Source organism: Schistocerca gregaria, unplaced genomic scaffold (genome assembly GCF_023897955.1).
Source record: "Schistocerca gregaria isolate iqSchGreg1 unplaced genomic scaffold, iqSchGreg1.2 ptg000198l, whole genome shotgun sequence".
Lineage (NCBI taxonomy): Eukaryota > Metazoa > Arthropoda > Insecta > Orthoptera > Acrididae > Schistocerca > Schistocerca gregaria.
The window spans coordinates 3,786,577-3,858,665 of record NW_026061736.1 but is presented as its reverse complement, the minus strand read 5'-3'; positions in this window follow the sequence as shown (position 1 = coordinate 3,858,665).

The window sequence follows — 72,089 nt, the reverse complement described above, 5'->3', positions numbered from 1 at the left end:
GCTAGGACCTTAAGATTTTGCATGAAAGGTAGACTAGCAGCCGAGTTGCACGGGAGAATGTGAAAAGTGTTCATATGTAGTAAAAACCTGAGACATCCATCCGTTTTCGTCATTTGTTATCGAATCGACTTAAAGCCAGATCGTCACATTGGCCGCTCTTCTCTCTGAAAGGGTTGTTCTTATCGTCTGCAAAACTATGTCGCGTGCTGCGGTATGCGGAGAAACTAAAACAACCGTAGTAGAACACACATGAAGGTTCTAAGTTGATGTAATAGCCAGTAAGAAGTAGTCCAATTCAAGTTTTAGGTATTGATTATTGACTTTTTAGCTGGCTTTGGTGCCTTGGACATGAGCTAGGACCTTAAGATTCTGCATGAAAGGAGGACTAGCAGCCGAGTTGCACGGGAGAATGTGAAAAGTGTTCATATGTAGTAAAAACCTGAGAAATCCGTCCGTTTTCGTCATTTGTTATCGAATCGACTTAAAGCCAGATCGTCACATTGGCCGCTCTTCTCTCTGAAACGGTTGTACTTATCGTCTGCAAAGCTATGTTGCGTGCTGCGGTATGTGGAGACACTAAAAGCACCATAGTAGGAAACAGATGAAGCATCTAAGTTGATGTACTAGCCAGTAAGAGGTAGTACAATTCAAGTTTTAGGTACTGAATATTGACCTTTTAGCTGGCTTTGGTGCCTTGGACATGAGCTAGGACCTTAAGATTCTGCATGAAAGGAGGACTAGCAGCCGAGTTGCACGGGAGAATGTGAAAAGTTTTCATATGTAGTAAAAACCTGAGAAATCCGTCCGTTTTCGTCATTTGTTATCGAATCGACTTAAAGCCAGATCGACACATTGGCCGCTCTTCTCTCTGAAACGGTTGTACTTATCGTCTGCAAAGCTACGTCGTGTGCTGCGGTATGCTGAGACACTACAAGCACCATAGTAGAACACAGATGAAGCTTCTAAGTTGATGTACTAGCCAGTAAGTGGTAGTACAATTCAAGTTTTAGGTACTGAATATTGACCTTTTAGCTGGCTTTGGTGCCTAGGACATGAGCTAGGACCTTAAGATTCTGCATGAAAGGAGGACTAGCAGCCGAGTTGCACGGGAGAATGTGAAAAGTGTTCATATGTAGTAAAAACCTGAGAAACCCGTCCGTTTTCGTCATTTGTTATCGAATCGACTTAAAGCCAGATCGTCACATTGGCCGCTCTTCTCCCTGAAACGATTGTACTTATCGTCTGCTAAACTATGTCGCGTGCTGCGGTATGCGGAGAAACTAAAACCACCGTAGTAGAACACAGATGAAGCTTCTAAGTTGATGTAATAGCCAGTAAGAAGTAGTACAATTCTAGTTTTAGGTATCGATTATTGACTTTTTAGCTGGCTTTGGTGCCTTGGACATGAGCTAGGACCTTAAGTTTCTGCATGAAAGGAGGACTAGCAGCCGAGTTGCACGGGAGAATGTGAAAAGTGTTCATATGTAGTAAAAACCTGAGAAATCCGTCCGTTTTCGTCATTTGTTATCGAATCGACTTAAAGCCAGATCGTCAAATTGGAAGCTCTTCTCTCTGAAACGGTTGTACTTATCGTCTGCAAAGCTATGTCGCGTGCTGCGGTATGCGGAGACACTAAAAGCACCATAGTAGAACACAGATCAAGCTTCTAAGTTGATGTAATAGCCAGTAAGAAGTAGTACAATTCAAGTTTTAGGTATTGAATATTGACTTTTTAGCTGGCTTTGGTGCCTTGGACATGAGCTAGGACCTTAAGATTCTGCATGAAAGGAGGACTAGCAGCCAAGTTGCACGGGAGAATGTGAAAAGTGTTCATATGTAGTAAAAACCTGAGAAATCCGTCCGCTTTCGTCATTTGTTATCGAATCGACTTAAAGCCAGATCGTCAGATTAGCCGCTCTTCTCTCTGAAACGGTTGTACTTATCGTCTGCAAAACCATGTCGCGTGCTGCGGTATGCGGAGAAACTAAAAGCACCGTAGTAGAACACAGATGAAGCTTCTAAGTTGATGTAATAGCCAGTAAGAAGTAGTAGAATTCAAGTTTTAGGTATCGATTATTGACTTTTTAGCTGGCTTTGGTGCCGTGGACAAGAGCTAGGACCTTAAGATTCTGCATGAAAGGAGGACTAGCAGCCGAGTTGAACGGGTGGATGTGAAAAGTGTTCATATGTAGTAAAAACCTGACAAATCCGTCCGTTTTCGTCATTTGTTATCGAATCGACTTAAAACCAGATCGTCACATTGGCCGCTCTTCTCTCTGAAACGGTTGTACTTATCGTCTGCAAAGCTATGTCGCGTGCTGCGGTATGCGGAGACACTAAAAGCACCATAGTAGAACACAGATGAGCTTCTAAGTTAATGTAATAGCCAGTAAGAAGTAGTACAATTCAAGTTTTAGGTATCGATTAGTGACTTTTTAGCTGGTTTTGGTGCCTTGGACATGAGCTAGGACCTTAAGATTCTGCATGAAAGGAGGACTAGCAGCCGAGTTGCACGGGAGAATGTGAAAAGTGTTCATATGCAGGAAAAACCTGAGACATCCGTCCGTTTTCGATATTTGTTATCGAATCGACTTAAAGCCACATCGTCACATTGGCCGCTCTTCTCTCTGAAACGGTTGTACTTATCGTCTGCAAAACTATGTCGCTTGCTGCGGTAAGCGGAGAAACTAAAAGCACCATAGTAGAACACAGATAAAGCTTCTAAGTTGATGTATTAGCCAGTAAGAAGTAGTAGAATTCAAGTTTTAGGTATGGATTATTTACTTTTTAGCTGGCTTTGGTGCCGTGGACAAGAGCTAGGACCTTAAGATTCTGCATGAAAGGAGGACTAGCAGCCAAGTTGAACGGGAGGATGTGAAAAGTGTTCATATGTAGTAAAAACCTGAGAAATCCGTCCGTTTTCGTCATTTGTTATCGAATCGACTTAAAACCAGATCGTCACATTGGCCGCTCTTCTCTCTGAAACGGTTGTACTTATCGTCTGCAAAACTATGTCGCGTGCTGCGGCATGCGGAGAAACTAAAAGCACCGTAGTAGATCACACATTAAGCATCTAAGTTGATGTAATAGCCAGTAAGAAGTAGTACAATTCAAGTTTTAGGTATTGATTATTGACTTTTTAGCTGGCTTTGGTGCCTTGGACATTAGCTAGGACCTTAAGATTCTGCATGAAAGGAGGACTAGCAGCCGAGTTGCAAGGGAGAATGTGAAAAGTGTTCATATGTAGTAAAAACCTGAGAAATCCGTCCGTTTTCGTCATTTGTTATCGAATCGACTTAAAGCCAGATCGTCAAATTGGCCGCTCTTCTCTCTGAAACGGTTGTACTTATCGTCTGCAAAGCTATGTCGCGTGCTGCGGTATGCGGAGACACTAAAAGCACCATAGCAGAACACAGATCAAGCTTCTAAGTTGATGTAATAGCCAGTAAGAAGTAGTACAATTCAAGTTTTAGGTATTGAATATTGACCTTTTAGCTGGCTTTGGTGCCTTGGACATGAGCTAGGACCTTAAGATTCTGCATGAAAGGAGGACTAGCAGCCGAATTGCACGGGAGAATGTGAAAAGTGTTCATATGTAGTATAAACCTGAGACATCCGTCCGTTTTCGTCATTTGTTATCGAATCGACTTAAAGCCACATCGTCACATTAGCCGCTCTTCTCTCTGAAACGGTTGTACTTATCGTCTGCAAAGCTATGTCGCCAGCTGTGGTATGCGGAGACACTAAAATCACCATAGTAGGAACAGATGAAGCATCTAAGTTGATGTAATAGCCAGTAAGAAGTAATCCAATTCAAGTTTTGGGTATCGATTATTGACTTTTTAGCTGGCTTTGGTGCCTTGGACATGATCTAAGAGCTTAAGATTCTGCATGAAAGGAGGACTAGCAGCCGAGTTGCACGGGAGAATGTGAAAAGTGTTCATATGTAATAAAAACCTGAGAAATCCGTCCGTTTTCGTCATTTGTTATCGAATCGACTTAAAGCCAGATCGTCACATTGGCCGCTCTTCTATCTGAAACGGTTGTACTTATCGTCTGCAAAACTATGTCGCGTGCTGCGGCATGCGGAGAAACTAAAAGCACCGTAGTAGAACACAGATGAAGCTTCTAAGTTGATGTAATAGCCAGTAAGAAGCAGTACAATTCAAGTTTTAGGTATTGATTATTGACTTTTTAGCTGGCTTTGGTGCCTTGGACATGAGCTAGGACCTTAAGATTCTGCATGAAAGGAGGACTAGCAGCCGAGTTGCACGGGAGAATGTGAAAAGTGTTCATATGTAGTAAAAACCTGAGAAATCCGTCCGTTTTCGACATTTGTTATCGAATCGACTTAAAGTCAGATCGTCACATTGGCCGCTCTTCTCTCTGAAACGGTTGTACTTATCGTCTGCAAAGCTATGTCGCGTACTGCGGTATTCGGAGACACTAAAAGCACCATAGTAGAACACAGATGAAGCTTCTAAAATGATGTAATAGCCAGTAAGAAGTAGTACAATTCAAGTTTTAGGTATCGGTTATTGACTTTTTAGCTGGCTTTGGTGCCTTGGACATGAGCTAGGACCTTAAGATTCTGCATGAAAGGAGGACTAGCAGCCGAGTTGCACGGGAGAATGTGAAAAGTGTTCATATGTAGTAAAAACCTGAGAAATCCGTCCGTTTTCGTCATTTGTTATCGAATCGACTTAAAAGCCAGATCGTCATATTGGCCGATCTTCTCTCTGAAACGGTTGTACTTATCGTCTGCAAAGCTATGTCGCGTGTTGCCGTAGGCGGAATCAGGAAAAGCACCATAATAGAACACAGATGAAGCTTCTAAGTTGATGTAATAGCCAGTAAGAAGTAGTCCAATTCAAGTTTTATGTATCGGTTATTGACTTTTTAGCTGGCTTTGGTGCCTTGGACATGAGCTAGGACCTTAAGATTCTGCATGAAAGGAGGACTAGCAGCCGAGTTGCACGGGAGAATGTGAAAAGTGTTCATATGTAGTAAAAACCAGAGAAATCCGTCCGTTTTCGTCATTTGTTATCGAATCGACTTAAAGCCAGATCGTCACATTGGCCGATCTTCTCTCTGAAATGGTTGTACTTATCGTCTGCAAAGCTATGTCGCGTGTTGCCGTAGGCGGAAACAGGAAAAGCACCATAATAGAACACAGATGAAGCTTCTAAGTTGATGTAATAGCCAGTAAGAAGTAGTCCAATTCAAGTTTTAGGTATCGATTATTGACTTTGTAGCTGGTTTTGGAGCCTTGGACATGAGCTAGGACCTTAAGATTCTGCATGAAAGGAGGACTAGCAGCCGAGTTGCACGGGAGAATGTGAAAAGTGTTCATATGCAGTAAAAACCTGAGAAATCCGTCCGTTTTCGTCATTTGTTATCGCATCGACTTAAAGCCATATCGACACATTGGCCGCTCTTCTCTCTGAAACGGTTGTACTTATCGTCTGCAAAGCTCAGTCGCGTGCTGCGGTATGCTGAGACACTACAAGCACCATAGTAGAACACGGATGAAGCTTCTAAGTTGATGTAATAGCCAGTAAGAGGTAGTAAAATTCAAGTTATAGGTATTGAATATTGACCTTTTAGCTGGCTTTGGTGCCTTGGACATGAGCTAGGACTTTAAGATTCTGCATGAAAGGAGGACTAGCATCCGAGTTGCACGGGAGAATGTGAAAAATGTGTTCATATGTAGTAAAAACCTGAGACATCCGTCCGTTTTCGTCATTTGTTATTGAATCGATGTAAAGCCAGATCGTCACATTGGCCGCTCTTCTCTCTGAAACGGTTGTACTTATCGTCTGCAAAGTTATGTCGCGTACTGCGGTATTCGGAGACACTAAAAGCACAACAGTAGAACACAGATGTAGCTTCTAAGTTTATGTAATATCCAGTAAGAAGTAGTATAATTCAAGTTTTAGGTATCGATTATTGACTTTTTAGCTGGCTTTGGTGCCTTGGACATGAGCTGTTACCTTAAGATTCTGCATGAAAGGAGGACTAGCAGCCGCGTTGCACGGGAGAATGTGAAAAGTGTTCATATGTAGTAAAAACCTAAGAAATCCGTCCGTTTTCGTCATTTGTTATCGAATCGACATAAAGCCAGATCGTCACATTGGCCGCTCTTCTCTCTGAAACGGTTGTACTTATCGTCTGCAAAACTATGTCGCGTGCTGCGGTATGCGGAGAAACTAAAAGCACCGTAGTAGAACACAGATGAAGCTTCTAAGTTGATGTAATAGCCAGTAAGAAGCAGTACAATTCAAGTTTTAGGTATTGATTATTGACTTTTTAGCTGGCCTTGGTGCCTTGGACATGAGCTAGGACCTTAAGATTCTGCATGAAAGGAGGACTAGCAGCCGAGTTGCACGGGAGAATGTGAAAAGTGTACATATGTAGTAAAAACCTGAGAAATCCGTCCGTTTTCGTCATTTGTTATCGATCGACTTAAAGCCAGATCGTAACATTGGCCGCTCTTCTCTCTGAAACGGTTGTACTTATCGTCTGCAAAGCTATGTCGCGTACTGCGGTATTCGGAGACACTAAAACACCATAGTAGAACACAGATGAAGCTTCTAAAATGATGTAATAGCCAGTAAGAAGTAGTACAATTCAAGTTTTAGGTATCGGTTATTGACTTTTTAGCTGGCTTTGGTGCCTTGGACATGAGCTAGGACCTTAAGATTCTGCATGAAAGGAGGACTAGCAGCCGAGTTGCACGGGAGAATGTGAAAAGTGTTCATATGTAGTAAAAACCTGAGAAATCCGTCCGTTTTCGTCATTTGTTATCGAATCGACTTAAAAGCCAGATCGTCACATTGGCCGATCTTCTCTCTGAAACGGTTGTACTTATCGTCTGCAAAGCTATGTCGCGTGTTGCCGTAGGCGGAAACAGGAAAAGCACCATAATAGAACACAGTTGAAGCTTTTAAGTTGATGTAATAGCCAGTAAGAAGTAGTCATATTCAAGTTTTATGTATCGGTTATTGACTTTTTAGCTGGCTTTGTTGCCTTGGACATGAGCTAGGACCTTAAGATTCTGCATGAAAGGAGGACTAGCAGCCGAGTTGCACGGGAGAATTTGAAAAGTTTTCATATGTAGTAAAAACCAGAGAAATCCGTCCGTTTTCGTCATTTGTTATCGAATCGACTTAAAGCCAGATCGTCACATTGGTCGATCTTCTCTCTGAAATGGTTGTACTTATCGTCTGCAAAGCTATGTCGCGTGTTGCCGTAGGCGGAAACAGGAAAAGCACCATAATAGAACACAGATGAAGCTTCTAAGTTGATGTAATAGCCAGTAAGAAGTAGTCCAATTCAAGTTTTAGGTATCGATTATTGACTTTTTAGCTGGCTTTGGTGCCTTGGACATGAGCTAGGACCTTAAGATTCTGCATGAAAGGAGGACTAGCAGCCGAGTTGCACGGGAGAATGTGAAAAGTGTTCATATGTAGTAAAAACCTGAGAAATCCGTCCGTTTTCGTCATTTGTTATCGAATCGACTTAAAGCCAGATCGTCACATTGGCCGCTCTTCTATCTGAAACGGTTGTACTTATCGTCTGCAAAACTATGTCGCGTGCTGCGGCATGCGGAGAAACTAAAAGCACCGTAGTAGAACACAGATGAAGCTTCTAAGTTGATGTAATAGCCAGTAAGAAGCAGTACAATTCAAGTTTTAGGTATTGATTATTGACTTTTTAGCTGGCTTTGGTGCCTTGGACATGAGCTAGGACCTTAAGATTCTGCATGAAAGGAGGACTAGCAGCCGAGTTGCACGGGAGAATGTGAAAAGTGTTCATATGTAGTAAAAACCTGAGAAATCCGTCCGTTTTCGACATTTGTTATCGAATCGACTTAAAGTCAGATCGTCACATTGGCCGCTCTTCTCTCTGAAACGGTTGTACTTATCGTCTGCAAAGCTATGTCGCGTACTGCGGTATTCGGAGACACTAAAAGCACCATAGTAGAACACAGATGAAGCTTCTAAAATGATGTAATAGCCAGTAAGAAGTAGTACAATTCAAGTTTTAGGTATCGGTTATTGACTTTTTAGCTGGCTTTGGTGCCTTGGACATGAGCTAGGACCTTAAGATTCTGCATGAAAGGAGGACTAGCAGCCGAGTTGCACGGGAGAATGTGAAAAGTGTTCATATGTAGTAAAAACCTGAGAAATCCGTCCGTTTTCGTCATTTGTTATCGAATCGACTTAAAAGCCAGATCGTCATATTGGCCGATCTTCTCTCTGAAACGGTTGTACTTATCGTCTGCAAAGCTATGTCGCGTGTTGCCGTAGGCGGAAACAGGAAAAGCACCATAATAGAACACAGATGAAGCTTCTAAGTTGATGTAATAGCCAGTAAGAAGTAGTCCAATTCAAGTTTTATGTATCGGTTATTGACTTTTTAGCTGGCTTTGGTGCCTTGGACATGAGCTAGGACCTTAAGATTCTGCATGAAAGGAGGACTAGCAGCCGAGTTGCACGGGAGAATGTGAAAAGTGTTCATATGTAGTAAAAACCAGAGAAATCCGTCCGTTTTCGTCATTTGTTATCGAATCGACTTAAAGCCAGATCGTCACATTGGCCGATCTTCTCTCTGAAATGGTTGTACTTATCGTCTGCAAAGCTATGTCGCGTGTTGCCGTAGGCGGAAACAGGAAAAGCACCATAATAGAACACAGATGAAGCTTCTAAGTTGATGTAATAGCCAGTAAGAAATAGTCCAATTCAAGTTTTAGGTATCGATTATTGACTTTGTAGCTGGTTTTGGTGCCTTGGACATGAGCTAGGACCTTAAGATCCTGCATGAAAGGAGGACTAGCAGCCGAGTTGCACGGGAGAATGTGAAAAGTGTTCATATGCAGTAAAAACCTGAGAAATCCGTCCGTTTTCGTCATTTGTTATCGCATCGACTTAAAGCCATATCGACACATTGGCCGCTCTTCTCTCTGAAACGGTTGTACTTATCGTCTGCAAAGCTCAGTCGCGTGCTGCGGTATGCTGAGACACTACAAGCACCATAGTAGAACACGGATGAAGCTTCTAAGTTGATGTAATAGCCAGTAAGAGGTAGTAAAATTCAAGTTATAGGTATTGAATATTGACCTTTTAGCTGGCTTTGGTGCCTTGGACATGAGCTAGGACTTTAAGATTCTGCATGAAAGGAGGACTAGCAGCCGAGTTGCACGGGAGAATGTGAAAAGTGTTCATATGTAGTAAAAACCTGAGACATCCGTCCGTTTTCGTCATTTGTTATTGAATCGATGTAAAGCCAGATCGTCACATTGGCCGCTCTTCTCTCTGAAACGGTTGTACTTATCGTCTGCAAAGTTATGTCGCGTACTGCGGTATTCGGAGACACTAAAAGCACAACAGTAGAACACAGATGTAGCTTCTAAGTTTATGTAATATCCAGTAAGAAGTAGTATAATTCAAGTTTTAGGTATCGATTATTGACTTTTTAGCTGGCTTTGGTGCCTTGGACATGAGCTGTTACCTTAAGATTCTGCATGAAAGGAGGACTAGCAGCCGCGTTGCACGGGAGAATGTGAAAAGTGTTCATATGTAGTAAAAACCTAAGAAATCCGTCCGTTTTCGTCATTTGTTATCGAATCGACATAAAGCCAGATCGTCACATTGGCCGCTCTTCTCTCTGAAACGGTTGTACTTATCGTCTGCAAAACTATGTCGCGTGCTGCGGTATGCGGAGAAACTAAAAGCACCGTAGTAGAACACAGATGAAGCTTCTAAGTTGATGTAATAGCCAATAAGAAGCAGTACAATTCAAGTTTTAGGTATTGATTATTGACTTTTTAGCTGGCTTTGGTGCCTTGGACATGAGCTAGGACCTTAAGATTCTGCATGAAAGGAGGACTAGCAGCCGAGTTGCACGGGAGAATGTGAAAAGTGTACATATGTAGTAAAAACCTGAGAAATCCGTCCGTTTTCGTCATTTGTTATCGATCGACTTAAAGCCAGATCGTAACATTGGCCGCTCTTCTCTCTGAAACGGTTGTACTTATCGTCTGCAAAGCTATGTCGCGTACTGCGGTATTCGGAGACACTAAAACACCATAGTAGAACACAGATGAAGCTTCTAAAATGATGTAATAGCCAGTAAGAAGTAGTACAATTCAAGTTTTAGGTATCGGTTATTGACTTTTTAGCTGGCTTTGGTGCCTTGGACATGAGCTAGGACCTTAAGATTCTGCATGAAAGGAGGACTAGCAGCCGAGTTGCACGGGAGAATGTGAAAAGTGTTCATATGTAGTAAAAACCTGAGAAATCCGTCCGTTTTCGTCATTTGTTATCGAATCGACTTAAAAGCCAGATCGTCACATTGGCCGATCTTCTCTCTGAAACGGTTGTACTTATCGTCTGCAAAGCTATGTCGCGTGTTGCCGTAGGCGGAAACAGGAAAAGCACCATAATAGAACACAGTTGAAGCTTTTAAGTTGATGTAATAGCCAGTAAGAAGTAGTCATATTCAAGTTTTATGTATCGGTTATTGACTTTTTAGCTGGCTTTGTTGCCTTGGACATGAGCTAGGACCTTAAGATTCTGCATGAAAGGAGGACTAGCAGCCGAGTTGCACGGGAGAATTTGAAAAGTTTTCATATGTAGTAAAAACCAGAGAAATCCGTCCGTTTTCGTCATTTGTTATCGAATCGACTTAAAGCCAGATCGTCACATTGGTCGATCTTCTCTCTGAAATGGTTGTACTTATCGTCTGCAAAGCTATGTCGCGTGTTGCCGTAGGCGGAAACAGGAAAAGCACCATAATAGAACACAGATGAAGCTTCTAAGTTGATGTAATAGCCAGTAAGAAGTAGTCCAATTCAAGTTTTAGGTATCGATTATTGACTTTTTAGCTGGCTTTGGTGCCTTGGACATGAGCTAGGACCTTAAGATTCTGCATGAAAGGAGGACTAGCAGCCGAGTTGCACGGGAGAATGTGAAAAGTGTTCATATGTAGTAAAAACCTGAGAAATCCGTCCGTTTTCGTCATCTGTTATCGCATCGACTTAAAGCCATATCGACACATTGGCCGCTCTTCTCTCTGAAACGGCTGTACTTATCGTCTGCAAAGCTCTGTCGCGTGCTGCGGTATGCTGAGACACTACAAGCACCATAGTAGAACACAGATGAAGCTTCTAAGTTGATGTAATAGCCAGTAAGAGGTAGTACAATTCAAGTTATAAGTATTGAATATTGACCTTTTAGCTGGCTTTGGTGCCTTGGACATGAGCTAGGACCTTAAGATTCTGCATGAAAGGAGGACTTGCAGCCGAGTTGCACGGGAGAATGTGAAAAGTGTTCATATGTAGTAAAAACCTGAGACATCCGTCCGTTTTCGTCATTTGTTATTGAATCGATGTAAAGCCAGATCGTCACATTGGCCGCTCTTCTCTCTGGAACGGTTGTACTTATCGTCTGCAAAGCTATGTCGCGTACTGCGGTATTCGGAGACACTAAAAGCACCACAGTAGAACACAGATGTAGCTTCTAAGTTGATGTAATATCCAGTAAGAAGTAGTACAATTCAAGTTTTAGGTATCGATAATTGACTTTTTAGCTGTCTTTGGTGCCTTGGACATGAGGTAGGACCTTCAGATTCAGCATGAAAGGAGGACTAGCAGCCGAGTTGCACGGGAGAATGTGAAAAGTGTTCATATGTAGTAAAAACCTGAGAAATCCGTCAGTTTTGGTCATTTGTTATCGAATCGACTTAAAGCCAGATCGTAACATTGGCCGCTCTTCTCTCTGAAACTGTTGTACTTATCGTCTGCAAAGCTATGTCGCGTACTGCGGTATTCGGAGACACTAAAAGCACCATAGTAGAACACAGATGAAGCTTCTAAGATGATGTAATAACCAGTAAGAAGAAGTACAATTCAAGTTTTAGGTATCGGTTATTGACTTTTTAGCTGGCTTTGGTGCCTTGGACATGAGCTAGGACCTTAAGATTCTGCATGAAAGGAGGACTAGCAGCCGCGTTGCACGGGAGAATGTGAAAAGTGTTCATATGTAGTACAAACCTGAGAAATCCGTCCGTTTTCGTCATTTGTTATCGATCGACTTAAAGCCAGATCGTAACATTGGCCGCTCTTCTCTCTGAAACGGTTGTACTTATCGTCTGCAAAGCTATGTCGCGTACTGCGGTATTCGGAGACACTAAAACACCATAGTAGAACACAGATGAAGCTTCTAAAATGATGTAATAGCCAGTAAGAAGTAGTACAATTCAAGTTTTAGGTATCTGTTATTGACTTTTTAGCTGGCTTTGGTGCCTTGGACATGAGCTAGGACCTTAAGATTCTGCATGAAAGGAGGACTAGCAGCCGAGTTGCACGGGAGAATGTGAAAAGTGTTCATATGTAGTAAAAACCTGAGAAATCCGTCCGTTTTCGTCATTTGTTATCGAATCGACTTAAAAGCCAGATCGTCACATTGGCCGATCTTGTCTCTGAAACGGTTGTACTTATCGTCTGCAAAGCTATGTCGCGTGTTGCCGTAGGCGGAAACAGGAAAAGCACCATAATAGAACACAGTTGAAGCTTCTAAGTTGATGCAATAGCCAGTAAGAAGTAGTCATATTCAAGTTTTATGTATCGGTTATTGACTTTTTAGCTGGCTTTGTTGCCTTGGACATGAGCTAGGACCTTAAGATTCTGCATGAAAGGAGGACTAGCAGCCGAGTTGCACGGGAGAATTTGAAAAGTTTTCATATGTAGTAAAAACCAGAGAAATCCGTCCGTTTTCGTCATTTGTTATCGAATCGACTTAAAGCCAGATCGTCACATTGGTCGATCTTCTCTCTGAAATGGTTGTACTTATCGTCTGCAAAGCTATGTCGCGTGTTGCCGTAGGCGGAAACAGGAAAAGCACCATAATAGAACACAGATGAAGCTTCTAAGTTGATGTAATAGCCAGTAAGAAGTAGTCCAATTCAAGTTTTAGGTATCGATTATTGACTTTTTAGCTGGCTTTGGTGCCTTGGACATAAGCTAGGACCTTAAGATTCTGCATGAAAGGAGGACTAGCAGCCGAGTTGCACGGGAGAATGTGAAAAGTGTTCATATGTAGTAAAAACCTGAGAAATCCGTCCGTTTTCGTCATTTGTTATCGCATCGACTTAAAGCCATATCGACACATTGGCCGCTCTTCTCTCTGAAACGGCTGTACTTATCGTCTGCAAAGCTCTGTCGCGTGCTGCGGTATGCTGAGACACTACAAGCACCATAGTAGAACACAGATGAAGCTTCTAAGTTGATGTAATAGCCAGTAAGAGGTAGTACAATTCAAGTTATAAGTATTGAATATTGACCTTTTAGCTGGCTTTGGTGCCTTGGACATGAGCTAGGACCTTAAGATTCTGCATGAAAGGAGGACTTGCAGCCGAGTTGCACGGGAGAATGTGAAAAGTGTTCATATGTAGTAAAAACCTGAGACATCCGTCCGTTTTCGTCATTTGTTATTGAATCGATGTAAAGCCAGATCGTCACATTGGCCGCTCTTCTCTCTGGAACGGTTGTACTTATCGTCTGCAAAGCTATGTCGCGTACTGCGGTATTCGGAGACACTAAAAGCACCACAGTAGAACACAGATGTAGCTTCTAAGTTGATGTAATATCCAGTAAGAAGTAGTACAATTCAAGTTTTAGGTATCGATAATTGACTTTTTAGCTGTCTTTGGTGCCTTGGACATGAGGTAGGACCTTCAGATTCAGCATGAAAGGAGGACTAGCAGCCGAGTTGCACGGGAGAATGTGAAAAGTGTTCATATGTAGTAAAAACCTGAGAAATCCGTCAGTTTTGGTCATTTGTTATCGAATCGACTTAAAGCCAGATCGTAACATTGGCCGCTCTTCTCTCTGAAACTGTTGTACTTATCGTCTGCAAAGCTATGTCGCGTACTGCGGTATTCGGAGACACTAAAAGCACCATAGTAGAACACAGATGAAGCTTCTAAGATGATGTAATAACCAGTAAGAAGAAGTACAATTCAAGTTTTAGGTATCGGTTATTGACTTTTTAGCTGGCTTTGGTGCCTTGGACATGAGCTAGGACCTTAAGATTCTGCATGAAAGGAGGACTAGCAGCCGCGTTGCACGGGAGAATGTGAAAAGTGTTCATATGTAGTACAAACCTGAGAAATCCGTCCGTTTTCGTCATTTGTTATCGATCGACTTAAAGCCAGATCGTAACATTGGCCGCTCTTCTCTCTGAAACGGTTGTACTTATCGTCTGCAAAGCTATGTCGCGTACTGCGGTATTCGGAGACACTAAAACACCATAGTAGAACACAGATGAAGCTTCTAAAATGATGTAATAGCCAGTAAGAAGTAGTACAATTCAAGTTTTAGGTATCTGTTATTGACTTTTTAGCTGGCTTTGGTGCCTTGGACATGAGCTAGGACCTTAAGATTCTGCATGAAAGGAGGACTAGCAGCCGAGTTGCACGGGAGAATGTGAAAAGTGTTCATATGTAGTAAAAACCTGAGAAATCCGTCCGTTTTCGTCATTTGTTATCGAATCGACTTAAAAGCCAGATCGTCACATTGGCCGATCTTGTCTCTGAAACGGTTGTACTTATCGTCTGCAAAGCTATGTCGCGTGTTGCCGTAGGCGGAAACAGGAAAAGCACCATAATAGAACACAGTTGAAGCTTCTAAGTTGATGCAATAGCCAGTAAGAAGTAGTCATATTCAAGTTTTATGTATCGGTTATTGACTTTTTAGCTGGCTTTATTGCCTTGGACATGAGCTAGGACCTTAAGATTCTGCATGAAAGGAGGACTAGCAGCCGAGTTGCACGGGAGAATTTGAAAAGTTTTCATATGTAGTAAAAACCAGAGAAATCCGTCCGTTTTCGTCATTTGTTATCGAATCGACTTAAAGCCAGATCGTCACATTGGTCGATCTTCTCTCTGAAATGGTTGTACTTATCGTCTGCAAAGCTATGTCGCGTGTTGCCGTAGGCGGAAACAGGAAAAGCACCATAATAGAACACAGATGAAGCTTCTAAGTTGATGTAATAGCCAGTAAGAAGTAGTCCAATTCAAGTTTTAGGTATCGATTATTGACTTTTTAGCTGGCTTTGGTGCCTTGGACATAAGCTAGGACCTTAAGATTCTGCATGAAAGGAGGACTAGCAGCCGAGTTGCACGGGAGAATGTGAAAAGTGTTCATATGTAGTAAAAACCTGAGAAATCCGTCCGTTTTCGTCATTTGTTATCGCATCGACTTAAAGCCATATCGACACATTGGCCGCTCTTCTCTCTGAAACGGCTGTACTTATCGTCTGCAAAGCTCTGTCGCGTGCTGCGGTATGCTGAGACACTACAAGCACCATAGTAGAACACAGATGAAGCTTCTAAGTTGATGTAATAGCCAGTAAGAGGTAGTACAATTCAAGTTATAAGTATTGAATATTGACCTTTTAGCTGGCTTTGGTGCCTTGGACATGAGCTAGGACCTTAAGATTCTGCATGAAAGGAGGACTAGCAGCCGAGTTGCGCGGGAGAATGTGAAAAGTGTTCATATGTAGTAATAACCTGAGAAATCCGTCCTTTTTCGTCATTTGTTATCGAATCGACTTAAAGCCAGATCGTCACATTGGCCGCTCTTCTCTCTGAAGCGGTTGTACTTATCGTCTGCAAAGCTATGTCACGTGCTGCGGTATGTGGTAACACTAAAATCACCGCAGTAGAACACATATGAAGCTTCTAAGATGATGTAATATCCTGTAAGATGTAGTACAATTCAAGTTTTAGGTATCGATTATTGACTTTTCAGCTGGCTTTGGTGCATTGGACATGAGCTAGGACCTTAAGATTCTGCATGAAAGGTGGACTAGCAGCCGGGTTCCACGGGAGAATGTGAAAAGTGTCCATATGTAGTAAAAACCAGAGAAATCCGTCCGTTTTCGTCATTTGTTATCGAATCGACTTAAAGCCAGATGGTCACATTGGCCGCTCTTCTCTCTGAAACGTTTGTACATATCGTCTGCAAAGCAGTGCCGCGTGCAGCGGTATGTGGAGACACTAAAATCACCATAGTAGAACACAGATGAAGCATCTAAGTTGATGTAATAGCCAGTAAGAAGTAGTACAATTCAAGTTTTAGGAATCGATTATTAACTTTTTAGCTAGCTTTGGTGCCTTGGACATGAGCTAGGACTTTAAGATTCTGCATGTAAGGAGGACTAGCAGCCGCGTTGCACGGGAGAATGTGAAAAGTGTTCATATGTTGTTAAAACCTGAGAAATCCGTCCGTTTTCGTCATTTGTTATCGAATCGACTTAAAGCCAGATCGTCACATTGGCCGCTCTTCTCTCTGAAGCGGTTGTACTTATCGTCTGCAAATCTATGTCGCGTGCTGCGGGATGCTGAGACACTAAAAGCGCCATAGTAGACCACAGATCAAGCTTCTAAGTTGATGTAATAGCCAGTAAGAGGTAGTACAATTCAAGTTTTAGGTATTGAATATGGACCTTTTAGCTGGCTTTGGTGCCTTGGACATGAGCTAGGACCTTAAGATTCTGCATGAAAGGAGGACTAGCAGCCGAGTTGCACGGGAGAATGTGAAAAGTGTTCATATGTAGTAATAACCTGAGAAATCCGTCCTTTTTCGTCATTTGTTAGCGAATCGACTTAAAGCCAGATCGTCACATTGGCCGCTCTTCTCTCTGAAACGGTTGTACTTATCGTCTGCAAAGCTATGTCACGTGCTGCGGTATGCGGAGACACTAAAATCACCACAGTAGAACACAGATGAAGCTTCTAAGTTGATGTAATATCCAGTAAGAAGTAGTACAATTCAAGTTTTAGGTATTGAATAATTGACCTTTTTGCTGGCTTTGGTGCCTTGGACATGTGCTAGGACCTTAAGATTCTGTATAAAAGGAGGACAAGCAGCCGAGTTGCACGGGAGAATGTGAAAAGTGTTCATATGTAGTAAAAACCTGAGAAATCCGTCAGTTTTCGTCATTTGTTATCGAATCGACTTAAAGCCAGATCGTCACATTGGCCGCTCTTCTCTCTGAAACGGTTGTACTTATCGTCTGCAAAGCTATGTCGCGTGTTGCCGTAGGCGGAAACCGGAAAAGCACCATAATAGAACACAGATGAAGCTTCTAAGTTGATGTAATAGCCAGTAAGAAGTAGTCCAATTCAAGTTTTAGGTATCGATTATTGACTTTTTAGCTGGCTTTGGTGCCTTGGACATGTGCTAGGACCTTAGGATTCTGCATGAAAGGAGGACTAGCAGCTGAGTTGCACGGGAGAATGAGAAAAGTGTTCATATGTAGTACAAACCTGAGAAATCCGTCCGTTTTCGTCATTTGTTATCGAATCGACTTAAAGCCAGATCGTCACATTGGCCGCTCTTCTCTCTGAAACGGTTGTACTTACCGTCTGCAAAGCTATGTCGCGTGCTGCGGTATGCGGAGACACTAAAATCACCATAGTAGAACACAGATGAAGCTTCTAAGTTGATGCAATAGCCAGTAAGAAGTAGAACAATTCAAGTTTTAGGTATCGATTATTGACTTTTTAGCTGGCTTCGGTACCTTGGACATGAGCTAGGACCTTAAGGTTCTGCATGAAAGGAGGACTAGCAGCCGAGTTGCACGGGAGAATGTGAAAAGTGTTCATATGTAGTATTAACCTGAGAAATCCGTCCTTTTTCGACATTTGTTATCGAATCGACTTAAAGCCAGATCGTCACATTTTCCGCTCTTATCTCTGAAACGGTTGTACTTATCGTCTGCAAAGCTATGTCGCGTGCTGCGGTATGCGGAGACACTAAAAGCACCATAGCAGAACACAGATGAAGCTTCTAAGATGATGTAATATCCAGTATGAAGTAGAACAATTCAAGTTTTAGGTATCGATTATTGACTTTTTAGCTGGCTTCGGTACCTTGGACATGAGCTAGGACCTTAAGATTCTGCATGAAAGGAGGACTAGCAGCCGAGTTGCACGTCAGAATGTGAAAAGTGTTCATATGTAGTAAAAACCTGAGAAATCCGTCCGTTTTCGTCATTTGTTATCGAATCGACTTAAAGCCAGATGGTCACATTGGCCGCTCTTCTCTCTGAAACGCTTGTACATATTGTCTGCAAAGCTATGTCGCTTGCAGCGGTATGTGGAGACACTAAAATAACCATAGTAGAACACAGATGAAGCATCTAAGTTGATGTAATAGCCAGTAAGATATAGTACAATTCAAGTTTTAGGAATCGGTTATTGACTTTTTAGCTGGCTTTGGTGCCTTGGACATGAGCTAGGACTTTAAGATTCTGCATGTAAGGAGGACTAGCAACCGAGTTGCACGGGAGAATATGAAAAGTGTTCATATGTAGTAAAAACCTGAGAAATCCGTCCGTTTTCGTCATTTGTTATCGAATCGACTTAAAGCCAGATCGTCACATTGGCCGCTCCTCTCTCTGAAACGGTTGTACTTATCGTCTGCAAAGCTATGTCGCGTGCTGCGGTATGGGGAGACACTAAAAGCACCATAGTAGAACACAGATCAAGCTTCTAAGTTGATGTAATACCCAGTAAGAAGTAGTACAATTCAAGTTTAAGGTATCGATTATTGACTTTTTAGCTGACTTTGGTGCCTTGGACATGAGCTAGGACCTTAAGATTCTGCATGAAAGGAGGACTTGCAACCGAGTTGCACGGGAGAATGTGAAAAGTGTTCATATGTAGTAAAAAAGAAATCCGTCCGTTTACGTCATTTGTTATCGAATCGAGATTAAAGCCAGATCGTCACATTGGCCGCTCTTCTCTCTGAAACGGTTGTACTTATCGTCTGCAAAGCTATGTCGCGTGCTGCGGTATGCGGAGACACTAAAAGCACCATAGTAGAACACAGATCAAGCTTCTAAGTTGATGTAATAGCCAGTAAGAAGTAATACAATTCAAGTTTTAGGTATTGAATATTGACCTTTTAGCTGGCTTTGGTGCCTTGGACATGAGCTAGGACCTTTAGATTCTGCATGAAAGGAGGACTAGCAGCCGAGTTGCACGGGAGAATGTGAAAAGTGTTCATATGTAGTAAAAACCTGAGACATCCGTCCGTTTTCGTTATTTGTTATCGAATCGACTTAAAGCCACATCGTCACATTGGCCGCTCTTCTCTCTGAAACGGTTGTACTTATCGTCTGCAAAGCTATGTCGCGTGCTGCGGTATGCGGAGACACTAAAATCACCACAGTAGAACACAGATGAAGCTTCTAAGATGATGTAATAGCCAGTAAGAAGAAGTACAATTCAAGTTTTAGGTATCGGTTATTGACTTTTTAGCTGGCTTTGGTGCCTTGGACATGAGCTAGGACCTTAAGCTTCTGCATGAAAGGAGGACTCGCAGCCGAGTTGCACGGGAGAATGTGAAAAGTGTTCATATGTAGTACAAACCTGAGAAATCCGTCCGTTTTCGTCATTTGTTATCGAATCGACTTGAAGCCAGATCGTCACATTGGCCGCTCTTCTCTCTGAAACGGTGGTACGTATCGTCTGCAAAGCTATGTCGCGTGTTGCCGTAGGCGGAAACAGGAAAAGCACCATAATAGAACACAGATGAAGCTTCTAAGTTGATGTAATACCCAGTAAGAATTAGTGCAATTCAAGTTTTAGGTATCGATTATTGACTTTTTAGCTGGCTTAGGTGCCTTGGACATGAGCTAGGACTTTAAGATTCTGCATAAAAGGAGGACTAGCAGCCCAGTTGCACGGGAGAATGTGAAAAGTGTTCATATGTAGTAAAAACCTGAGACATCCGTCCGTTTTCGTCATTTGTTATCGAATTGACTTAAAGCCAGATCGTCACATTTTCCGCTCTTACCTCTGAAACGGTTGTACTTATCGTCTGCAAAGCTATGTCGCGTGCTGCGGTATGCGGAGACACTAAAAGCACCATAGCAGAACACAGATGATGCTTCTAAGTTGATGTAATAGCCAGTAAGAAGTAGTACAATTCAAGTTTTAGGTATCGGTTATTGACTTTTTACCCTTCTTTGGTGCCTTGGACACGAGCTAGGAACTTAAGATTTTGCATGAAGGAGGACTAGCAGCCGAGTTGCACGGGAGAATGTGAAAAGTGTTCATATGTAGTAAAACCTGAGAAATACGTCCGTTTTCGTCATTTGTTATCGAATCGACTTAAAGCCAGATCGTCACATTGGCCGCTCTTCTCTCTGAAACGGTTGTACTTATCGTCTGCAAAGCTATGTCGCGTGCTGCGGTATGCTGACACACTAAAATCACCATAGTAGAACACAGATGAAGCTTCGAAGTTGATGTAATAGCCAGTAAGAAGTAGTACAATTCAAGTTTTAGGTATTGAATATTGACCATTTAGCTGGCTTTTGTGCCTTGGACATGAGCTAGGACCTCAAGATTCTGCATGAAAGGAGGACTAGCAGCCGAGCTGCACGGGAGAATGTGAAAAGTGTTCATATGTAGTATTAACCTGAGAAATCCGTCCTTTTTCGTCATTTGTTATCGAATCGACTTAAAGCCAGATCGTCACATTGGCCGCTCTTCTCTCTGAAACGGTTGTACTTATCGTCTGCAAAGCTATGTCACGTGCTGCGGTATGTGGTGACACTAAAATCACCGCAGTAGAACACAGATGAAGCTTCTAAGATGATGTAATATCCAGTAAGAAGTAGTACAATTCAAGTTTTAGGTATCGATTATTGACTTTTAAGCTGGCTTTGGTGTATTGGACATGAGCTAGGACCTTAGGATTCTGCATGAAAGGTGGACTAGCAGCCGAGTTCCACGGGAGAATGTGAAAAGTGTTCATATGTAGTAAAAACCTGAGAAATCCGTCCGTTTTCGTCATTTGTTATCGAATCGACTTAAAGCCAGATCGTCACATTGGCCGCTCTTCTCTCTGAAACGGTTGTACTTACCGTCTGCAAAGCTATGTCGCGTGCTGCGGTATGCGGAGACACTAAAAACACCATAGTAGAACACAGATGTAGCTTCTAAGTTGATGCAATAGCCAGTAAGAAGTAGAACAATTCAAGTTTTAGGTATCGATTATTGACTTTTTAGCTGGCTTCGGTACCTTGGACATGAGCTAGGACCTTAAGGTTCTGCATGAAAGGAGGACTAGCAGCCGAGTTGCACGTCAGAATGTGAAAAGTTTTCATATGTAGTAAAAACCTGAGAAATCCGTCCGTTTTCGTCATTTGTTATCGAATCGACTTAAAGCCAGATCGTCACATTTTCCGCTCTTATCTCTGAAACGGTTGTACTTATCGTCTGCAAAGCTATGTCGCGTGCTGCGGTATGCGGAGACACTAAAAGCACCATAGCAGAACACAGATGATGCTTCTAAGTTGATGTAATAGCCAGTAAGAAGTAGTACAATTCAAGTTTTAGATATCGGTTATTGACTTTTTACCCTTCTTTGGTGCCTTGGACACGAGCTAGGAACTTAAGATTTTGCATGAAGGAGGACTAGCAGCCGAGTTGCACGGGAGAATGTGAAAAGTGTTCACATGTAGTAAAACCTAAGAAATACGTCCGTTTTCGTCATTTGTTATCGAATCGACTTAAAGCCAGATCGTCACATTGGCCGCTCTTCTCTCTGAAACGGTTGTACTTATCGTCTGCAAAGCTATGTCGCGTGCTGCGGTATGCTGACACACTAAAATCACCATAGTAGAACACAGATGAAGCTTCGAAGTTGATGTAATAGCCAGTAAGAAGTAGTACAATTCAAGTTTTAGGTATTGAATATTGACCTTTTAGCTGGCTTTTGTGCCTTGGACATGAGCTAGGACCTCAAGATTCTGCATGAAAGGAGGACTAGCAGCCGAGCTGCACGGGAGAATGTGAAAAGTGTTCATATGTAGTATTAACCTGAGAAATCCGTCCTTTTTAGTCATTTGTTATCGAATCGACTTAAAGCCAGATCGTCACATTGGCCGCTCTTCTCTCTGAAACGGTTGTACTTATCGTCTGCAAAGCTATGTCACGTGCTGCGGTATGTGGTGACACTAAAATCACCGCAGTAGAACACAGATGAAGCTTCTAAGATGATGTAATATCCAGTAAGAAGTAGTACAATTCAAGTTTTAGGTATCGATTATTGACTTTTAAGCTGGCTTTGGTGCATTGGACATGAGCTAGGACCTTAAGATTCTGCATGAAAGGTGGACTAGCAGCCGAGTTCCACGGGAGAATGTGAAAAGTGTTCATATGTAGTAAAAACCTGAGAAATCCGTCCGTTTTCGTCATTTGTTATCGAATCGACTTAAAGCCACATCGTCACATTGGCCGCTCTTCTCTCTGAAACGGTTGTACTTACCGTCTGCAAAGCTATGTCGCGTGCTGCGGTATGCGGAGACACTAAAATCACCATAGTAGAACACAGATGAAGCTTCTAAGTTGATGCAATAGCCAGTAAGAAGTAGAACAATTCAAGTTTTAGGTATCGATTATTGACTTTTTAGCTGGCTTCGGTACCTTGGACATGAGCTAGGACCTTAAGATTCTGCATGAAAGGAGGACTAGCAGCCGAGTTGCACGTCAGAATGTGAAAAGTGTTCATATGTAGTAAAAACCTGAGAAATCCGTCAGTTTTCGTCATTTGTTATCGAATCGACTTAAAGCCAGATGGTCACATTGGCCGCTCTTCTCTCTGAAACGTTTGTACATATTGTCTGCAAAGCTATGTCGCGTGCAGCGGTATGTGGAGACACTAAAATCACCATAGTAGAACACAGATGAAGCATCTAAGTTGATGTCATAGCCAGTAAGAAGTAGTACAATTCAAGTTTTAGGAATCGGTTATTGACTTTTTAGCTGGCTTTGGTGCCTTGGACATGAGCTAGGACTTTAAGATTCTGCATGTAAGGAGGACTAGCAACCGAGTTGCACGGGAGAATATGAAAAGTGTTCATATGTAGTAGAAACCTGAGAAATCCGTCCGTTTTCGTCATTTGTTATCGAATCGACTTAAAGCCAGATCGTCACATTGGCCGCTCTTCTCTCTGAAACGGTTGTACTTATCGTCTGCAAAGCTATGTCGCGTGCTGCGGTATGGGGAGACACTAAAAGCACCATAGTAGAACACAGATGAAGCTTCTAAGTTGATGTAATACCCAGTAAGAAGTAGTACAATTCAAGTTTAAGGTATCGATTATTGACTTTTTAGCTGACTTTGGTGCCTTGGACATGAGCTAGGACCTTAAGATTCTGCATGAAAGGAGGACTTGCAACCGATTTGCACGGGAGAATGTGAAAAGTATTCATATGTAGTAAAAACCTTAGAAATCCGTCCGTTTTCGTCATTTGTTATCGAATCGAGATTAAAGCCAGATCGTCACATTGGCCGCTCTTCTCTCTGAAACGGTTGTACTTATCGTCTGCAAAGATATGTCGCGTGCTGCGGTATGCTGAGACACTAAAAGCACCATAGTAGAACACAGATCAAGCTTCTAAGTTGATGTAATAGCCAGTAAGAAGTAGTAAAATTCAAGTATAAGGTACTGAATATTGAATTTTTAGCTGGCTTTGGTGCCTTGGACATGAGCTAGGACCTTAATATTCTGCATGAAAGGAGGACTGGCAGCCGAGTTGCACGGGAGAATGTGAAAACTGTTCAAATGTAGTAAAAACCTGAGAAATCCGTCCGTTTTCGTCATTTGTTATCGTATCGACTTAAAGCCAGATCGTCACATTGGCCGCTCTTCTCTTTGAAACGGATGTACTTATCGTCTGCAAAGCTATGTCGCGTGCTGCGGTATGCGGAGACACTAAAAGCACCATAGTAGAACACAGATGAAGCTTCTAAGTTGATGTAATAGCCAGTAAGAAGTAGTACAATTCAAGTTTAAGGTATCGATTATTGACTTTTTAGCTGGCTTTGGTCCTTTGGACATGAGCTAGGACCTTAACATTCTTCATGAAAGGAGGACTAGCAGCCGAGTTGCACGGGAGAATGTGAAAAGTGTTCATATGTAGTAAAAACCTTAGAAATCCATCCGTTTTCGTCATTTGTTATCGAATCGACTTAAAGCCAGATCGTCACATTGGCCGCTCTTCTCTCTGAAACGGTTGTACTTATCGTCTGCAAAGCTATGTCACGTGCTGCAGTATGCGGAGACACTAAAATCACCACAGTAGAACACAGATGAAGATTCTAAGTTGATGTAATATCCAGGTAGAAGTAGTACAATTCAAGTTTTAGGTATCGATTATTGACTTTTTAGCTGGCTTTGGTGCATTGGACATGAGCTAGGACCTTAATATTCTGCATGAAAGGTGGACTAGCAGCCGAGTTGCACGGGAGAATGTGAAAAGTGTTCATATGTAGCAAAAAACCTGAGAAATCCGTCCGTTTTCGTCATTTGTTATCGAATCGACTTAAAGCCAGATCGTCACATTGGCCGCTCTTCTCTCTGAAACGGTTGTACTTATCGTCTGCAAAGCTATGTCACGTGCTGCGGTATGCGGAGACACTAAAATCACCACAGTAGAACACAGATGAAGATTCTAAGTTGATGTAATATCCAGGTAGAAGTAGAACAATTCAAGTTTTAGGTATCGATTATTGACTTTTTAGCTGGCTTTGGTGCATTGGACATGAGCTAGGACCTTAATATTCTGCATGAAAGGTGGACTAGCAGCCGAGTTGCACGGGAGAATGTGAAAAGTGTTCATATGTAGCAAAAAACCTGAGAAATCCGTCCGTTTTCGTCATTTGTTATCGAATCGACTTAAAGCCAGATCGTCACATTGGCCGCTCTTCTCTCTGAAACGGTTGTACTTATCGTCTGCAAAGCTATGTCGCGTACTGCGGTATGCTGAGACACTAAAAGCACCATAGTAGAACACAGATCAAGCTTCTAAGTATGATGTAATAGCCAGTAAGAAGTAGTACAATTCAAGTTTTAGGTATCGATTATTGACTTCTTAGCTGGCTTTGGTGCATTGGACATGAGCTAGGACCTTAATATTCTGCATGGAAGGTGGACTAGCAGCCGAGTTGCACGGGAGAATATGAAAAGTGTTCATATGTAGCAAAAACCTGAGAAATCCTTGCGTTTTCGTCATTTGTTATCGAATCGACTTAAAGCCAGATCGTCACATTGGCCGCACTTCTCTCTGAAACGGTTGTACTTATCGTCTGCAAAGCTATGTCGCGTACTGCGGTATGCTGAGACACTAAAAGCACCATAGTAGAAGACAGATCAAGCTTCTAAGTTGATGTAATAGCCTGTAAGAAGTAGTACAATTCAAGTTTTAGGTAATGAATATTGACCTTTTAGCTGGCTTTGGTGCCTTGGACATGTGCTAGGACATTAAGATTCTGCATGAAAGGAGGACTAGCAGCCGAGTTGCACGGGAGAATGTGAAAAGTGTTCATATGTAGTAAAAACCTGAGAAATCCGTCCGTTTTCGTCATTTGTTATCGAATCGACTTAAAGCCAGATCGTCACATTGGCCGCTCTTCTCCCTGAAACGGTTGTACTTATCGTCTGCAAAACTATGTCGCGTACTGCGGTATTCGGAGACACTAAAAGCACCATAGTAGAACACAGATGAAGCTTCTAAGATGATGTAATAGCCAGTAAGAAGAAGTACAATTCAAGTTTTAGTTATCGGTTATTGACTATTTAGCTGGCTTTGGTGCCTTGGACATGAGCTAGGACCTTAAGATTCTGCATGAAAGGAGGACTAGCAGCCGAGTTGCACGGGAGAATGTGAAAAGTGTTCATATGTAGTAAAAACCTGAGAAATCCGTCCGTTTTCCTCATTTGTTATCGAATCGACTTAAAGCCAGATCGTCACATTGGCCGCTCTTCTCTCTGAAACGGTTGTACTTATCGTCTGCAAAGCTATGTCGCGTGTTGCCGTAGGCGGAAACAGGAAAAGCACCATAATAGAACACAGATGAAGCTTCTAAGTTGATGTAATACCCAGTAAGAAGTAGTCCAATTCAAGTTTTAGGTATCGATTATTGACTTTTTAGCTGGCTTTGGTGCCTTGGACATGAGCTAGGACTTTAAGATTCTGCATAAAAGGAGGACAAGCAGCCGAGTTGCAGGGGAGAATGTGAAAAGTGTTCATATGTAGTAATAACCTGAGAAATCCGTCCTTTTTCGTAATTTGTTATCGAATCGACTTAAAGCCAGATCGTCACATTGGCAGCTCTGCTCTCTGAAATGGTTGTACTTATCGTCTGCAAAACTATGTCGCGTGCTGCGGTATGCGGAGAAACTAAAAGCATAGTAGTAGAACACCGATGAAGCTTCTAAGTTGATGTAATAGCCAGTAAGAAGTAGTACAGTTCAAGTTTTAGGTATTGATTATTGACTTTTTAGCTGGCTTTGGTGCCTTGGACATGAGCTAGGACCTTAAGATTCTACATGAAAGGAGGACTAGCAGCCGAGTTGCACGGGAGAATGTGAAAAGTGGTCATATGTAGTAAAAACCTGAGAAATCCGTTAGTTTTCGTCATTTGTTATCGAATCGACTTAAAGCCAGATCGTCAGATTGGCCGCTCTTCTCTCTGAAACGGTTGTACTTATCGTCTGCAAAGCTATGTCGCGTACTGCGATATTCGGAGACACTAAAAGCACCATAGTAGAACACAGATGAAGCTCCTAAGATGATGTAATAGCCAGTAAGAAGTAGTACAATTCAAGTTTTAGGTATCGGTTATTGACTTTTTAGCTGGCTTTGGTGCCTTGGACATGAGCTAGGACCTTAAGATTCTGCATGAAAGGAGGACTAGCAACCGAGTTGCACGGGAGAATGTGAAAAGTGTTCATATGTAGTAAAAACCTTTGAAATCCGTCCGTTTTCGTCATTTGTTATCGAATCGACTTAAAGCCAGATCGTCACATTGGCCGCTCTTCTCTCTGAAACGGTTGTACTTATCGTCTGCAAAGCTATGTCGCGTGCTGCGGTATGCTGAGACACTAAAAGCACCATAGTAGAACACAGATCAAGCTTCTAAGTTGATGTAATAGCCAGTAAGAAGTAGTAAAATTCAAGTATAAGGTACTGAATATTGAATTTTTAGCTGGCTTTGGTGCCATGGACATGAGCTAGGACCTTAACATTCTTCATGAAAGGAGGACTTGCAGCCGAGTTGCACGGGAGAATGTGAAAAGTGTTCATATGTAGTAAAAACCTTAGAAATCCGTCCGTTTTCGTCATTTGTTATCGAATCGACTTAAAGCCAGATCGTCACATTGGCCGCTCTTCTCTCTGAAACGGTTGTACTTATCGTCTGCAAAGCTATGTCGCGTACTGCGGTATGCTGAGACACTAAAAGCACCATAGTAGAACACAGATCAAGCTTCTAAGTTGATGTAATAGCCAGTAAGAAGTAGTACAATTCAAGTTTTAGGTATTGAATATTGACCTTTTAGCTGGCTTTGGTGCCTTGGACATGTGCTAGGACATTAAGATTCTGCATGAAAGGAGGAATAGCAGCCGAGTTGCACGGGAGAATGTGAAAAGTGTTCATATGTAGTAAAATCCTGAGAAATCCGTCCGTTTTCGTCATTTGTTATCGAATCGACTTAAAGCCAGATCGTCACATTGGCCGCTCTTCTCTCTGAAACGGTTGTACTTATCGTCTGCAAAACTATGTCGCGTACTGCGTTATTCGGAGACACTAAAAGCACCATAGTAGAACACAGATCAAGCTTCTAAGTATGATGTAATAGCCAGTAAGAAGTAGTACAATTCAAGTTTTAGGTATCGATTATTGACTTCTTAGCTGGCTTTGGTGCATTGGACATGAGCTAGGACCTTAATATTCTGCATGGAAGGTGGACTAGCAGCCGAGTTGCACGGGAGAATATGAAAAGTGTTCATATGTAGCAAAAACCTGAGAAATCCTTGCGTTTTCGTCATTTGTTATCGAATCGACTTAAAGCCAGATCGTCACATTGGCCGCACTTCTCTCTGAAACGGTTGTACTTATCGTCTGCAAAGCTATGTCGCGTACTGCGGTATGCTGAGACACTAAAAGCACCATAGTAGAAGACAGATCAAGCTTCTAAGTTGATGTAATAGCCTGTAAGAAGTAGTACAATTCAAGTTTTAGGTAATGAATATTGACCTTTTAGCTGGCTTTGGTGCCTTGGACATGTGCTAGGACATTAAGATTCTGCATGAAAGGAGGACTAGCAGCCGAGTTGCACGGGAGAATGTGAAAAGTGTTCATATGTAGTAAAAACCTGAGAAATCCGTCCGTTTTCGTCATTTGTTATCGAATCGACTTAAAGCCAGATCGTCACATTGGCCGCTCTTCTCCCTGAAACGGTTGTACTTATCGTCTGCAAAACTATGTCGCGTACTGCGGTATTCGGAGACACTAAAAGCACCATAGTAGAACACAGATGAAGCTTCTAAGATGATGTAATAGCCAGTAAGAAGAAGTACAATTCAAGTTTTAGTTATCGGTTATTGACTATTTAGCTGGCTTTGGTGCCTTGGACATGAGCTAGGACCTTAAGATTCTGCATGAAAGGAGGACTAGCAGCCGAGTTGCACGGGAGAATGTGAAAAGTGTTCATATGTAGTAAAAACCTGAGAAATCCGTCCGTTTTCCTCATTTGTTATCGAATCGACTTAAAGCCAGATCGTCACATTGGCCGCTCTTCTCTCTGAAACGGTTGTACTTATCGTCTGCAAAGCTATGTCGCGTGTTGCCGTAGGCGGAAACAGGAAAAGCACCATAATAGAACACAGATGAAGCTTCTAAGTTGATGTAATACCCAGTAAGAAGTAGTCCAATTCAAGTTTTAGGTATCGATTATTGACTTTTTAGCTGGCTTTGGTGCCTTGGACATGAGCTAGGACTTTAAGATTCTGCATAAAAGGAGGACAAGCAGCCGAGTTGCAGGGGAGAATGTGAAAAGTGTTCATATGTAGTAATAACCTGAGAAATCCGTCCTTTTTCGTAATTTGTTATCGAATCGACTTAAAGCCAGATCGTCACATTGGCAGCTCTTCTCTCTGAAATGGTTGTACTTATCGTCTGCAAAACTATGTCGCGTGCTGCGGTATGCGGAGAAACTAAAAGCATAGTAGTAGAACACCGATGAAGCTTCTAAGTTGATGTAATAGCCAGTAAGAAGTAGTAAAGTTCAAGTTTTAGGTATTGATTATTGACTTTTTAGCTGGCTTTGGTGCCTTGGACATGAGCTAGGACCTTAAGATTCTACATGAAAGGAGGACTAGCAGCCGAGTTGCACGGGAGAATGTGAAAAGTGGTCATATGTAGTAAAAACCTGAGAAGTCCGTTAGTTTTCGTCATTTGTCATCGAATCGACTTAAAGCCAGATCGTCAGATTGGCCGCTCTTCTCTCTGAAACGGTTGTACTTATCGTCTGCAAAGCTATGTCGCGTACTGCGATATTCGGAGACACTAAAAGCACCATAGTAGAACACAGATGAAGCTCCTAAGATGATGTAATAGCCAGTAAGAAGTAGTACAATTCAAGTTTTAGGTATCGGTTATTGACTTTTTAGCTGGCTTTGGTGCCTTGGACATGAGCTAGGACCTTAAGATTCTGCACGAAAGGAGGACTAGCAACCGAGTTGCACGGGAGAATGTGAAAAGTGTTCATATGTTGTAAAAACCTTAGAAATCCGTCCGTTTTCGTCATTTGTTATCGAATCGACTTAAAGCCAGATCGTCACATTGGCCGCTCTTCTCTCTGAAACGGTTGTACTTATCGTCTGCAAAGCTATGTCGCGTGCTGCGGTATGCTGAGACACTAAAAGCACCATAGTAGAACACAGATCAAGCTTCTAAGTTGATGTAATAGCCAGTAAGAAGTAGTAAAATTCAAGTATAAGGTACTGAATATTGAATTTTTAGCTGGCTTTGGTGCCATGGACATGAGCTAGGACCTTAACATTCTTCATGAAAGGAGGACTTGCAGCCGACTTGCACGGGAGAATGTGAAAAGTGTTCATATGTAGTAAAAACCTTAGAAATCCGTCCGTTTTCGTCATTTGTTATCGAATCGACTTAAAGCCAGATCGTCACATTGGCCGCTCTTCTCTCTGAAACGGTTGTACTTATCGTCTGCAAAGCTATGTCGCGTACTGCGGTATGCTGAGACACTAAAAGCACCATAGTAGAACACAGATCAAGCTTCTAAGTTGATGTAATAGCCAGTAAGAAGTAGTACAATTCAAGTTTTAGGTATTGAATATTGACCTTTTAGCTGGCTTTGGTGCCTTGGACACGTGCTAGGACATTAAGATTCTGCATGAAAGGAGGAATAGCAGCCGAGTTGCACGGGAGAATGTGAAAAGTGTTCATATGTAGTAAAATCCTGAGAAATCCGTCCGTTTTCGTCATTTGTTATCGAATCGACTTAAAGCCAGATCGTCACATTGGCCGCTCTTCTCTCTGAAACGGTTGTACTTATCGTCTGCAAAACTATGTCGCGTACTGCGTTATTCGGAGACACTAAAAGCACCATAGTAGAACACAGATGAAGCTTCTAAGATGATGTAATAGCCAGTAAGAAGAAGTACAATTCAAGTTTTAGGTATCGGTTATTGTCTATTTAGATGGCTTTGGTGCCTTGGACATGAGCTAGGACCTTAAGATTCTGCATGAAAGGAGGACTAGCAGCCGAGTTGCACGGGAGAATGTGAAATGTGGTCATATGTAGTAAAAACCTGAGAAATCCGTCCGTTTTCGTCATTTGTTATCGAATCGACGTAAAGCCAGATCGTCACATTGGCCGCTCTTCTCTCTGAAACGGTTGTACTTATCGTCTGCAAAGCTATGTCGCGTGCTGCGCTATGTGGAGACACTAAAAGCACCATAGTAGAACACAGACGAAGCTTCTAAGTTGATGTAATAGCCAGTAAGAAGTAGTACAATTCAAGTTTTAGGTATCGATTATTGACTTTTTAGTTGGCTTTGGTGCATTGGACATGAGCTAGGACCTTAAGATTCTGCATGAAAGGTGGACTAGCAGCCGAGTTCCACGGGAGAATGTGAAAAGTGTTCATATGTAGTAAAAACCTGAGAAATCCGTCCGTTTTCGTCATTTGTTATCGAATCGACTTAAAGCCAGATCGTCACATTGGCCTCTCTTCTCTCTGAAACGGTTGTACTTACCGTCTGCAAAGCTATGTCACGTGTTGCCGTTTGCGGAAACAGGAAAAGCACCATAGTAGAACACAGACGAAGCTTCTAAGTTGATGTAATAGCCAGTAAGAAGTAGTACAATTCAAGTTTTAGGTATCGATTATTGACTTTTTAACTGGCTTTGGTGCCTTGGCCATGAGCTAGGACCTTGACATTCTGCATGAAAGGAGGACTAGCAGCCGAGTTGCACGGGAGAATGTGAAAAGTGTTCATATGTAGTAAAAACCTGAGAAATCCGTCCGTTTTCGTCATTTGTTATCGAATCGACTTAAAGCCAGATCGTCACATTGGCCGCTCTTCTCTCTGAAACGGTTGTACTTATCGTCTGCAAAGCTATGTCGCGTGCTGCGGTATGCGGAGACACTAAAATCACCATAGTAGAACACAGGTGAAGCTTCTAAGTTGGTGCAATAGCCAGTAAGAAGTAGAACAATTCAAGTTTTGGGTATCGATTATTGTCTTTTTAGCTGGCTTCGGTACCTTGGACATGTGCTAGGACCTTAAGATCCTGCATGAAAGGAGGACTAGCAGCCGAGTTGCACGTCAGAATGTGAAAAGTGTTCATATGTATTAAAAACCTGAGAAATCCGTCCGTTTTCGTCATTTGTTATCGAATCTACTTAAAGCCAGATGGTCACATTGGCCGCTCTTCTCTCTGAAACGTTTGTACATATCGTCTGCAAAGCTATGTCGCGTGCAGCGGTATGTGGAGACACTAAAATCACCATAGTAGAACACAGATGAAGCATCTAAGTTGATGTAATAGCCAGTAAGAAGTACTACAATGCAAGTATTAGGAATCGATTATTGACTTTTTAGCTGGCTTTGGTGCCTTGGACATGAGCTAGGACCTTAAGATTCTGCATGAAAGGAGGACTAGCAGCCGAGTTGCACGGGAGAATGTGAAAAGTGTTCATATGTAGTAAAAACCTGAGAAATCCGTCCGTTTTCGTCATTTGTTATCGAATCGACTTAAAGCCAGATCGTCACATTGGCCGCTCTTCTCTCTGAAACGGTTGTACTTATCGTCTGCAAAGCTATGTCACGTGTTGCCGTAGGCGGAAACAGGAAAAGCACCATAGTAGAACACAGACGAAGCTTCTAAGTTGATGTAATAGCCAGTAAGAAGTAGTACAATTCAAGTTTTAGGTATCGATTATTGACTTTTTAACTGGCTTTGGTGCCTTGGCCATGAGCTAGGACCTTGACATTCTGCATGAAAGGAGGACTAGCAGCCGAGTTGCACGGGAGAATGTGAAATGTGTTCATATGTAGTAAAAACCTCAGAAATCAGTCCGTTTTCGTCATTTGTTATCGAATCGACTTAAAGCCAGATCGTCACATTGGCCGCTCTTCTCTCTGAAACGGTTGTACTTATCGTATGCAAAGCTAGGTCGCGTGCTGCGGCATGCTGAGACACTAAAAGCACCATAGTAGAACACAGATCAAGCTTCTAAGTTGATGTAATAGCCAGTAAGAAGTAGTACAATTCAAGTTTTAGGTATTGAATATGGACCTTTTAGCTGGCTTTGGTGCCTTGGACATGAGCTAGGACCTTAAGATTCTGCATGAAAGGAGGACTAGCAGCCGAGTTGCACGGGAGAATGTGAAAAGTGTTCATATGTAGTAATAACCTTAGAAATCCGTCCTTTTTCGTCATTTGTTAGCGAATCGACTTAAAGCCAGATCGTCACATTGGCCGCTCTTCTCTCTGAAACGGTTGTGCTTATCGTCTGCAAAGCTATGTCGCGTGTTGCCGTAGGCGGAAACAGGAAAAGCACCATAGTAGAACACAGATGAAGCTTCTAAGTTGATGTAATAGCCAGTAAGAAGTAGTCCAATTCAAGATTTAGGTATCGATTATTGACTTTTTAGCTGGCTTTCGTGCCTTGGACATGAGCTAGGACTTTAAGATTCTGCATAAAAGGAGGACTAGCAGCCCAGTTGCACGGGAGAATGTGAAAAGTGTTCATATGTAGTAAAAACCTTAGAAATCCGTCCGTTTTCGTCATTTGTTATCGAATCGACTTAAAGCCAGATCGTCACATTGGCCGCTCTTCTCTCTGAAACGGTTGTACTTATCGTCTGCAAGGCTATGTCACGTGCTGCGGTATGCGGAGAAACTAAAAGCACCGTAGTAGAACACAGATGAAGCTTCTAAGTTGATGTAATAGCCAGTAAGAAGTACTACAATTCAAGTTTTAGGTATTGATTATTGACTTTTTAGCTGGCTTTGGTGCCTTGGACATGAGCTTGGACCTTAAGATTCTGCATGAAAGGAGGACTAGCAGCCGAGTTGCACGGGAGAATGTGAAAAGTGTTCATATGTAGTAAAAACCTGAGAAATCCGTCCGTTTTCGTCATTTGTTATCGAATCGACTTAAAGCCAGATCGTCACATTGGCCTCTCTTCTCTCTGAAACGGTTGTACTTACCGTCTGCAAAGCTATGTCACGTGTTGCCGTTTGCGGAAACAGGAAAAGCACCATAGTAGAACACAGACGAAGCTTCTAAGTTGATGTAATAGCCAGTAAGAAGTAGTACAATTCAAGTTTTAGGTATCGATTATTGACTTTTTAACTGGCTTTGGTGCCTTGGCCATGAGCTAGGACCTTGACATTCTGCATGAAAGGAGGACTAGCAGCCGAGTTGCACGGGAGAATGTGAAAAGTGTTCATATGTAGTAAAAACCTGAGAAATCCGTCCGTTTTCGTCATTTGTTATCGAATCGACTTAAAGCCAGATCGTCACATTGGGCGCTCTTCTCTCTGAAACGGTTGTACTTATCGTCTGCAAAGCTATGTCGCGTGCTGCGGTATGCGGAGACACTAAAATCACCATAGTAGAACACAGGTGAAGCTTCTAAGTTGGTGCAATAGCCAGTAAGAAGTAGAACAATTCAAGCTTTGGGTATCGATTATTGTCTTTTTAGCTGGCTTCGGTACCTTGGACATGTGCTAGGACCTTAAGATCCTGCATGAAAGGAGGACTAGCAGCCGAGTTGCACGTCAGAATGTGAAAAGTGTTCATATGTATTAAAAACCTGAGAAATCCGTCCGTTTTCGTCATTTGTTATCGAATCTACTTAAAGCCAGATGGTCACATTGGCCGCTCTTCTCTCTGAAACGTTTGTACATATCGTCTGCAAAGCTATGTCGCGTGCAGCGGTATGTGGAGACACTAAAATCACCATAGTAGAACACAGATGAAGCATCTAAGTTGATGTAATAGCCAGTAAGAAGTACTACAATGCAAGTATTAGGAATCGATTATTGACTTTTTAGCTGGCTTTGGTGCCTTGGACATGAGCTAGGACCTTAAGATTCTGCATGAAAGGAGGACTAGCAGCCGAGTTGCACGGGAGAATGTGAAAAGTGTTCATATGTAGTAAAAACCTGAGAAATCCGTCCGTTTTCGTCATTTGTTATCGAATCGACTTAAAGCCAGATCGTCACATTGGCCGCTCTTCTCTCTGAAACGGTTGTACTTATCGTCTGCAAAGCTATGTCACGTGTTGCCGTAGGCGGAAACAGGAAAAGCACCATAGTAGAACACAGACGAAGCTTCTAAGTTGATGTAATAGCCAGTAAGAAGTAGTACAATTCAAGTTTTAGGTATCGATTATTGACTTTTTAACTGGCTTTGGTGCCTTGGCCATGAGCTAGGACCTTGACATTCTGCATGAAAGGAGGACTAGCAGCCGAGTTGCACGGGAGAATGTGAAATGTGTTCATATGTAGTAAAAACCTGAGAAATCAGTCCGTTTTCGTCATTTGTTATCGAATCGACTTAAAGCCAGATCGTCACATTGGCCGCTCTTCTCTCTGAAACGGTTGTACTTATCGTATGCAAAGCTATGTCGCGTGCTGCGGCATGCTGAGACACTAAAAGCACCATAGTAGAACACAGATCAAGCTTCTAAGTTGATGTAATAGCCAGTAAGAAGTAGTACAATTCAAGTTTTAGGTATTGAATATGGACCTTTTAGCTGGCTTTGGTGCCTTGGACATGAGCTAGGACCTTAAGATTCTGCATGAAAGGAGGACTAGCAGCCGAGTTGCACGGGAGAATGTGAAAAGTGTTCATATGTAGTAATAACCTTAGAAATCCGTCCTTTTTCGTCATTTGTTAGCGAATCGACTTAAAGCCAGATCGTCACATTGGCCGCTCTTCTCTCTGAAACGGTTGTGCTTATCGTCTGCAAAGCTATGTCGCGTGTTGCCGTAGGCGGAAACAGGAAAAGCACCATAGTAGAACACAGATGAAGCTTCTAAGTTGATGTAATAGCCAGTAAGAAGTAGTCCAATTCAAGATTTAGGTATCGATTATTGACTTTTTAGCTGGCTTTCGTGCCTTGGACATGAGCTAGGACTTTAAGATTCTGCATAAAAGGAGGACTAGCAGCCCAGTTGCACGGGAGAATGTGAAAAGTGTTCATATGTAGTAAAAACCTTAGAAATCCGTCCGTTTTCGTCATTTGTTATCGAATCGACTTAAAGCCAGATCGTCACATTGGCCGCTCTTCTCTCTGAAACGGTTGTACTTATCGTCTGCAAGGCTATGTCACGTGCTGCGGTATGCGGAGAAACTAAAAGCACCGTAGTAGAACACAGATGAAGCTTCTAAGTTGATGTAATAGCCAGTAAGAAGTACTACAATTCAAGTTTTAGGTATTGATTATTGACTTTTTAGCTGGCTTTGGTGCCTTGGACATGAGCTTGGACCTTAAGATTCTGCATGAAAGGAGGACTAGCAGCCGAGTTGCACGGGAGAATGTGAAAAGTGTTCATATGTAGTAAAAACCTGAGAAATCCGTCCGTTTTCGTCATTTGTTATCGAATCGACTTAAAGCCAGATCGTCACATCGGCCGCTCTTCTCTCTGAAACGGTTGAACTTATCGTCTGCAAAGCTATGTCGCGTACTGCGGTATTCGGAGTAACTAAAAGCACCATAGTAGAACACAGATGAAGCTCCTAACATGATGTAATAGCCAGTAAGAAGTAGTAAAATTCAAGGTTTAGGTATCGGTTATTGACTTTTTAGCTGGCTTTGGTGCCTTGGACATGTGCTAGGACCTTAAGATTCTGCATGAAAGGACGACTAGCAGGCGAGTTGCACTGGAGAATGTGAAAAGTGTTCATATGTATTAAAAACCTGAGAAATCCGTCCGTTTTCTTCATTTGTTATCGAATCGACTTAAAGCCAGATCGTCACATTGGCCGCTCTCCTCTCTGAAACGGTTGTACCTATCGTCTGCAAAGCTATGTCGCGTGCTGCGGTATGCGGAGACACTAAAATCACCATAGTAGAACACAGATTAAGCTTCTAAGTTAATGCAATAGCCAGTAAGAAGTAGAACAATTCAAGTTATAGGTATCGATTATTGACTTTTTAGCTGGCTTCGGTACCTTGGACATGAGCTAGGACCTTAAGATTCTGCATGAAAGGAGGACTTGCAGCCGAGTTGCACGTCAGAATGTGAAAAGTGTTCATATGTAGTAAAAACCTGAGAAATCAGTCCGTTTTCGTCATTTGTTATCGAATCGACTTAAAGCCAGATCGTCACATTGGCCGCTCTTCTCTCTGAAACGGTTGTACATATCGTCTGCAAAGCTATGTCGCGTGCAGCGGTATGTGGAGACACTAAAAGCACCATAGTAGAACACAGATCAAGCTTCTAAGTTGATGTAATAGCCAGTAAGAAGTAGTACAATTCAAGTTTTAGGTATTGAATATGGACCTTTTAGCTGGCTTTGGTGCCTTGGACATGAGCTAGGACCTTAAGATTCTGCATGAAAGGAGGACTAGCAGCCGAGTTGCACGGGGGAATGTGAAATGTGTTCATATGTAGTAATAACCTGAGAAATCCGTCCTTTTTCGTCATTTGTTATCGAATCGACTTAAGGCCAGATCGTCACATTGGCCGATCTTCTCTCTGAAACGGTTGTGCTTATCGTCTGCAAAGCTATGTCTCGTGTTGCCGTAGGCGGAAACAGGAAAAGCACCATAGTAGAACACAGACGAAGCTTCTAAGTTGATGTAATAGCCAGTAAGAAGTAGTCCAATTCAAGATTTAGGTATCGATTATTGACTTTTTAGCTGTCTTTCGTGCCTTGGACATGAGCTAGGACTTAAAGATTCTGCATAAAAGGAAGACTAGCAGCCCAGTTGAACGGGAGAATGTGAAAAGTGTTCATATGTAGTAAGAACCTGAGAAATCCGTCCGTTTTCGTCATTTGTTATCGAATCGACTTAAAGCCAGATCGTCACATTGGCCGCTCTTCTCTCTGAAACGGTTGTACTTATCGTCTGCAAAGCTATGTCGCGTACTGCGGTGTTCGGAGACACTAAAAGCACCATAGTAGAACACAGATGAAGCTTCTAAGATGATGTAATAGCCAGTAAGAAGAAGTACAATTCAAGTTTTAGGTATCGGTTATTGTCTTTTTAGCTGGCTTTGGTGCCTTGGACATGAGCTAGGACCTTACGATTCTGCATGAAAGGAGGACTAGCAGCCGAGTTGCACGGGAGAATGTGAAAAGTGTTCATATGTAGTAAAAACCTGAGAAATCCGTCCGTTTTCGTCATCTGTTATCGAATCGACTTAAAGACAGATCGTCACATTGGCCGCTCTTCTCTCTGAAACGGTTGTACTTATCGTCTGCAAAGCTATGTCACGTGCTGCGGTATGCGGTGACACTAAAATCACCACAGTAGAACACAGATGAAGCTTCTAAGTTGATGTAATATCCAGTAAGATGTAGTACAATTCAAGTTTTAGGTATCGATTATTGACTTTTTAGCTAGCTTTGGTGCATTGGACATGAGCTAGGACCTTAAGATTCTGCATGAAAGGTGGACTAGCAGACGAGTTCCACGGGGGAATGTGAAAATTGTTCATATGTAGTAAAAACCTGAGAAATCCGTCCGTTTTCGTAATTTGTTATCGAATCGACTTAAAGCCAGATCGTCACATTGGCCGCTCTTCTCTCTGAAACGGTTGTACTTATCGTCTGCAAAACTGTGTCGCGTGCTGCGGTATGCCGAGGAACTAAGAGCACCGTAGTAGAACACAGATGAAGCTTGTAAGTTGATGTAATAGCCAGTAAGAAGTAGTACAATTCAAGTTTTAGGTATTGATTATTGACTTTTTAGCTGGCTTTGGTGCCTTGGACATGAGCTAGGACCTTAAGATTCTGCATGAATGGAGGACTAGCAGCCGAGTTGCACGGGAGAATGTGAAAAGTGTTCATATGTAGTAAAAACCTGAGAAATCCGTCCGTTTTCGTCATTTGTTATCGAATCGACTTAAAGCCAGATCGTCACATTGGCCGCTCTTCTCTCTAAAGCGGTTGTACTTATCGTCTGCAAAGCTATGTCACGTGCTGCGGTATGCGGAGACACTAAAAGCACCATAGTAGAACAGAGACGAAGCTTCTAAGTTGGTCTAATAGCCAGTAAGAAGTAGTACAATTCAAGTTTTAGGTATCGATTATTGACTTTTTAACTGGCTTTGGTGCCTTGGCCATGAGCTAGGACCTTGACATTCTGCATGAAAGGAGGACTAGCAGCCGAGTTGCACGGGAGAATGTGAAAAGTGTTCATATGTAGTAAAAACCTGAGAAATTCGTCCGTTTTCGTCATTAGTTATCGAATCGACTTAAAGCCAGATCGTCACATTGGCCGCTCTTCTCTCTGAAACGGTTGTACTTATCGTCTGCAAACCTATGTCGCGTGCTGCGGTATGCGGAGACACTAAAATCACCATAGTAGAACACAGATGAAGCTTCTAAGTTGATGCAATAGCCAGTAAGAAGTAGAACAATTCAAGTTTTAGGTATCGATTATTGACTTTTTAGCTGGCTTCGGTACCTTGGACATGAGCTAGGACCTTAAGATTCTGCATGAAAGGAGGACTAGCAGCCGAGTTGCACGTGAGAATGTGAAAAGTGTTCATATGTAGTAAAAACCTGAGAAATCCGTCCGTTTTCGTCATTTGTTATCGAATCGACTTAAAGCCAGATCGTAACATTGGCCGCTCTTCTCTCTGAAACGGTTGTACATATCGTCTGCAAAGCTATGTCGCGTGCAGCGGCATGTGGAGACACTAAAATCACCATAGTAGAACACAGATGAAGCATCTAAGTTGATGTAATAGCCAGTAAGAAGTAGTACAATTCAAGTTTTAGGAATCGATTATTGACTTTTAAGCTGGCTTTGGTGCCTTGGACATGAGCTAGGACCTTAAGATTCTGCATGAAAGGAGGACTAGCAGCCGAGTTGCACGGGAGAATGTGAAAAGTGTTCATATGTAGTAAATACCTGAGAAATCCGTCTGTCTTCGTCATTTGTTATCGAATCGACATGAAGCCAGATCGTCACATTGGCCGCTCTTCTCTCTGAAACGGTTGTACTTATCGTCTGCAAAGCTATGTCGCGTGCTGCGGTGTGAGGAGACACTAAAAGCACCATAGTAGAACACAGATCAAGCTTCTAAGTTGATGTAATAGCCAGTAAGAAGTAGTACAATTCAAGTTATAGGTATTGAATATGGACCTTTTAGCTGGCTTTGGTGCCTTGGACATGACCTAGGACCTTAAGATTCTGCATGAAAGGAGGACTAGCAGCCGAGTTGCACGGGAGGTTGTGAAAAGTGTTCATATGTAGTAATAACCTGAGAAATCCGTCCTTTTTCGTCATTTGTTATCGAATCGACTTAAAGCCAGATCGTCACATTGGCCGCTCTTCTCTCTGAAACGGTTGTGCTTATCGTGTGCAAAGCTAAGTCGCGTGTTGCCGTAGGCGGAAATAGGAAAAGCACCATAGTAGAACACAGATGAAGCTTCTTAGTTGATGTAATAGCCAGTAATAAGTAGTCCAATTCAAGATTTAGGTATCGATTATTGACTTTTTAGCTGGCTTTCGTGCCTTGGACATGAGCTAGGGCTTTAAGATTCTGCATAAAAGGAGGACTAGCAGCCGAGTTGCACGGGAGAATGTGAAAAGTGTTCATATGTAGTAAAAACCTGAGAAATCCGTCCGTTTTCGTCATTTGTTATCGAATCGACTTAAAGCCAGATGGTCACATAAGCCGCTCTTCTCTCTGAAACGGTTGTACATATCGTCTGCAAAGCTATGTCGCGTGCAGCGGCATGTGGAGACACTAAAATCACCATAGTAGAACACAGATGAAGCATCGAAGTTGATGTAATAGCCAGTAAGAAGTAGTACAATTCAAGTTTTAGGAATCGATTATTGACTTTTTAGCTGGCTTTGGTGCCTTGGACATGAGCTAGGACCTTAAGATTCTGCATGAAAGGAGGACTTGCCGCCGAGTTGCACGGGAGAATGTGAAAAGTGTTCATATGTAGTAAAATCATGAGAAATCCGTCCGTTTTCGTCATTTATTATCGAATCGACTTAAAGCCAGATTTTCACATTGGCCGCTCTTCTCTCTGAAACGGTTGTACTTATCGTCTGCAAACCTATGTCGCGTGCTGCGGTATGCTAAGACACTAAAAGCACCATAGTAGAACACAGATCAAGCTTCTAAGTTGATGTAATAGCCAGTAAGAAGTAGCACAATTCAAGTTTTAGGTAATGAATATGGAACTTTTAGCTGGCTTTGGTGCCTTGGACATGAGCTAGGACCTTGAGATTCTGACTGAAAGGAGGACTAGCAGCCGAGTTGCACGGGAGAAGGTGAAAAGTGTTCATATGTAGTAAAAACCTGAGAAATCCGTCCTTTTTCGTCATTTGTTATCGAATCGACTTAAAGCCAGATCGTCACATTGGCCGCTCTTCTCTCTGAAACGGTTGTGCTTATCGTCTGCAAAACTATGTCGCGTGCTGCGGTATGCGGAGACACTAAAAGCATCGTAGTAGAACACAGATGAAGCTTCTAAGTTGATGTAATAGCCAGTAAGAAGTAGTCCAATTCAAGTTTTAGGTATCGATTATTGACTTTTTAGCTGGCTTTGGTGACTTGGAAATGAGCTAGGACTTTAAGATTCTGCATAAAAGGAGGACTAGCAGCCCAGTTGCACAGGAGAATGTGAAAAGTGTTCACATGTAGTAAGAACCTGAGACATCCGTCCGTTTTCGTCATTTGTTATCAATCGACTTAAAGCCAGATCGTCACATTGGCCGCTCTTCTCTCTGAAACGGTTGTACTTATCGTCTGCAAAGCTATGTCGCGTGCTGCGGTATGCGGAGACACTAAAATCACCATAATAGAACTCAGATGAAGCTTCTAAGTTGATGTAATACCCAGTAAGAAGTAGTACAATTCAAGTTTTAGGTATCGATTATTGACTTTTTAGCTGGCTTTGGTGCCTTGGACATGAGCTAGGACCTTAAGATTCTGCATAAAAGGAGGACTAGCAGCCGAATTGCATGGGAGAATGTGAAAAGTGTTCATATGTAGTAAAAACCTGAGAAATCCGTCCGTTTTCCTCATTTGTTATCGAATCGACATAAAGCCAGATCGTCACATTGGCCGCTCTTCTCTCTGAAACGGTTGTACTTATCGTCTGGAAAGCTATGTCGCGTGCTGCGGTAAGCTGAGACACTAAAAGCACCATAGTAGAACACAGATCAAGGTTCTAAGTTGATGTAATAGCCAGTAAGAAGTAGTACAATTCAAGTTTTAGGTATTGAATATGGACCTCTTAGCTGGCTTTGGTGCCTTGGACATGAGCTAGGACCTTAAGATTCTGCATGAAAGGAAGACTAGCAGCCGAGTTGCACGGGAGAATGTGAAAAGTGTTCATATGTAGTAAAAACCTGAGAAATCCGTTTTCGTCATTTGTTATCGAATCGACTTAAAGCCACATCGTCACATTGGCCGCTCTTCTCTCTGAAACGGTTGTGCTTATCGTCTGCAAAACTATGTCGCGTGCTGCGGTATGCGGAGAAACTAAAAGCATCGTAGTAGAACACAGATGAAGCTTCTAAGTTGATGTAATAGCCAGTAAGAAGTAGTCCAATTCAAGTTTTAGGTATCGATTATTGACTTTTTAGCTGGCTTTGGTGACTTGGAAATGAGCTAGGACTTTAAGATTCTGCATAAAAGGAGGACTAGCAGCCCAGTTGCACAGGAGAATGTCAAAAGTGTTCACATGTAGTAAGAACCTGAGACATCCGTCCGTTTTCGTCATTTGTTATCAATCGACTTAAAGCCAGATCGTCACATTGGCCACTCTTCTCTCTGAAACGGTTGTACTTATCGTCTGCAAAGCTATGTCGCGTGCTGCGGTATGCGGAGACACTAAAATCACCATAATAGAACTCAGATGAAGCTTCTAAGTTGATGCAATAGCCAGTAAGAAGTAGAACAATTCAAGTTTTAGATATCGGTTATTGACTTTTTACCCTTCTTTGGTGCATTAAACACGAGCTAGGAACTTAAGATTTTGCATGAAGGAGAACTAGCAGCCGAGTTGCACGGGAGAATGTGAAAAGTGTTCATATGTAGCAAAAACCTGAGAAATCCGTCCGTTTTCGTCATTTGTTATCGAATCGACTTAAAGCCAGATCGTCACATTGGCCGCTCTTCTCACTGAAACGGTTGTACTTATCGTCTGCAAAGCTATGTCGCGTGCTGCGGTATGCGGAGACACTAAAAGCACCTTAGTAGAACACAGATGAAGCTTCTAAGTTGATGTAATACCCAGTAAGAAGTAGGACAATTCAAGTTTTAGGTATCGATTATTGACTTTTTAGCTGGCTTTGGTGCCTTGGACATGAGCTAGGACCTTAAGATTCTGCATAAGAGGAGGACTAGCAGCCGAGTTGCACGGGAGAATGTGAAAAGTGTTCATATGTAGTAAAAACCTGAGAAATCCGTCCGTTTTCGTCATTTGTTATCGAATCGACTTAAAGCCAGATTTTCACATTGGCCGCTCTTCTCTCTGAAACGGTTGTACTTATCGTCTGCAAACCTATGTCGCGTGCTGCGGTATGCTAAGACACTAAAAGCACCATAGTAGAACACAGATGAAGCTTCTAAGTTGATGTAATAGCCAGTAAGAAGTAGCACAATTCAAGTTTTAGGTAATGAATATGGAACTTTTAGCTGGCTTTGGTGCCTTGGACATGAGCTAGGACCTTGAGATTCTGACTGAAAGGAGGACTAGCAGCCGAGTTGCACGGGAGAAGGTGAAAAGTGTTCATATGTAGTAAAAACCTGAGAAATCCGTCCTTTTTCGTCATTTGTTATCGAATCGACTTAAAGCCAGATCGTCACATTGGCCGCTCTTCTCTCTGAAACGGTTGTGCTTATCGTCTGCAAAACTATGTCGCGTGCTGCGCTATGCGGAGACACTAAAATCACCATAATAGAACTCAGATGAAGCTTCTAAGTTGATGCAATAGCCAGTAAGAAGTAGAACAACTCAAGTTTTAGGTATCGATTATTGACTTTTTAGCTGGCTTTAGTGCCTTGGACATGAGCTAGGACCTCAAGATTCTGCATGAAAGGAGGACTAGCAGCCGATTTGCACGGGAGAATGTGAGAAGTGTTCATATGCAGTAAAAACCTTAGAAATCCGTCCGTTTTCGTCATTTGTTATCGAATCGACATAAAGCCAGATCGTCACATTGGCCGCTCTTCTCTCTGAAACGGTTGTACTTATCGTCTGGAAAGCTATGTCGCGTGCTGCGGTAAGCTGAGACACTAAAAGCACCATAGTAGAACACAGATCAAGGTTCTAAGTTGATGTAATAGCCAGTAAGAAGTAGTACAATTCAAGTTTTAGGTATTGAATATGGACCTCTTAGCTGGCTTTGGTGCCTTGGACATGAGCTAGGACCTTAAGATTCTGCATGCAAGGAAGACTAGCAGCCGAGTTCCACGGGAGAATGTGAAAAGTGTTCATATGTAGTAAAAACCTGAGAAATCGGTCCGTTCTCGTCATTTGTTATCGAATCCACTTAAAGCCAGATCGTCACATTGGCCGCTCTTCTCTCTGAAACTGTTGTACTTATCTTCTGCAAAGCTATGTCGCGTGCTGCGGTATGCGGAGACACTAAAATCACCATAGTAGAACACAGATGAAGCATCTAAGTTGATGTAATAGCCAGTAAGAAGTAGTACAATTCAAGTTTTAAGTATCGAATATTGACTTTTTAGCTGGCTTTTGCCTTGGACATGAGCTAGGACTTTAAGATTCTGCATAAAAGGAGGACTAGCGGCCAGTTGCACGGGAGAATGTGAAAAGTGTTCACATGTAGTAAAAACCTGAGACATCCGTCCGTTATCGTCATTTGTTATTGAATCGACTTAAAGTCAGATCGTCACATTGGCCGCTCTTCTCTCTGAAACGGTTGTACTTATCGTCTACAAAGCTATGTCGCGTACTGCTGTACTCGGAGACACTAAAAGCACCACAGTAGAACACAGATGAAGCTCCTAAGATGACGTAATAGCCAGTAAGAAGTAGTACATTTCAAGTTTTAGGTATCGGTTATTGACTTTTTAGCTGGCTTTGGTGCCTTGGACATGAGCTAGGACCTTAAGATTCTGCATGAAAGGAGGACTAGCAGCCGAGTTGCACGGGAGAATGTGAAAAGTGTTCATATGTAGTAAAAACCTGAGAAATCCGTCCGTTTTCGTCATTTGTTATCGAATAGACTTCAAGCCAGATCGTCACATTTTCCGCTCTTCTCTCTGAAACGGTTGTACTTATCGTCTGCAAAGCTATGTCGCGTGCTGCGGTATGCGGAGACACTAAAATCACCATAGTAGAACACAGAAGAAGCTTCTAAGTTGTTGCAATAGCCAGTAAGAAGTAGAACAAGTCAAGTTTTAGGTATCGATTATTGACTTTTTAGCTGGCTTCGGTACCTTGGACATGAGCTCCGACCTTAAGATTCTGCATGAAAGGAGGACTAGCAGCCGAGTTGCACGAGAGAATGTAAAAAGTGTTCATATGTAGTAAAAACCTGAGAAATCCGTCCGTTTTCGTCATTTGTTATCGAATCGACTTAAAGCCAGATCGTCACATTGGCCGCTCTTCTCTCTGAAACGGTTGTGCTTATCGACTGCAAAACTATGTCGCGTGCTGCGATATGCGGAGAAACTAAAAGCACCGTAGTAGAACACAGATGAAGCTTCTAAGTTGATGTAATAGCCAGTAAGAAGTAGTCCAATTCAAGTTTTAGGTATAGATTATTGACTTTTTAGCTGGCTTTGGTGCCTTGGACATGAGCTAGGACCTTAAGATCCTGCATGAAAGGAGGACTAGCAGCCGAGTTGCACGGGAGAATGTGAAAAGTGTTCATATGTAGTAAAAACCTGAGAAATCCGTCCGTTTTCGTCATTTGTTATCGAATCGACTTAAAGCCAGATCGTCACATTGGAAGCTCTTCTCTCTGAAACGGTTGTACTTATCGTCTGCAAAGCTATGTCGCGTGTTGCCGTAGGCGGAAACAGGAAAAGCACCATAGTAGAACACAGATGAAGCTTCTAAGTTGATGTAATAGCCAGTAAGAAGTAGCCCAATTCAAGATTTAGGTATCGATTATTGACTTTTTAGCTGGCTTTGGTGCCTTGGACATGAGCTAGGACTTTAAGATTCTGCATAAAAGGAGGACTAGCAGCCCAGTTGCACGGGAGAATGTGAAAAGCGTTCATATGTAGTAAAAACCTCAGAAATCCGTCCGTTTGCGTCATTTGTTATCGAATCGACTTAAAGCCAGATCGTCACATTGGCCGCTCCTCTCTGAAACGGTTGTACTTATCGTCTGCAAACCTATGTCGCGTGCTGCGGTATGCGGAGACACTAAAAGCACCATAGTAGAATACAGATGAAGCTTCTAAGTTGATGTAATAGCCAGTAAGAAGTAGTAGAATTCAAGTTTTAGGTATCGATTATTGACTTTTTAGCTGGCTTTCGTGCCTTGGACATGAGCAAGGACCTTGACATTCTGCATGAAAGAAGGACTAGTAGCCGAGTTGCACGGGAGACTGTGAAAAGTTTTCATATGTAGTAAAAACCTGAGAAATCCGTCCGTTTTCGTCATTTGTTATCGAATCGACTTAAAGCCAAATCGTCACATTGGCTACTCTTCTCTCTGAAACGGTTGTACTTATCGTCTGCAAAGCTATGTCGCGTGCTGCGGTATGTGGAGACACTAAAAGCACCATAGTAGAATACAGATGAAGCTTCTAAGTTGATGTAATAGCCAGTAAGAAGTAGTAGAATTCAAGTTTTAGGTATCGATTATTGACTTTTTAGCTGGCTTTCGTGCCTTGGACATGAGCAAGGACCTTAAGATTCTGCATGAAAGGAGGACTAGCAGCCGAGTTGCACGGGAGAATGTGAAAAGTGTTCATATGTAGTAAAAACCTGAGAAATCCGTCCGTTTTCATCATTTGTTATCGAATCGACTTAAAGCCACATCGTCACATTGGCCGCTCTTCTCTCTGAAACGGTTGTGCTTATCGACTGCAAAACTATGTCGCGTGCTGCGATATGCGGAGAAACTAAAAGCACCGTAGTAGAACACAGATGAAGCTTCTAAGTTGATGTAATAGCCAGTAAGAAGTAGTCCAATTCAAGTTTTAGGTATAGATTATTGACTTTTTAGCTGGCTTTGGTGCCTTGGACATGAGCTAGGACCTTAAGATCCTGCATGAAAGGAGGACTAGCAGCCGAGTTGCACGGGAGAATGTGAAAAGTGTTCATATGTAGTAAAAACCTGAGAAATCCGTCCGTTTTCGTCATTTGTTATCGAATCGACTTAAAGCCAGATCGTCACATTGGAAGCTCTTCTCTCTGAAACGGTTGTACTTATCGTCTGCAAAGCTATGTCGCGTGTTGCCGTAGGCGGAAACAGGAAAAGCACCATAGTAGAACACAGATGAAGCTTCTAAGTTGATGTAATAGCCAGTAAGAAGTAGCCCAATTCAAGATTTAGGTATCGATTATTGACTTTTTAGCTGGCTTTGGTGCCTTGGACATGAGCTAGGACTTTAAGATTCTGCATAAAAGGAGGACTAGCAGCCCAGTTGCACGGGAGAATGTGAAAAGCGTTCATATGTAGTAAAAACCTGAGAAATCCGTCCGTTTGCGTCATTTGTTATCGAATCGACTTAAAGCCAGATCGTCACATTGGCCGCTCCTCTCTCTGAAACGGTTGTACTTATCGTCTGCAAACCTATGTCGCGTGCTGCGGTATGCGGAGACACTAAAAGCACCATAGTAGAACACAAACGAAGCTTCTAAGTTGATGTAATAGCCAGTAAGAAGTAGTACAATTCAAGTTTTAGGTATCGATTATTGACCTTTTTACTGGCTTTGGTGCCTTGGACATGAGCTAGGACCTTGACATTCTGCATGAAAGGAGGACTAGCAGCCGAATTGCACTGGAGAATGTGGAAAGTGTTCATATGTAGTAAAAACCTGAGAAATCGGTCCGTTTTCGTCATTTTTTATCGAATCGACTTAAAGCCAGATCGTCACATTGGCCGCTCTTCTCTCTGAAACGGTTGTACTTATCGTCTACAAAGCTATGTCGCGTGCTGCGGTATGTGGAGACACTAAAAGCACCATAGTAGAACACAGATGAAGCTTCTAATTAGATGTAATAGCCAGTAAGAAGTAGTACAATTCAAGTTTTAGGTATCGATTATTGACATTTTAGCTGGCTTTGGTGCCTTGGACATGAGCTAGGACCTTAACATTCTGCATGAAAGGAGGACTAGCAGCCGAGTTGCACGGGAGAATGTGAAAAGTGTTCATATGTAATAAAAACCTTAGAAATCCGTCCGTTTTCGTCATTTGTTATCGAATCGACTTAAAGCCAGATCGTCACATTGGCCGCTCTTCTCTCTGAAACGGTTGTACTTATCGTCTACAAAGCTATGTCGCGTGCTGCGGTATGCGGAGACACTAAAAGCACCATAGTAGAACACAGATGAAGCTTCTAAGTTGATGTAATAGCCAGTAAGAAGTAGTACAATTCAAGTTTTAGGTATCGATTATTGCATTTTTAGCTTGGTTTGGTGCCTTGGACATGAGCTAGGACCTTAGGATTCTGCATGAAAGGAAGAGTAGCAGCCGAGTTGCACGGGAGAATGTGAAAAGTGTTCATATGTAGTAAAAACCTGAGAAATTCGTCCGTTTTCGTCATTTGTTATCGAATCGACTTAAAGCCAGATCGTCACATTGGCCGCTCTTCTCTCTGAAACGCTTGTACTTATCGTCTGAAAAGCTATGTTGCGTGCTGCGGTATGCGGAGACACTAAAATCACCATAGTAGAACACAGATGAAGCTACTAAGTTGATGCAATAGCCAGTAAGAAGTAGTCCAATTCAAGATTTAGGTATTGAATATTGACCTTTTAGCAGGCTTTGGTGCCTTGGACATGAGCAAGGACCTTAAGATTCTGCATGAAAGGAGGACTAGCAACCGAGTTGCACGGGAGAATGTGAAAAGTGTTCATATGTAGTAAAAACCTGAGAAATCCGTCCGTTTTCGTCATTTGTTATCGAATCGACTTAAAGCCAGATCGTCACATTGGCCGCTCTTCTCTCTGAAACGGTTGTATTTATCGTCTGCAAAGCTATGTCGCGTGCTGCGCTATGCGGAGACACTAAAAGCACCATAGTAGAACACAGATGAAGCTTCTAAGTTGATGTAATAGCCAGTAAGAAGTAGTACAATTCAAGTTTTAGGTATCGATTATTGACTTCTTAGCTGGCTTTGGTGCCTTGTACATGAGCTAGGACCTTCAGATTCTGCATGAAAGGAGGACTAGCAGCCGAGATGCACGGGAGAATGTGAAATGTGTTTATATGTAGTAAAAACCGGAGAAATTCGTCCGTTTTCGTCATTTGTTATCGAATCGACTTAAAGCCAGATCGTCTCATTGGCCGCTCTTCTCTCTGAAACGCTTGTACTTATCGTCTGCAAAGCTATGTCGCGTACTACGTTATTCGGAGACACTAAATGCACCATAGTAGAACACAGATGAAGCTCCTAAGATGATGTAATAGCCAGTAAGAAGTAGTAGAATTCAAGTTTTAGGTAATGAATATTGACCTTTTAGCTGGCTTTGGTGCCTTGGACATGAGCTAGGACCTTAAGATTCTGCATGAAAGGAGGACTAGCAGCCGAGTTGCACGGGAGAATGTGAAAAGTGTTCGTATGTAGTAAAAACCTGAGAAATCCGTCCGTTTTCGTCATTTGTTATCGAATCGACTTAAAGCCAGATCGTCACATTGGCCACTCTTCTCCGTGAAACGGTTGTACTTATCGTCTGCAAAGCTATGTCGCGTGCTGCGGTATGCGGAGACACGAAAATCATCATAGTAGAACAAAGATGAAGCTTCTAAGTTGATGTAATAGCCAGTAAGATGTAGTACAATACAAGTTTTAGGTATCGATTATTGACTTTTTATCTGGCTTTGGTGATTTGGACATGGGCTAGGACCTTGAGATTCATCATGAAAGGAGGACTAGCAGACGAGTTGCACGGGAGAATGTGAAAAGTGTTCATATGTAGTAAAAACCTGAGAAATCCGTCCGTTTAAGTCATTTGTTATCGAATTGACTTAAACCCAGATCGTCACATTGGCCGCTCTTCTCTCTGAAACGGTTGTACTTATCGTCTGCAAAGCTGTGTCGCGTGCTGCGGTATGCGGAGAAACTAAAAGCACCGTAGTAGAACACAGATGAAGCTTCTAAGTTGATGTAATAGCCAGTAAGAAGATAGGTATCGATTATTGACTTTTTAGCTGGCTTTGGTGCCTTGGACATGAGCTAGGACCTTAACATTCTGCATGAGAGGAGGACTAGCAGACGCGTTGCTCGGGAGAATGTGAAAAGTGTTCATATGTAGTAAAAACATGAGAAATCCGTCCGGTTTCGTCATTTGTTATCGAATCGAGTTAAAGCCAGATCGTCACATTGGCTGCTCTTCTCTCTGAAACGGTTGTACTTATCGTCTGCAAAGCTATGTCGCGTGCTGCGGTATGCTGAGACACTAAAAGCACCATAGTAGAACACAGATGAAGCTTCTAAGTTGATGTAATAGCCAGTAAGAAGTAGTCCAATTCAAGTTTTAAGTATCGATTATTGACTTTTTAGCTGGCTTTGGTGCCTTGGACATGAGCTAGGACTTTAAGATTCTGCGTAAAAGGAGGACTAGCAGCCCAGTTGCACGGGAGAATGTGAAAAGTGCTCATATGTAGTAAAAACCTGAGAAATCCGTCCGTTTTCGTCATTTGTTATCGAATCGACTTAAAGCCAGATCGTCACATTGGCCGCTCTTCTCTCTGAAACGGTTGTACTTATCGTCTGCAAAGTTATGTCGCGTGCTGCGGTATGCGGAGACACTAAAAGCACCATAGTAGAACACATATGAAGCTTCAAAGTTGATGTAATAGCCACTAACAAGTAGTACAGTTCAAGTTTTAGGTATCGATTATTGACTTTTTAGCTGGCTTTGGTGCATTGGACATGAGCTAAGACCTTAACGTTCTGCATGAAAGGAGGACTAGCAGCCGAGTTGCATGGGAGAATGTGAAAAGTGTTCATATGTAGTAAAAACCTTAGAAATCCGTCCGTTTTCGTCATTTGTTATCGAATCGACTTAAAGCCAGATCGTCACATTGGCCACTCTTCTCCGTGAAACGGTTGTACTTATCGTCTGCAAAGCTATGTCGCGTGCTGCGGTATGCGGAGACACGAAAATCATCATAGTAGAACAAAGATGAAGCTTCTAAGTTGATGTAATAGCCAGTAAGATGTAGTACAATACAAGTTTTAGGTATCGATTATTGACTTTTTATCTGGCTTTGGTGATTTGGACATGAGCTAGGACCTTGAGATTCTGCGTGAAAGGAGGACTAGCAACCGAGTTGCACGGGAGAATGTGAAAAGTGTTCGCATGTAGTAAAAACCTGAGAAATCCGTCCGTTTTCGTCATTTGTTATCGAATCGACTTAAAGCCAGATCGTCACATTGGCCGCTCTTCTCTCTGAAACGGTTGTGCTTCTCGTCTGCAAAACTATGTCGCGTGCTGCGGTATGCGGAGAAACTAAAAGCACCGTAGTAGAACACAGATGAAGCTTCTAAGTTGATGCAATAGTCAGTAAGAAGTAGTACAGTTCAAGTTTTAGGTATCAATTGTTGACTTTTTAGCTGTCTTTGGTGCCTTGGACATGAGCTAGGACCTTAAGATTCTGCATGAAAGGAGGACTATCAGCCGAGTTGCACGGGAGAATGTGAAAAGTGTTCATATGTAGTAAAAACCTTAGAAATCCGTCCGTTTTCGTCATTTGTTATCGAATCGACTTAAAGCCAGATCTTCACATTGGCCGCTCTTCTCTCTGAAACGGTTGTACTTATCTTCTGCAAAGCTATGTCGCGTGCTGCGGTATGTGGACACACTAAAAGCACCATAGTAGAACAGAGATGAAGCTTCTAAGTTGATGTAATAGCCAGTAAGAAGAAGTAGAATTCAAGTTTTAGGTATCGATTATTGACTTTTTAGCTGGCTTTGGTGCCTTGGACATGAGCAAGGACCTTAAGATTCTGCATGAAAGGAGGACTAGCACCCGCGTTGCACGGGAGAAAGTGAGAAGTGTTCATATGTAGTAAAAACCTAAGAAATCCGTCCGTTTTCGTCATTTGTTATCGAATCGACTTAAAGCCAGATCGTCACATTGGCCGCTCTTCTCTCTGAAACGGTTGTACTTATCTTCTGCAAAGCTATGTCGCGTGCTGCGGTATGTGGAGACACTAAAAGCACCATAGTAGAACAGAGATGAAGCTTCTAAGTTGATGTAATAGCCAGTAAGAAGTAGTACAATTCAAGTTTTAGGTATCGGTTACTGACTTTTTAGCTGGCTTTGGTGCCTTGGACATGAGCTAGTACCTTAAGATTCTGCATGAGAGGAGGACTAGCAGCCGAGTTGCACGGGAGAATGTAAAAAGTGTTCATATGTAGTAAAAACCTGAGAAATCCGTCCGTTTTCGTCATTTGTTATCGAATCAACTTAAAGCCAGATCGTCACATTGGCCACTCTTCTCCGTGAAACGGTTGTACTTATCGTCTGCAATGCTATGTCACGTGCTGCGGTATGCGGTGACACGAAAATCGTCATAGTAGAACACAGATGAAACTTCTAAGTTGATGTAATAGCCAGTAAGAAGTAGTACAATTCAAGTTTTAGGTATCGATTATTGACTTTTTAGCTGGCTTTGGTGCCTTGGACATGAGCTACGACCTTGAGATTCTGCGTGATTGGAGGACTAGCAGCAGAGTTGCACGGGAGAATGTGAAAAGTGTTCGCATGTAGTAAAAACCTGAGAAATCCGTCCGTTTTCTTCATTTGTTATCGAATCGACTTAAAGCCAGATCGTCACATTGGCCGCTCTTCTCTCTGAAACGGTTGTACTTATCGTCTGCAAAGCTATGTCGCGTGCTGCGGTATGCGGAGGCACTAAAAGCACCATAGTAGAACACAGATGAAGCTTCTACATTGATGTAATAGCCAGTAAGAAGTAGTACAATTCAAGTTTTAGGTATCGATTATTGACTTTTTAGCTGGCTTTGGTGCCTTGGACATGAGCTAGGACTTTAACATTCTGCATGAAAGGAGGACTAGCAGCCGTGTTGCACGGGAGAATGTGAAAAGTGTTCATATGTAGTAAAAACCTGAGAAATCCGTCCGTTTTCGTCATTTGTTATCGAATCGACTTAAAGCCAGATCGTCACATTGGCCACTCTTCTCCGTGAAACGGTTGTACTTATCGTCCGCAAAGCTATGTCGCGTGCTGCGGTATGCGGAGACACGAAAATCATCATAGTAGAACACAGATGAAGCTTCTAAGTTGATGTAATAGACAGTAAGAAGTAGTACAATACAAGTTTTAGGTATCGATTATTGACTTTTTAGCTGGCTTTGGTGATTTGGACATGAGCTAGGACCTTGAGATTCTGCGTGAAAGGAGGACTAGCAGCAGAGTTGCACGGGAGAATGTGAAAAGTGTTCGCATGTAGTAAAAACCTGAGAAATCCGTCCGTTTTCGTCATTTGTTATCGAATCGACTTAAAGCCAGATCGTCACATTGGCCGCTCTTCTCTCTGAAACGGTTGTGCTTATCGTCTGCAAAACTATGTCGCGTGCTGCGGTATGCGGAGAAACTAAAAGCACCGTAGTAGAACACAGATGAAGCTTCTAAGTTGATGCAATAGTCAGTAAGAAGTAGTACAGTTCAAGTTTTAGGTATCAATTGTTGACTTTTTAGCTGTCTTTGGTGCCTTGGACATGAGCTAGGACCTTAAGATTCTGCATGAAAGGAGGACTATCAGCCGAGTTGCACGGGAGAATGTGAAAAGTGTTCATATGTAGTAAAAACCTTAGAAATCCGTCCGTTTTCGTCATTTGTTATCGAATCGACTTAAAGCCAGATCTTCACATTGGCCGCTCTTCTCTCTGAAACGGTTGTACTTATCTTCTGCAAAGCTATGTCGCGTGCTGCGGTATGTGGAGACACTAAAAGCACCATAGTAGAACAGAGATGAAGCTTCTAAGTTGATGTAATAGCCAGTAAGAAGAAGTAGAATTCAAGTTTTAGGTATCGATTATTGACTTTTTAGCTGGCTTTGGTGCCTTGGACATGAGCAAGGACCTTAAGATTCTGCATGAAAGGAGGACTAGCAGCCGCGTTGCACGGGAGAAAGTGAGAAGTGTTCATATGTAGTAAAAACCTGAGAAATCCGTCCGTTTTCGTCATTTGTTATCGAATCGACTTAAAGCCAGATCGTCACATTGGCCGCTCTTCTCTCTGAAACGGTTGTACTTATCTTCTGCAAAGCTATGTCGCGTGCTGTGGTATGTGGAGACACTAAAAGCACCATAGTAGAACAGAGATGAAGCTTGTAAGTTGATGTAATAGCCAGTAAGAAGTAGTACAATTCAAGTTTTAGGAACTGAATATTGAATATTTAGCTGGCTTTGGTGCCTTGGACATGAGCTAGGACATTAATATTCTGCATGAAAGGAGGACTAGCAGCCGAGTTGCACGGGAGAATGTGAAAAGTGTTCATATGTAATAAAAACCTGAGAAATCCGTCCGTTTTCGTCATTTGTTATCGAATCGACTTAAAGCCAGATCGTCACATTGGCCGCTCGTCTCTCTGAAACGGTTGTACTTATCGTCTACAAATCTATGTCGCGTGCTGCGGTATGCGGAGACACTAAAATCACCATAGTAGAACACAGATGAAGCTCCTAAGATGATGTAATAGCCAGTAAGAAGTAGTACAATTCAAGTTTTACGTAATGAATATTGACCTTTTAGCTGGCTTTGGTGCCTTGGACATGCGCTAGGACCTTAAGATTCTGCATGAAAGGAGGACTAGCAGCCGAGTTGCACGGGAGAATGTGAAAAGTGTTCATATGTAGTAAAAACCGGAGAAATTCGTCCGTTTTCGTCATTTGTTATCGAATCGACTGAAAGCCAGATAGTCACATTGGCCGCTCTTCTCTCTGAAACGCTTGTACTTATCGTCTGCAAAGCTATGTCACCTGCTGCGGTATGCGGAGACACTAAAATCACCATAGTAGAACACAGGTGAAGCTACTAAGTTGATGCAATAGCCAGTAAGAAGTAGTCCAATTCAAGATTTAGGTATCGATTATTGACTTTTTAGCTGGCTTCGGTACCTTGGACATGAGCTAGGACCTTAAGATTCTGCATAAAAGGAGGACAAGCAGCCCAGTTGCACGGGAGAGTGTGAAAAGTGTTCATATGAAGTAAAAACCTGAGAAATCCGTCCGTTTTCGTCATTTGTTATCGAATCGACTTAAAGCCAGATCGTCACATTGGCCGCTCTTCTCTCTGAAACGGTTGTGCTTATCGTCTGCAAAACTATGTTGCGTGCTGCGGTATGCGGAGAAACTAAAAGCACCATAGTAGATCATAGATGAAGCTTCTAAGATGATGTATTAGCCAGTAAGAAGTAGTACAATTCAAGTTTTAGGTATCGATTATTGACTTTTTAGCTGGCTTTGGTGCCTTGGACATGAGCTAGGACCTTAACATTCTGCATGAAAGGATTATTAGCAGTCGAGTTGCACGGGAGAATGTGAAAAGTGTTCATATGTAGTAAAAACCTGAGAAATCCGTCCGTTTTCGTCATTTGTTATCGAATCAACTTAAATCCAGATCGTCACATTGGCCACTCTTCTCCGTGAAACGGTTGTACTTATCGTCTGCAATGCTATGTCACGTGCTGCGGTATGCGGAGACACGAAAATCATCATAGTAGAACACAGATGAAACTTCTAAGTTGATGTAATAGCCAGTAAGAAGTAGTACAATTCAAGTTTTAGGTATCGATTATTGACTTTTTAGCTGGCTTTGGTGCCTTGGACATGAGCTACGACCTTGAGATTCTGCGTGAATGGAGGACTAGCAGCAGAGTTGCACGGGAGAATGTGAAAAGTGTTCGCATGTAGTAAAAACCTGAGAAATCCGTCCGTTTTCTTCATTTGTTATCGAATCGACTTAAAGCCAGATCGTCACATTGGCCGCTCTTCTCTCTGAAACGGTTGTACTTATCTTCTGCAAAGCTATGTCGCGTGCTGCGGGATGTGGAGACACTAAAATCACCATAGTAGAACAGAGATGAAGCTTGTAAGTTGATGTAATAGCCAGTAAGAAGTAGTACAATTCAAGTTTTAGGAACTGAATATTGAATCTTTAGCTGGCTTTGGTGCCTTGGACATGAGCTAGGACCTTAATATTCTGCATGAAAGGAGGACTAGCAGCCGAGTTGCACGGGAGAATGTGAAAAGTGTTCATATGTAATAAAAACCTGAGAAATCCGTCCGTTTTCGTCATTTGTTATCGAATCGACTTAAAGCCAGATCGTCACATTGGCCGCTCGTCTCTCTGAAACGGTTGTACTTATCGTCTGCAAAGCTATGTCGCGTACTGAGCTATGCGGAGACACTAAAAGCACCATAGTAGAACACAGATGAAACTTCTAACTTGATGTAATAGCCAGTAAGAAGTAGTACAATTCAAGTTTTAGGTATCGATTATTGACTTCTTAGCCGGCTTTGGTGCCTTGGACATGAGCTAGGACCTTAAGATTCTGCATGAAAGGAGGAGTATCAGCCGAGTTGCACGGGAGAATGTGAAAAGTGTTTATATGTAGTAAAAACCGGAGAAATTCGTCCGTTTTCGTCATTTGTTATCGAATCGACTTAAAGCCAGATCGTCACATTGGCCACTCTTCTCCGTGAAACGCTTGTACTTATCGTCTGCAAAGCTATGTCACGTGCTGCGGTATGCGGAGACACTAAAATCACCATAGTAGAACACAGGTGAAGCTACTAAGTTGATGCAATAGCCAGTAAGAAGTAGTCCAATTCAAGATTTAGGTATCGATTATTGACTTTTTAGCTGGCTTCGGTACCTTGGACATGAGCTAGGACCTTAAGATTCTGCATAAAAGGAGGACTAGCAGCCCAGTTGCACGGGAGAATGTGAAAAGTGTTCATATGCAGTAAAAACCTGAGAAATCCGTCCGTTTTCGTCATTTGTTATCGAATCGACTTAAAGCCAGATCGTCACATTGGCCGCTCTTCTCTCTGAAACGGTTGTGCTTATCGTCTGCAAAACTATGTTGCATGCTGCGGTATGCGGAGAAACTAAAAGCACCATAGCAGATCACAGATGAAGCTTCTAAGATGATGTAATAGCCATTAAGAAGTAGTACAATTCAAGTTTTAGGTATCGATTATTGACTTTTTAGCTGGCTTTGGTGCCTTGGACATGAGCTATAACCTTAAGATTCTGCATGAAAGTAGGACTAGCAGCCTAATTGCACGGGAGAATTTGAAAAGTGTTCATATGTAGTAAAAACCTGAGAAATCCGTCCGTTTTCGTCATTTGTTATCGAATCGACTTAAAGCCAGATCGTCACATTGGCCGCTCTTCTCTCTGAAACGGTTGTACTTATCGTCTGCAAAGCTGTGTCGCGTGCTGCGGTATGCGGAAAAACTAAAAGCACAGTAGTAGAACACAGATGAAGCTTCTAAGTTGATGTAATAGCCAGTAAGAAGTTAGGTATCGATTATTGACTTTTTAGCTGGCTTTGGTGCCTTGGACATGAGCTAGGACCTTAACATTCTGCATGAAAGGAGGACTAGCAGCCGAGTTGCACGAGAGAATGTGAAAAGTGTTCATATGTAGTAAAAACCGTAGAAATCCGTCCGTTTTCGTCATTTGCTATCGAATCGACTTAAAGCCAGATCGTCACATTGGCCGCTCTACTCTCTGAAACGGTTGTACGTATCGTCTGCAAAGCTATGTCGCGTACTGCGGTATTCGGAGACACTAAAAGCACCATAGTAGAACACAGATGAAGCTCCTAAGATGATGTAATAGCCAGTAAGAAGTAGTACAATTCAAGTTTTACGTAATGAATATTGACCTTTTAGCTGGCTTTGGTGCCTTGGACATGAGCTAGGACCTTAAGATTCTGCATGAAAGGAGGACTAGCAGCCGAGTTGCACGAGAGAATGTGAAAAGTTTTCATATGTAGTAAAAACCTGAGATATCCGTCCGTTTTCGTCATTTGTTATCGAATCGACTTAAAGCCAGATCGTCACATGGGCCGCTCTTCTCTCTGAAACGGTTGTATTTATCGTCTGCAAAGCTATGTCGCGTGCTGTGGTATGCGGAGACACTAAAAGCACCATAGTAGAACACAGATCAAGCTTCTAAGTTGATGTAATAGCCAGTAAGAAGTAGTACAGTTCAAGTTTTAGGTACTGAATATTGACCTTTTAGCTGGCTTTGGTGTGTTGGACATGAGCAAGGACCTTAAGATTCTGCAAGAAAGGAGGACTAGCAGCCGAGTTGCACGGGAGACTGTGAAAAGTGTTCATATGTAGTAAAAACCTGAGAAATCCGTCCATTTTCGTCATTTGTTATCGAATCGACGTAAAGCCAGATCGTCACATTGGCCGCTCTGCTCTCTGAAACGGTTGTACTTATTGTCTGCAAAGCTATGTCGCGTACTGCGGTATTCGGAGACACTAAAAGCACCATAGTAGAACACAGATGAAGCTCCTAAGATGATGTAATAGCCAGTAAGAAGTAGTACAATTCAAGTTTTAGGTATCGATTATTGACTTTTTAGCTGGCTTTGGTGCCTTGGACATGAGCTACGACCTTGAGATTCTGCGTGAATGGAGGACTAGCAGCAGAGTGGCACGGGAGAATGTGAAAAGTGTTCGCATGTAGTAAAAACCTGAGAAATCCGTCCGTTTTCTTCATTTGTTATCGAATCGACTTAAAGCCAGATCGTCACATTGGCCGGTCTTCTCTCTGAAACGGTTGAACTTATCTTCTGCAAAGCTATGTCGCGTGCTGCGGTATGTGGAGACACTAAAAGCACCATAGTAGAACAGAGATGAAGCTTGTTAGTTGATGTAATAGCCAGTAAGAAGTAGTACAATTCAAGTTTTAGGAACAGAATATTGAATATTTAGCTGGCTTTGGTGCCTTGGACATGAGCTAGGACCTTAATATTCTGCATGAAAGGAGGACTAGCAGCCGAGTTGCACGGGAGAATGTGAAAAGTGTTCATATGTAATAAAAACCTGAGAAATCCGTCCGTTTTCGTCATTTGTTATCGAATCCACTTAAAGCCAGATCGTCACATTGGCCGCTCGTCTCTCTGAAACGGTTGTACTTATCGTCTACAAAGCTATGTCGCGTGCTGCGGTATGCGGAGACACTAAAATCACCATAGTAGAACACAGATGAAGCTACTAAGTTTATGCAATAGCCAGTAAGAAGTAGTCCAATTCAAAATTTAGGTATTGAATATTGAACTTTTAGCTGGCTTTGGTGCCTTGGACATGAGCTAGGACCTTAAGATTCTGCATGAAAGGAGGAGTATCAGCCGAGTTGCACGGGAGAATGTGAAAAGTGTTTATATGTAGTAAAAACCGGAGAAATTCGTCCGTTTTCGTCATTTGTTATCGAATCGACTGAAAGCCAGATAGTCACATTGGCCGCTCTTCTCTCTGAAACGCTTGTACTTATCGTCTGCAAAGCTATGTCACGTGCTGCGGTACGCGGAGACACTAAAATCACCATAGTAGAACACAGGTGAAGCTACTAAGTTGATGCAATAGCCAGTAAGAAGTAGTCCAATTCAAGATTTAGGTATCGATTATTGACTTTTTAGCTTGCTTCGGTACCTTGGATATGAGCTAGGACCTTAAGATTCTGCATAAAAGGACGACTAGCAGCTCAGTTGCACGGGAGAATGTGAATAGTGTTCATATGCAGTAAAAACCTGAGAAATCCGTCCGTTTTCGTCATTTGTTATCGAATCGACTTAAAGCCAGATCGTCACATTGGCCGCTCTTCTCTCTGAAACGGTTGTGCTTATCGTCTGCAAAACTATGACGCGTGCTGCGGTATGCGGAGAAACTAAAAGCACCATAGTAGATCACAGACGAAGCTTCTAAAATGATGTAATAGCCAGTAAGAAATAGTACAATTGAAGTTTTAGGTATCGATTATTGACTTTTTAGCTGGCTTTGGTGCCTTGGACATGAGCTAGGACCTTAACATTGTGCATGAAAGGAGGACTAGCAGCCGAGTTGCACGGGAGAATGTGAAAAGTGTTCATATGCAGTAAAAACCTGAGAAATACGTCCGTTTTCGTCATTTGTTATCGAATCGACTTAAAGCCAGATCGTCACATTGGCCGCTCTTCTCTCTGAAACGGTAGTACTTATCGTCTGCAAAGCTATGTCGCGTGCTGCGCTACGCGGAGGCACTAAAAGCACCATAGTAGAACACAGATGAAGCTTCCAAGTTGATGTAATAGCCAGTAAGAAGTAGTACAATTCAAGTTTTAGGTATCGATTATTGACTTCTTAGCTGGCTTTGGTGCCTTGGACATGAGCTATTACCTTAAGATTCTGCGTGAAAGTAGGACTAGCAGCCTAATTGCACGGGAGAATTTGAAAAGTGTTCATATGTAGTAAAAACCTGAGAGATCCGTCCGTTTTCGTCATTTGTTATCGAATCGACTTAAAGCCAGATCGTCACATTGGCCGCTCTTCTCTCTGAAACAGTTGTACTTATCGTCTGCAAAGCTGTGTCGCGTGCTGCGGTATGCGGAGAAACTAAAAGCACCGTAGTAGAACACAGATGAAGCTTCTAAGTTGATGTAATAGCCAGTAAGAAGTTAGGTATCGATTATTGACTTTTTAGCTGGCTTTGGTGCCTTGGACATGAGCTAGGACCTTAACATTCTGCATGAAAGGAGGACTAGCAGCCGAGTTGCACGAGAGAATGTGAAAAGTGTTCATATGTAGTAAAAACCGTAGAAACCCGCCCGTTTTCGTCATTTGCTATCGAATCGACTTAAAGCCAGATCGTCACATTGGCCGCTCTACTCTCTGAAACGGTTGTACGTATCGTCTGCAAAGCTATGTCGCGTACTGCGGTATTCGGAGACACTAAAAGCACCATAGTAGAACACAGATGAAGCTCCTAAGATAATGTAATAGCCAGTAAGAAGTAGTACAATTCAAGTTTTACATAATGAATATTGACCTTTTAGCTGGCTTTGGTGCCTTGGACATGAGCTAGGACCTTAAGATTCTGCATGAAAGGAGGACTAGCAGCCGAGTTGCATGAGAGAATGTGAAAAGTTTTCATATGTAGTAAAAACCTGAGAAATCCGTCCGTTTTCGTCATTTGTTATCGAATCGACTTAAAGCCAGATCGTCACATGGGCCGCTCTTCTCTCTGAAACGGTTGTATTTATCGTCTGCAAAGCTATGTCGCGTGCTGTGGTATGCGGAGACACTAAAAGCACCATAGTAGAACACAGATGAAGCTCCTAAGATGATGTAATAGCCAGTAAGAAGTAGTACAATTCAAGTTTTAGGTATCGATTATTGACTTTTTAGCTGGCTTTGGTGCCTTGGACATGAGCTACGACCTTGAGATTCTGCGTGAATGGAGGACTAGCAGCAGAGTGGCACGGGAGAATGTGAAAAGTGTTCATATGTAATAAAAACCTGAGAAATCCGTCCGTTTTCGTCATTTGTTATCGAATCGACTTAAAGCCAGATCGTCACATTGGCCGCTCGTCTCTCTGAAACGTTTGTACTTATCGTCTACAAAGCTATGTCGCGTGCTGCGGTATGCGGAGACACTAAAATCACCATAGTAGAACACAGATGAAGCTACTAAGTTTATGCAATAGCCAGTAAGAAGTAGTCCAATTCAAGATTTAGGTATTGAATATTAAACTTTTAGCTGGCTTTGGTGCCTTGGACATGAGCTAGGACCTTAAGATTCTGCATGAAAGGAGGAGTATCAGCCGAGTTGCACGGGAGAATGTGAAAAGTGTTTATATGTAGTAAAAACGGGAGATATTCGTCCGTTTTCGTCATTTGTTATCGAATCGACTGAAAGCCAGATAGTCACATTGGCCGCTCTTCTCTCTGAAACGCTTGTACTTATCGTCTGCAAAGCTATGTCACATGCTGCGGTACGCGGAGACACTAAAATCACCATAGTAGAACACAGGTGAAGCTACTAAGTTGATGCAATAGCCAGTAAGAAGTAGTCCAATTCAAGATTTAGGTATCGATTATTGACTTTTTAGCTTGCTATGGTACCTTGGATATGAGCTAGGACCTTAAGATTCTGCATAAAAGGAGGACTAGCAGCCCAGTTGCACGGGAGAATGTGAAAAGTGTTCATATGCAGTAAAAACCTGAGAAATCCGTCCGTTTTCGTCATTTGTTATCGAATCGACTTAAAGCCAGATCGTCACATTGGCCGCTCTTCTCTCTGAAACGGTTGTGCTTATCGTCTGCAAAACTATGACGCGTGCTGCGGTATGCGGAGAAACTAAAAGCACCATAGTAGATCACAGATGAAGCTTCTAAGATGATGTAATAGCCAGTAAGAAATAGTACAATTCAAGTTTTAGGTATCGATTATTGACTTTTTAGCTGGCTTTGGTGCCTTGGACATGAGCTAGGACCTTAACATTGTGCATGAAAGGAGGACTAGCAGCCGAGTTGCACGGGAGAATGTGAAAAGTGTTCATATGCAGTAAAAACCTGAGAAATACGTCCGTTTTCGTCATTTGCTATCGAATCGACTTAAAGCCAGATCGTCACATGGGCCGCTCTTCTCTCTGAAACGGTTGTATTTATCGTCTGCAAAGCTATGTCGCGTGCTGTGGTATGCGGAGACACTAAAAGCACCATAGTAGAACACAGATGAAGCTCCTAAGATGATGTAATAGCCAGTAAGAAGTAGTACAATTCAAGTTTTAGGTATCGATTATTGACTTTTTAGCTGGCTTTGGTGCCTTGGACATGAGCTACGACCTTGAGATTCTGCGTGAATGGAGGACTAGCAGCAGAGTGGCACGGGAGAATGTGAAAAGTGTTCGCATGTAGTAAAAACCTGAGAAATCCGTCCGTTTTCTTCATTTGTTATCGAATCGACTTAAAGCCAGATCGTCACATTGGCCGGTCTTCTCTCTGAAACGGTTGAACTTATCTTCTGCAAAGCTATGTCGCGTGCTGCGGTATGTGGAGACACTAAAAGCACCATAGTAGAACAGAGATGAAGCTTGTAAGTTGATGTAATAGCCAGTAAGAAGTAGTACAATTCAAGTTTTAGGAACTGAATATTGAATATTTAGCTGGCTTTGGTGCCTTGGACACGAGCTAGGACCTTAATATTCTGCATGAAAGGAGGACTAGCAGCCGCGTTGCTCGGGAGAATGTGGAAAGTGTTCATATGTAGTAAAAACCTGAGAAATCCGTCCGGTTTCGTCATTTGTTATCGAATCGACTTAAAGCCAGATCGTTACATTGGCCGCTCTTCTCTCTGAAACGGTTGTACTTATCGTCTGCAAAGCTATGTCGCGTGCTGCGGTATTCGGAGACACTAAAAGCACCATAGTAGAACACAGATGAAGCTCCTAAGATGATGTAATAGCCAGTAAGAAGTAGTACAATTCAAGTTTTAGGTAATGAATATTGACCTTTTAGCTGGCTTTGGTGCCTTGGACATGAGCTAGGACCTTAAGATTCTGCATGAAAGGAGGACTAGCAGCCGAGTTACACGAGAGAATGTGAAAAGTGTTCATATGTAGTAAAAACCTGAGAAATCCGTCCGTTTTCGTCATTTGCTATCGAATCGACTTAAAGCCAGATCGTCACATTGGCCCGCTCTTCTCTCTGAAACGGTTGTACGTATCGTCTGCAAAGCTATGTCGCGTACTGCGGTATTCGGAGACACTAAAAGCACCATAGTAGAACACAGATGAACCTCCTAAGATGATGTAATAGCCAGTAAGAAGTAGTACAATTCAAGTTGTAGGTATCGGTTATTGACTTTTTAGCTGGCTTTGGTGCCTTAGACATGAGCTAGGACCTTAAGATTCTGCATGAAAGGAGGACTAGCAGCCGACTTGCACGGGAGAATGTGAAAAGTGTTCATATGTAGTAAAAACCTTAGAAATCCGTCCGTTTTCGTCATTTGTTATCGAATCGACTTAAAGCCAGATCGTCACATTGGCTGCTCTTCTCTCTGAAACGGTTGTACTTATCGTCTGCAAAGCTATGTCGCGTTCTGCGCTACGCGGAGGCACTAAAAGCACCATAGTAGAACACAGATGAAGCTTCTAAGTTGATGTAATAGCCAGTAAGAAGTAGTACAATTCAAGTTTTAGGTATCGATTATTGACTTCTTAGCTGGCTTTGGTGCCTTGGACATGAGCTATTACCTTAAGATTCTGCATGGTAGTAGTAGTAGCAGCCGAGTTGCACGGGAGAATTTGAAAAGTGTTCATATGTAGTAAAAACCTGAGAAATCCGTCCGTTTTCGTCATTTGTTATCAAATCGACTTAAAGCCAGATCGACACATTGGCCGCTCTTCTCTCTGAAACGGTTGTGCTTATCGTCTGCAAAACTATGTCGCGTGCTGCGGTATGCGGAGAAACTAAAAGCACCATAGTAAATCACAGATGAAGCTTCTAAGATGATGTAATAGCCAGTAAGAAATAGTACAATTCAAGTTTTAGGTATCGATTTTTTACTTTTTAGCTGGCTTTGCTGCCTTGGACATGAGCTAGGACCTTAACATTGTGCATGAAAGGAGGACTAGCAGCCGAGTTGCACGGGAGAATGTGAAAAGTGTTCATATGTAGTAAAAACCTGAGAAATCCGTCCGTTTTCGTCATTTGCTATCGAATCGACTTAAAGCCAGATCGTCACATTGGAAGCTCTTCTCTCTGAAACGGTTGTACGTATCGTCTGCAAAGCTATGTCGCGTACTGCGGTATTCGGAGACAGTAAAAGCACCATAGTAGAACACAGATGAAGCTCCTAAGATGATGTAATAGCCAGTAAGAAGTAGTATAATTCCAGTTTTAGGTAATGAATATTGACCTTTTAGCTGGCTTTGGTGCATTGGACATGAGCTAGGACCTTAAGATTCTGCATGAAAGGAGGACTAGCTGCCGAGTTGCAAAAGAGAATGTGAAAAGTGTTCATATGTAGTAAAAACCTGAGAAATCCGTCCGTTTTCGTCATTTGTTATCGAATCGACTTAAAGCCAGATCGTCACATTGGCCGCTCTTCTCTCTGAAACGGTTGTACTTATCGTCTGCAAAGCTATGTCGCGTCCTGCGGTATTCGGAGACACTAAAAGCACCATAGTAGAACACAGATGAAGCTCCTAAGATGATGTAATAGCCAGTAAGAAGTAGTACAATTCAAGTTTTAGGTAATGAATATTGACCTTTTAGCTGGCTTTGGTGGCTTGGACATGAGCTAGGACCTTAAGATTCTGCATGAAAGGAGGACTAGCAGCCGAGTTGCACGAGAGAATCTGAAAAGTGTTCATATGTAGTAAAAACCTGAGAAATCCGTCCGTTTTCGTCATTTGCTATCGAATCGACTTAAAGCCAGATCGTCACATTGGCCGCTCTTCTCTCTGAAACGGTTGTACGTATCGTCTGCAAAGCTATGTCGCGTACTGCGGTATTCGGAGACACTAAAAGCACCATAGTAGAACACAGATGAAGCTCCTAAGATGATGTAATAGCCAGTAAGAAGTAGTACAATTCAAGTTGTAGGTATCGGTTATTGACTTTTTAGCTGGCTTTGGTGCCTTGGACATGAGCTAGGACCTTAAGATTCTGCATGAAAGGAGGACTAGCAGCCGACTTGCACGGGGGAATTTGAAAAGTGTTCATATGTAGTAAAAACCTGAGAAATCCGTCCGTTTTCGTCATTTGTTATCGAATCGACTTAAAGCCAGATCGTCACATTGGCCGCTCTTCTCTCTGAAACGGTTGTACTTATCGTCTGCAAAGCTGTGTCGCGTGCTGCGGTATGCGGAGAAACTAAAAGCACCGTAGTAGAACACAGATGAAGCTTCTAAGTTGATGTAATAGCCAGTAAGAAGTTAGGTATCGATTATTGACTTTTTAGCTGGCTTTGGTGCCTTGGACATGAGCTAGGACATAACATTCTGCATGAAAGGAGGACTAGCAGCCGAGTTGCACGAGAGAATGTGAAAAGTGTTCATATGTAGTAAAAACCTGAGAAATCCGTCCGTTTTCGTCATTTGTTATCGAATCGAGTTAAAGCCAGATCGTCACATTGGCTGCTCTTCTCTCTGAAACGGTTGTACTTATCGTCTGCAAAGCTATGTCGCGTACTGCGGTATTCGGTGACACTAAAAGCACCATAGTAGAACACAGATGAAGCTCCTAAGATGATGTAATAGCCAGTAAGAAGTAGTACAATTCAAGTTTTAGGTAATGAATATTGACCTTTTAACTGGCTTTGGTGCCTTGGACATGAGCTAGGACCTTAAGATTCTGCATGAAAGGAGGACTAGCAGCCGAGTTGCACGAGAGAATGTGAAAAGTTTTCATATGTAGTAAAAACCTGAGAAATCCGTCCGTTTTCGTCATTTGTTATCGAATTGACTTAAAGCCAGATCGTCACATTGGCCGCTCTTCTCTCTGAAACGGTTGTATTTATCGTCTGCAAAGCTATGTCGCGTGCTGTTGTATGCGGAGACACTAAAAGCACCATAGTAGAACACAGATCAAGCTTCTAAGTTGATGTAATAGCCAGTAAGAAGTAGTACAGTTCAAGTTTTAGGTATTGAATATTGACCTTTTAGCTGGCTTTGGTGCCTTGGACATGAGCAACGACCTTAAGATTCTGCATGAAAGGAGGACTAGCAGCCGAGTTGCACGGGAGACTGTGAAAAGTGTTCATATGTAGTAAAAACCTGAGAAATCCGTCCATTTTCGTCATTTGTTATCGAATCGACGTAAAGCCAGATCGTCACATTGGCCGCTCTGCTCTCTGAAACGGTTGTACTTATTGTCTGCAAAGCTATGTCGCGTACTGCGGTATTCGGAGACACTAAAAGCACCATAGTAGAACACAGATGAACCTCCTAAGATTATGTAATAGCCAGTAAGAAGTAGTACAATTCAAGTTGTAGGTATCGATTATTGACTTCTTAGCCGGCTTTGGTGCCTTGGACATGAGCTAGGACCTTAAGATTCTGCATGAAAGGAGGAGTATCAGTCGAGTTGCACGGGAGAATGTGAAAAGTGTTTATATGTAGTAAAAACCGGAGAAATTCGTCCGTTTTCGTCATTTGTTATCGAATCGACTGAAAGCCAGATAGTCACATTGGCCGCTCTTCTCTCTGAAACGCTTGTACTTATCGTCTGCAAAGCTATGTCACGTGCTGCGGTATGCGGAGACACTAAAAGCACCATAGTAGAACACAGATGAAGCTCCTAAGATGATGTAATAGCCAGTAAGAAGTAGTACAATTCAAGTTTTAGGTATCGATTATTGACTTTTTAGCTGGCTTTGGTGCCTTGGACATGAGCTAGGACCTTAACATTCTGCATGAAAGGAGGACTAGCAGCCGAGTTGCACGTTAGAATGTGAAAAGTGTTCATATGCAGTAAAAACCTGAGAAATACGTCCGTTTTCGTCATTTGTTATCGAATCGACTTAAAGCGAGATCGTCATATTGGCCGCTCTTTTCTCTGAAACGGTTGTGCTTATCGTCTGCAAAACTATGTCGCGTGCTGCGGTATGCGGAGAAACTAAAAGCACCATAGTAGATCACAGATGAAGCTTCTAAGATGATGAAATAGCCAGTAAGAAATAGTACAATTCAAGTTTTAGGTATCGATTATTGACTTTTTAGCTGGCTTTGGTGCCTTGGACATGAGCTAGGACCTTAATATTGTGCATGAAAGGAGGACTAGCAGCCGAGTTGCACGGGAGAATGTGAAAAGTGTTCATATGTAGTAAAAACCTGAGAAATCCGTCCGTTTTCGTCATTTGCTATCGAATCGACTTAAAGCCAGATCGTCACATTGGCCGCTCTTCTCTCTGAAACGGTTGTACGTATCGTCTGCAAAGCTATGTCGCGTACTGCCGTATTCGGAGACACTAAAAGCACCATAGTAGAACACAGATGAAGCTCCTAAGATGGTGTAATAGCCAGTAAGAAGTAGTACAATTCAAGTTTTATGTAATGAATATTGATTTTTAGCTGGCTTTGGTGCCTTGGACATGAGCTAGGACCTTAAGATTCTGCATGAAAGGAGGACTAGCAGCCTAGTTGCACGAGAGAATGTGAAAAGTGTTCATATGTAGTAAAAACCTGAGAAATCCGTCCGTTTTCGTCATTTGCTATCGAATCGACTTAAAGCCAGATCGTCACAATGGCCGCTCTTCTCTCTGAAACGGTTGTACGTATCGTCTGCAAAGCTATGTCGCGTACTGCGGTATTCGGAGACACTAAAAGCACCATAGTAGAACACAGATGAAGCTTCTAAGTTGATGTAATAGCCAGTAAGAAGTAGTACAATTCAAGTTTTAGGTATCGATTATTGACTTCTTAGCTGGCTTTGGTGCCTTGGACATGAGCTATTACCTTAAGATTCTGCATGAAAGTAGGACTAGCAGCCGAGTTGCACGAGAGAATTTAAAAAGTGTTCATATGTAGTAAAACCTGAGAAATCCGTCCGTTTTCGTCATTTGTTATCGAATCTACTTAAAGCCAGATCGTCACATTGGCCGCTCTTCTCTCTGAAACGGTTGTACTTATCGTCTGCAAAGCTGTGTCGCGTGCTGCGGTATGCGGAGAAACTAAAAGCACCGTAGTAGAACACAGATGAAGCTTCTAAGTTGATGTAATAGCCAGTAAGAAGTTAGGTATCGATTATTGACTTTTTAGCTGGCTTTGGTGCCTTGGACATGAGCTAGGACCTTAACATTCTGCATGAAAAGAGGACTAGCAGCCGAGTTGCACGAGAGAATATGAAAAGTGTTCATATGTAGTAAAAACCTGAGAAATCGGTCCGTTTTCGTCATTTGCTATCGAATCGACTTAAAGCCAGATCGTCACTTTGGCCGCTCTTCTCTCTGAAACGGTTGTACGTATCGTCTGCAAAGCTATGTCGCGTACTGCGGTATTCGGAGACACTAAAAGCACCATAGTAGAACACAGATGAAGCTCCTAAGATGATGTAATAGCCAGTAAGAAGTAGTACAATTCAAGTTTTAGGTAATGAATATTGACCTTTTAGCTGGCTTTGGTGCCTTGGACATGAGCTAGGACCTTAAGATTCTGCATGAAAGGAGGACTAGCAGCCGAGTTGCACGAGAGAATGTGAAAAGTTTTCATATGTTGTAAAAACCTGAGAAATCCGTCCGTTTTCGTCATTTGTTATCGAATCGACTTAAAGCCAGATCATCACATTGGCCGCTCTTCTCTCTGAAACGGTTGTATTTATCGTCTGCAAAGCTATGTCGCGTGCTGTGGTATGCGGAGACACTAAAACCACCATAGTAGAACACAGATCAAGCTTCTAAGTTGATGTAATAGCCAGTAAGAAGTAGTACTGTTCAAGTTTTAGGTATTGAATATTGACCTTTTAGCTGGCTTTGGTGCCTTGGACATGAGCAAGGACCTTAAGATTCTGCATGAAAGGAGGACTAGCAGCCGAGTTGCACGGGAGACTGTGAAAAGTGTTCATATGTAGTAAAAACCTGAGAAATCCGTCCATTTTCGTCATTTGTTATCGAATCGACGTAAAGCTAGATCGTCACATTGGCCGCTCTGCTCTCTGAAACGGTTGTACTTATTGTCTGCAAAGCTATGTCGCGTACTGCGGTATTCGGAGACACTAAAAGCACCATAGTAGAACACAGATGAACCTCCTAAGATTATGTAATAGCCAGTAAGAAGTAGTACAATTCAAGTTGTAGGTATCGATTATTGACTTCTTAGCCGGCTTTGGTGCCTTGGACATGAGCTAGGACCTTAAGATTCTGCATGAAAGGAGGAGTATCAGTCGAGTTGCACGGGAGAATGTGAAAAGTGTTTATATGTAGTAAAAACCGGAGAAATTCGTCCGTTTTCGTCATTTGTTATCGAATCGACTGAAAGCCAGATAGTCACATTGGCCGCTCTTCTCTCTGAAACGCTTGTACTTATCGTCTGCAAAGCTATGTCACGTGCTGCGGTATGCGGAGACACTAAAAGCACCATAGTAGAACACAGATGAAGCTCCTAAGATGATGTAATAGCCAGTAAGAAGTAGTACAATTCAAGTTTTAGGTATCGATTATTGACTTTTTAGCTGGCTTTGGTGCCTTGGACATGAGCTAGGACCTTAACATTCTGCATGAAAGGAGGACTAGCAGCCGAGTTGCACGTTAGAATGTGAAAAGTGTTCATATGCAGTAAAAACCTGAGAAATACGTCCGTTTTCGTCATTTGTTATCGAATCGACTTAAAGCGAGATCGTCATATTGGCCGCTCTTTTCTCTGAAACGGTTGTGCTTATCGTCTGCAAAACTATGTCGCGTGCTGCGGTATGCGGAGAAACTAAAAGCACCATAGTAGATCACAGATGAAGCTTCTAAGATGATGAAATAGCCAGTAAGAAATAGTACAATTCAAGTTTTAGGTATCGATTATTGACTTTTTAGCTGGCTTTGGTGCCTTGGACATGAGCTAGGACCTTAATATTGTGCATGAAAGGAGGACTAGCAGCCGAGTTGCACGGGAGAATGTGAAAAGTGTTCATATGTAGTAAAAACCTGAGAAATCCGTCCGTTTTCGTCATTTGCTATCGAATCGACTTAAAGCCAGATCGTCACATTGGCCGCTCTTCTCTCTGAAACGGTTGTACGTATCGTCTGCAAAGCTATGTCGCGTACTGCCGTATTCGGAGACACTAAAAGCACCATAGTAGAACACAGATGAAGCTCCTAAGATGGTGTAATAGCCAGTAAGAAGTAGTACAATTCAAGTTTTATGTAATGAATATTGATTTTTAGCTGGCTTTGGTGCCTTGGACATGAGCTAGGACCTTAAGATTCTGCATGAAAGGAGGACTAGCAGCCTAGTTGCACGAGAGAATGTGAAAAGTGTTCATATGTAGTAAAAACCTGAGAAATCCGTCCGTTTTCGTCATTTGCTATCGAATCGACTTAAAGCCAGATCGTCACAATGGCCGCTCTTCTCTCTGAAACGGTTGTACGTATCGTCTGCAAAGCTATGTCGCGTACTGCGGTATTCGGAGACACTAAAAGCACCATAGTAGAACACAGATGAAGCTTCTAAGTTGATGTAATAGCCAGTAAGAAGTAGTACAATTCAAGTTTTAGGTATCGATTATTGACTTCTTAGCTGGCTTTGGTGCCTTGGACATGAGCTATTACCTTAAGATTCTGCATGAAAGTAGGACTAGCAGCCGAGTTGCACGAGAGAATTTAAAAAGTGTTCATATGTAGTAAAACCTGAGAAATCCGTCCGTTTTCGTCATTTGTTATCGAATCTACTTAAAGCCAGATCGTCACATTGGCCGCTCTTCTCTCTGAAACGGTTGTACTTATCGTCTGCAAAGCTGTGTCGCGTGCTGCGGTATGCGGAGAAACTAAAAGCACCGTAGTAGAACACAGATGAAGCTTCTAAGTTGATGTAATAGCCAGTAAGAAGTTAGGTATCGATTATTGACTTTTTAGCTGGCTTTGGTGCCTTGGACATGAGCTAGGACCTTAACATTCTGCATGAAAAGAGGACTAGCAGCCGAGTTGCACGAGAGAATATGAAAAGTGTTCATATGTAGTAAAAACCTGAGAAATCGGTCCGTTTTCGTCATTTGCTATCGAATCGACTTAAAGCCAGATCGTCACTTTGGCCGCTCTTCTCTCTGAAACGGTTGTACGTATCGTCTGCAAAGCTATGTCGCGTACTGCGGTATTCGGAGACACTAAAAGCACCATAGTAGAACACAGATGAAGCTCCTAAGATGATGTAATAGCCAGTAAGAAGTAGTACAATTCAAGTTTTAGGTAATGAATATTGACCTTTTAGCTGGCTTTGGTGCCTTGGACATGAGCTAGGACCTTAAGATTCTGCATGAAAGGAGGACTAGCAGCCGAGTTGCACGAGAGAATGTGAAAAGTTTTCATATGTTGTAAAAACCTGAGAAATCCGTCCGTTTTCGTCATTTGTTATCGAATCGACTTAAAGCCAGATCATCACATTGGCCGCTCTTCTCTCTGAAACGGTTGTATTTATCGTCTGCAAAGCTATGTCGCGTGCTGTGGTATGCGGAGACACTAAAACCACCATAGTAGAACACAGATCAAGCTTCTAAGTTGATGTAATAGCCAGTAAGAAGTAGTACAGTTCAAGTTTTAGGTATTGAATATTGACCTTTTAGCTGGCTTTGGTGCCTTGGACATGAGCAAGGACCTTAAGATTCTGCATGAAAGGAGGACTAGCAGCCGA